General features: G+C 40.9%; 6 protein-coding genes across 10 annotated transcripts in view; 5 read left to right on the top strand and 1 right to left on the bottom strand.

Moving 5' to 3' along the window:
* Positions 1 to 18,086, top strand: part of plppr2b (phospholipid phosphatase related 2b) — a 52,024-nt gene extending 33,938 nt beyond the window's left edge. For 2 of the 4 annotated variants that reach the window (XM_069167405.1, XM_069167407.1), the window contains 5 exons: positions 12,936 to 13,056; positions 13,444 to 13,694; positions 14,076 to 14,252; positions 15,548 to 15,678; positions 16,007 to 18,086. In XM_069167405.1, coding sequence (XP_069023506.1) covers positions 12,936 to 13,056; positions 13,444 to 13,694; positions 14,076 to 14,252; positions 15,548 to 15,678; positions 16,007 to 16,115 — 789 coding nt within the window. In that variant the 3' untranslated portion in view covers positions 16,116 to 18,086. Of the gene's footprint in view, positions 1 to 12,935; positions 13,057 to 13,443; positions 13,695 to 14,075; positions 14,253 to 15,547; positions 15,695 to 16,006 lie in introns of all 4 variants that reach the window. The other 2 variants (XM_069167406.1, XM_069167408.1) reach the window with 1 other exon arrangement.
* Positions 18,087 to 27,502: 9,416 nt separating this feature from the next.
* Positions 27,503 to 40,023, top strand: pld6 (phospholipase D family, member 6). Of its 2 annotated transcripts, none has more exons than XM_069167547.1 (4): positions 27,503 to 27,515; positions 35,575 to 35,753; positions 36,038 to 36,267; positions 38,989 to 40,023. In XM_069167547.1, exons 2-4 carry the CDS (start codon positions 35,575 to 35,577, stop codon positions 39,231 to 39,233), a joined length of 654 nt encoding a protein of 217 aa, XP_069023648.1. In that variant the 5' UTR covers positions 27,503 to 27,515; the 3' UTR covers positions 39,234 to 40,023. The 2 variants fall into 2 exon arrangements, with proteins under 2 accessions (XP_069023648.1, XP_069023647.1); XM_069167546.1 differs by lacking the exon at positions 27,503 to 27,515 and adding an exon at positions 34,223 to 34,305.
* Positions 30,889 to 34,206, bottom strand: LOC138209158 (transcription elongation factor 1 homolog). The gene is made up of 3 exons (XM_069167548.1): positions 34,091 to 34,206; positions 33,929 to 33,999; positions 30,889 to 32,166 (listed from the first exon to the last, which is right to left on the bottom strand). Exons 1-3 carry the CDS (start codon positions 34,204 to 34,206, stop codon positions 32,102 to 32,104), a joined length of 252 nt encoding a protein of 83 aa, XP_069023649.1. The 3' UTR covers positions 30,889 to 32,101.
* A 1,173-nt stretch (positions 40,024 to 41,196) lies between the features above and the next one.
* Positions 41,197 to 49,515, top strand: LOC138208912 (ras-related protein Rab-3D-like). Its single transcript, XM_069167141.1, has 5 exons — positions 41,197 to 41,335; positions 44,050 to 44,283; positions 47,304 to 47,422; positions 48,154 to 48,278; positions 48,421 to 49,515. The coding sequence occupies exons 2-5, from the start codon at positions 44,050 to 44,052 to the stop codon at positions 48,606 to 48,608; spliced, it is 666 nt and encodes a 221-aa protein (XP_069023242.1). The 5' UTR covers positions 41,197 to 41,335; the 3' UTR covers positions 48,609 to 49,515.
* Positions 49,516 to 49,936: 421 nt separating this feature from the next.
* tspan34a (tetraspanin 34a) lies at positions 49,937 to 55,719 on the top strand. Its single transcript, XM_069167553.1, has 8 exons — positions 49,937 to 50,002; positions 51,530 to 51,607; positions 52,842 to 53,057; positions 53,679 to 53,753; positions 53,898 to 54,005; positions 54,235 to 54,378; positions 54,501 to 54,593; positions 55,367 to 55,719. Exons 2-8 carry the CDS (start codon positions 51,551 to 51,553, stop codon positions 55,421 to 55,423), a joined length of 750 nt encoding a protein of 249 aa, XP_069023654.1. The 5' UTR covers positions 49,937 to 50,002; positions 51,530 to 51,550; the 3' UTR covers positions 55,424 to 55,719.
* Positions 55,720 to 62,219: 6,500 nt separating this feature from the next.
* dand5 (DAN domain family, member 5) lies at positions 62,220 to 63,298 on the top strand. The gene is made up of 2 exons (XM_069166764.1): positions 62,220 to 62,681; positions 62,999 to 63,298. The coding sequence occupies exons 1-2, from the start codon at positions 62,220 to 62,222 to the stop codon at positions 63,296 to 63,298; spliced, it is 762 nt and encodes a 253-aa protein (XP_069022865.1).
* Positions 63,299 to 70,237: the final 6,939 nt, after the last annotated feature.

The following is a 70,237-nucleotide window of genomic DNA, read 5'->3' as shown; positions in this document are numbered from 1 at the left end:
AAAGGGATTTTGATCCTTGCTGTATCTGTTGACGTGGTTTGGTAAAGTGCAAATGTGATAAAATGCTTTTTCACCAATTGTAATTTATGGAGAATATGATGGCAAAGGCACAAAAGGTGTTCTCAGTCCCTCTGAAGGGCGGACCGGTCAGCCACTGGTGGGGATGGCTAAGTTCTAAATGTAGTTCTAACAATGGCGGTGGTGGTAAAGCTCGTAACGCCAGCAAAAATCAAGGAATTGAAGCAAAAGTCTGCAAAGTCTAAAATGGTAATTTACCAAATGGTTTTGCACTCATCCAACTGCACCCAATGCTCACATTGGGGAAAGGTCTCCGTTGTTTACAGCTTGGTGAGTAACTATGCACAACTTATGTCAATGGTGGGCAATGCTGATTGGTTAAAGACAATTCCAATAGTTTCAAAATGAACCCTAGGTTAGCACCCATTAGGATTATTGTTGTCATGTTATTTTTTTTTTATTATTATTTTTTTTTTTTACATTTTGGTAGTCAGTACCAATACCAACTAAAATCCAAGATTCTCAATAAAGGTGATGATAGCACAGCAAATACATTAACCAATGAATTGAGTGTAGGTGTGAAGCTGCATCAGCAGGAAAGTCACTGGCGCTTTAGCCAGGATGACCTTCATGTTTAGCAGCAGAGCTTCTCATTGCTTCCTCGCCACAGTTGGCAGATTCAGATATTTTGGCCTGGGTCGATGCTTGTCCATTAATACATTTTGTTTGTTTTTGTTGCACTTTTATTTCACATACAGGAAAGTAACAACTCATTGTTGAGTCGCCCACTCCACCTGTCTGTCCTTTGCACCATGTGTGTGCAGCAAAGGCTGAACCCTGCAGAGATAACAAGACCGAGCTGAAATTAAATGAGTGCACAGAAATTCGGTAAATAACTCATCTTTTCCCCCTTTTTTTTTTTTCTTCGGCTTGTTTCCTTCCATTCTGTCTGTACCTTCAGTGCCACAGGAAAAGAGTACCGTTGTATAATTTTGGTACTGACTTAATACCAAAGTATCGGTTTTCGTGACATCCCTAGTCAGGATGCAACAACTGGAAACACCTTGCCAGACAAATCGATGGATGCATTGAAGTTGGGTCTGGCAAGGCTAGAACAGAGGGACAGTGGCTTGGATAACTTTTTCTGCATTCAAATGGGGTCCTTTTTTACCATGAACACGAGAAGAGTCCATATAAATGGCCCTCTCGTGGTATTTACGATGTCGGGAATCTAAATTTTCTGTAAGCCTCATGTTCACGAGTTGTGACGTATTTGCTGACGTTTATGGAAATGGAAGAGGCCATGGAAGTTCAGCTTGTATTGTATTGTGATATTAGTCATGTAGAGTTTGTCTTCATAACTAGGATAATAGCCTACGTCTGATAAACATCTAGATCTTCCCAACGGCCACATCTTTTCCCTCTGTGCGCTTGCATTTCCCGCATTACGTTACATTGTTCCTGTTAGCTTGCTAAATTGTTCGCCTCTGTGGCTTGTTGACGGCGTCCATGTTGCCATTGCTTCGTAACGGTATTCTTACGACTTAACCACTTCAACGGCAAGCATACGGTGCACACAACTTCCCATGTTGTAATCACAAGCTCACAAATTCCTTTTGAATGCAGCATTTGAGAGCTGATTGCAGGAACGAGAGGCAGGTGTGTACTGTTCTCGGGTGATTAGAGATGGCGGGAGGAGTTCAGAACAACTGCTGGAGGGTTGGGAAATCGCGGCGTCTGGAACTGCAGGAGGGACAGTAAAAAAATTTATGAAGCAAATTTTTATTTTCTCCTGCTCTTATCCTCAAGCGGGTTGCACTCCTAAAAAAGTTTAGAGCCACCGGTCTAATCGCTTTAGCCAATGGCTGTCACATCATCGCTTGTCTGTCGTGTTTGTCCTTCCATGTCTCTGTGTCTTGTTTCTGTGAGTTTGTACATCAAAAAGAGAGACAGAGAGACAGACAGATCAGTGTGTCAGCAAACATGCTTATGAGACAGAGCATTGTAAAAAGGGCAGGGATAATAAGGGATAATCACAGCTTTATCCTGCCACTGCCAATCACACTGGGTAGAGAATTGAGAGATGAAGACAGCAGGCCTTGTAGTCCCATGTTGATACGCCTGACCAGCTATCTGCTCCCACTGTGATAGCCTGTAAAACATGCTCTATCCCACAAATGAGAATTCTAATCCTGCAATAGTCACACTCGCGTCGATTAGCTGTAAGGTCTCTTCCCACACTGATCCAAAGTCCCTGTGTTTCTTCTCATGAGGAAGCACATGGAAAGAAACAAAACTTATGAGGAGAAGAGAATATGAGTGGAAATGGAGACAAAAAGGGTCGAAGCAGGATAAGGGCAGAGAAGGGGAGACTTGAGGAGAGCAAGGAAAATGTAAAGAGACAAGAAAAGAAATGGGGAAAGAAGAATATCAAGGTCATACCTCAAACTTTGGCTATACTCAGTTTAACAGGATTTGAACTGTGAGAAAAGGATTCAAGATGGCTAGAAAGGAGGCAAGAATGGACAATTTATATTTATGTCACAGAAGAAAAACAGAAAATAATGGCAATGTTTCCAGTAGCCTAGTTTCTCCTCCACAAAGACCTGTGAAAGCTGTCCTACAAAACACAGAATAAAAGCAGGGTGAGACAGAGGGAAGGAGATGGATGGAGAGAGTGTGGGTGATGATGAAGCTGAAGCAGCTAAATTGTCATGGTTACCATCGCTAGTGTATGAAAAGGCTGCCTGTGTGTGTGTGTGTGTGTGTGTGTGTGTGTGTGTGTGTGTGTGTGTGTGTGTGTGTGTGTGTGTGTTTGATGTAGAGCAGTGGGCCTGCAATGTCAACAGATGTCATGTGATATTTGCAGGAGCTTTATGTAGACTCGGTGTAATCCTCATGAAGGATTTTTTTTGTTTCTTTCCACAATAATTATGGAGGAGCTGCTTCCAGCAATACATCATTTTTCGGAAGATAAGTGTGAAGGACTTCCAGCCAATAAACACATTACAGATACAGACCATAAATGCATAGATTAGGAAATTAACACCACACCAAATAATGAATCACTCTATGTACATTTCATGGTGTAAATGCATAGCTAAATTTACTGTTTTTTTCACAATATCCTCGAGGTGTTGACGATTCTTTACACATCTGGGAAAAAACGAACAGACACACGGGCGTACATTTCCACACTCCCCCTTACGCTTAGATTGCTTTATTTATGTTGGGACGTCAAACCGTCATTTTACATTGTATCACTTATTCCTAGTCGTCAATATTGCTCATAGAGCATGGTGCGTATAATATGCTGTTGTAAGACCGAGGAAAACGGTGGATCTCTGTTTTATATGAAGGCCTGTTTTCCACATAGACATCTCTGTATTTGAGATCATGTGTTTTCTTTTCTGAAACTACTTGTGTATGTGTTGGGTTTTTTTTGGAGGCACTGCAAATTGGAAGTGACAGATGACTGAACATCCAGGATGATCTGTTGTTGAAAAAAATCCACAGTTCCTCTGTGCAGTCAGAGCTCATCATTTGGTGCCTTTTGACTTTTAAAAATGACTTTTTTTTAGCTGTCTGTTTTTCTTTGACGTGCTGTAAGCGTAGATCACCTTTTCTTCCATTTGTGTTTTTACATTTTTCTCTCATATTTCTTTATTCTTGGATTTTGTAAAGCAAAGATGCGCACTGCCTCATAAACGCACAGTGTTCGAAGTCAGGCTCACAAAGGCAAACGCACATCCTACAAAAACTGTCACTGTGTCACAATAGGTAGACATGTAAAAAAAAAAAAGCCAATTAGAACCAACTCAAGCTCTGGAGTTTCCCATCACTCCTCCACAAACACATTGCATGAGTTGAGAGGTGGCATTTAAAAGATTCCAGAGCTGATCCAAGACTGACAAAAAGCCATACAAGCAGATTCTACAGTGCACACACACATACACACCCGTTCTGCTAAAAAACAAGCATCTACATGTCATGTGATCTCTGCTCCCTGTTGCAGGAGAGGCTAGTTTGTGCCAGTCAGCCTTCATCGAGCTTGTTCTTATACTCTTTTTGCTCATTTTCTTACTCTCTTTTCACTGTTTTCTGTTCTCCATTATTGCTCTGTCTTCTCAAATCCTGGCACTTTTGCTTATGGTCCTTTCGGCATTTACATACAAATGTCTGATTATGTCTTAATCACGCCGTCTCCTCTCACAACCTAAGATCTCACTTTATCCCTCCAAAAATCCGAGGACAAAATAAATGTGACCTAACAAGCACCAGCAACTGCCTCCAGAAAACAGTCAACATCTGCTCCAAACTAATTGGCTGCCAAGTCATATTTTTACGTTGTTCCAGTGGAGCATTACATTTTACCTTCCACTAAGAGTCTGTACAGCACCTTTTCTGGCATATTTTCACTCTCTTATCAAATCTTTAATGCAACAGATTGTTTATGGAATTAGTCTCAGTGCGAGTCATGTGTCCTTAAGTAAACCAGCATTTGTCAACATTGTTTTTCAAATGTTTTCGTTCCCAGTCTGGTGACTCATGTTTTATGTTTTTATCAGGAAATACCAACAGCCCTGCGGTCCTGACCCAAGTTCTGGTTTGGAAAAAGAGACATTATCTGTCACAGTAGTTTAAAATTAAAAGATTAATTATATAATTTTCCAGAAATATAACTAAATAAATATTCCATTCAAACGAGGTTAGATTAGGGAAGGAAAACAACCTTCCTGCTGTGGCAGCACTTGAGAATGGTCTGGCTTCACCCATACAGTATATCATTATGTTTGTATTTACTTGAAGCAGGCACAATTGTCTGGAGCAGCACTGAGCCCAGTTTTTGTGGAACACTTGAATTTAGTTAGGCAAGCCTTGGCATTAGAAAAGCTGAATCCCAGCAAAAGACCAAAAAGAACCAAGCACGCCTGCCTTATTGCATGATCCAAATATTTGACAAAACTTGACATTTTCAGTGTGTAGTTGCTCTGAGGTTGTTATTGTTGTTTACCGTTGCAGCGGGGAATTTGAAAACTGTACCACGCAGATAGCAGAACAAGAGGGGAATGTTGACTGAAAAAGTGGGCCAATGGCAAGTTATATTGACATTCTCCATCTCGTAAGTGAGACTACAACGGAGGGACAAAAATGCATCTCCCGTACTGCTAGACATTCTGTTTATGACTTTGAGCTAATAGCAAAAAAATATATATACTGTCTGGTATACAACTTGTTTACCAGAACAAATTGTTTACTCAATAACAGTTTTCTTACCAGAGGTTACAACCAAAGTTGAACCATGCGCTGTTTCTAGAGTTATATTCTGAGCTCAAAACCCATGAATTTAAATGTGGCTAGTGTGGCTCAAAAATGCCCTTTTAGATCAACGCCTCTGAGGGGAAACAGCTCTGAATGATCACGTGTAATGACTTACAGAGGAATGGCAGCAGAGAGCTGTATGCTTTGTTTAAACTCAACCCAACCAAACTCCAACGTTAACCACGTGTTTATTATTATTATTATTATTATTACCATGACAATGACGGTCTGCTAGACCTGTTGCTGGTCCTTTCCTACAGTCATATGAAGGTATGTTGTTTTTAACCATGATATTGTTTACGTGTCAGCATTAGTTTGTCATGTGGAGGATGCTGAAAATGCTCGTACCCGCATGTAGAATTTTGGGAATGATTTTAATTTTTTGGTGGTTTCAGCATGAGGACGTGTCACCATCAGAGGCCGACTGTTACTTTGGAAACAGTTGAAATCAGTTGCTTTGTGGTTCTGAATGCTGTTCCAGTTCATCCTCTTCTCTTCACTTCTGAGCTCATACAAAACGCTTATCTCTTTTTGGCTGCGTTCATTTCTAGTGGAATTGCTGATCTTCTGTTTGTCAGGCAGGTTTTTCTTTGCTTTATGTGTTTCTCCACCAAGTGACATATTGTTTTGGGGTTATGAATTTGGGTAATTTATCTTCCTTTTGTTTGCCTGCTTGTCTGTATGTGTGTTCTTTGCATGTTAAAGAAAAATGACGTATTCTAAATGTCATATGGCATCTGCTGTTGCGGCTTTGACATGTTGCTGCAGTCTGACAGAAAGTCTGCTGATGGGAAAATTGTGGTCTGAATGAGAAAGCAGAGGGACACAATGCTTACGGATGTTATGTTTGATTTTAAACTCTTCACAACGATAACTCGGTGACAAAATGTCATTCATGGTCATAAATTATATTAAACTGTGTGTTTCAGTATATTTACAATACATTAGCTCTGTCAGGCATATCTTTGCGTGATCGGCATTTTGTTATAATTTAGAATAATGATGCAGAGATGTGGATATAAACTCAATTCACATTACAAAAGTCAAAAGAGATATCGCAGAACAATACACTAAAGGAAACAGACCAATTTGTCGTCCTACCCTGGGTTAGTAAAGAAAGACAAAAAGAGATAAGTATAAATAAACAAACTACTAGCCACATTAAAAACCCTCCCTGACCCTGCTGAACCCCCACAGTGCCTCTGACACCTTTCCTCTTCCATTCTTGCATCTACCCACCAGCCCCCCCACAAACCCAACCCTACCCTTGGGAACCCATAAAGGAGCAGAATAAGTTTTTAACAAATTTATAGTACATGTCTCCCTGTAAAAGGTCACAAAAGTCCTCAACCTTCATTCAAACCTGCACTGATATTGGTAGTTACCTCGGGGCAGCACAACAAGCAGTAAACACAGTCCTGGTACATTATCACCTAAGCTGTTTCGGAAAACATGTTAACAAACAGTTTTCACATCTAGTAGATACTAGGTAAAAAGCCACATAAGCATTTGTTTGATGTAATCACTGTGGCAAAAGTATGTCCAATACTTGCTGTCTTTTTGGCTGAGTTGTAGTCTCCATCAACTCCCGAGGGAAATATTTGGCTCTGTAGCAGTTCAATGCTCCACTATGTTCACCTACTAGTTGCTCACTGTGTGTCTGCTGTGTAGTGCTGAGCAGGAAGCATACAGTGAATTTAGTAGAGGCTTTTTTTTTTTTTTGCTGAGAACAGCTACAAACAACAGAGTAATGAGACTGAAACAAAACAGTAAAGTTTAAGGCCATAAAACAAAAGCAATGAGCTGAAAGAGGCTGAAAAGGGCATTGGCAGCAAGGTCACAGCAAGAAGGTCCTGGGTTTGCACGAGACCTGCCATCCCAGATCCTTTCTTTGCATGTTCTCCCCGTGTTCCAGTGGGTTTCCGCTGCGTGCTCCGGTTTCCTTTCACCATCAAAGACATCTATGTTAGGGTCAATACACCTGTCAGCACCCATGACCAAGGCACTGCAATTTGGAGCCCACTGTTCTTAGTGTGTGTGTGTGTGTGTGTGTGTGTGTGTGTGTGTGTGTGTGTGTGTGTGTGTGTGTGTGTGTGTGTGTGTGTTCACAGGATGAGTCAAAATGTGATATATTTCTGTGAGTTCTTGTGTGTTTAAATCGTAAACAATTCTTTTGTCCATTGTTATTGGGGAAATATGTATCAGTGCAGCTTTAAATGCACCTTGTGATAAACGTTCAGGTATGTTGTTATCATGCTTCAAATCTATGTCTGTATCTGACTGCATTAAGCAGCTTCCTAGTCAGGAGAAACTATACAAAACCAAGTGCACTTTCCAGTGATACATCAGTGATACTTCTATTTGAAAGTGGAAGAATAGGAAGCATATCGCATGGAATGTTACTTGGTGTTTCTTAAATTGTATTAAAGTGGCACATACATGTAGGTTTGTGCATTAACTTCATGAAATCAGGCTATTAGTTTTGTAGAAGTTGTCAGTAGTCTGACTTTTTTTTTTAATCATATTTCGGACGACATATAGAATGACTTTTTTTTCATATTTCGGACTGAGAGAACATGGCTGAGAGAAAATAACTAGACCTTTCTGTGTCTGATGTTGTTATCTGTAGCTTTATATAATACAACGCACCTTCCAAATCAATGAACGGCACTGCTACAGCACCAGAAATGAACAATTCATTGAAATGTAAACCTGAAAATACACGTTTCAACAAGTCTTCAGCATGATTATTATTAACACGTGCAGACCTGCAAAACACAAATGTCTCTCTCTCTCTCTTCTGACATGCCCTTCAGTCTGTCTGAATTGTATTCCTTTGGTTTGATTTTCCCTCCAAGGAATCATCAGGAACTCGGGCTCCATGCTGTTGAATTTTAATACGATGTGAGAAGCGTGAAACTTGTCTGTTTCCTGAAAGATTTGGTCACTGTGCAATCTGACAGACATGTCAAAATTTATCAAAAGCAAAGTATAGAGGTGGAGCAATGTATTCAACAGACCTGAACTGACCTTTCTAAAGAGTTAATGCTGTGAAGACCTTGTCAGTACGCATTGAGTAATAGTGTTTCTATCCTTGTTAGTTGCCTGCAGAAGTTGTGCAGACTTTTTGGTAAATTTGAATATATATATATATAGATATCACATGATAACTTAACCTTAAATTTAAAGCTTATTTAACATTTAACAATTTGTATCTTATTTGTTGTGGAAAATAGAAATAAACAAGGTGTCACCAGTTTAGAGGAAGTTTTAAAGTCGTCCTCTCTGGGTTCTTCAGTCCCATAAAAGACGAGTTGATTTCACGTCGCAGTATTTTGGCCTTTTTCTACGTATGAGAGTACGCTGCAGCTACTGAATGCATGTTGATAAGGTCTGTGGCTGCAGGTTAAACATCCTGTTGCCCTTCAGAGGCCTCTTCCTTTTTCAGGTTATGCTAGCAGCAGCATTAAAACTCTTGCATTGTATGTATCTTTCTTTTTCTAAAGCACTCAAGTGGCACACAACCTCCTCGAGTTGCTGGAAATAAAAAAAATAAAAAAAAAACATTTTAGTTTTTGTCGACACTGCACCGACAGCTGCTGAAACCAATTTGGCAAGTTAAAAATGAGCCTTTGATGATTTTAATTATGTTGTGATAGACCTCTCTTCTTTAATCTGAAATCTCATTTTTACAATGATTAATTGCCAACAACACCATTTACAAGTCGGTAGGCCTCCTGCGTTTTTTGCTGCTGGTTGCTGTATCTATCATCAGTGGCTGCTGTCTCTTCCACTCATCTTCTCCTCATTCTCTCCGCACTCACTTCAGACACTTCCCAGGAATACATTAAAACTCTTCTAACACATGCCAGGACGAGAGCGCACATCAACCTTACGTTACATAACTTTCAGTTGTCGAAACACTGCTTTCTTGTGATAGTACTACACTTGTTCCTGCCACAACCCTTAGATGTTCTGAATCCGTTTTATGCCACACCCTAAACACAGTTCAAAGAATCAAAGGAGGACTGCTGTCGTTTCCTGCTGCCCGAAGCTCTGCAATGGCCTCTGCTGTGGATTTTTAAGCCAAGCTCAAGAAAGACCCTCCTTTGTAATGGCGCTTTCTCAATGGAGCTCATTGAGACCCGAGCTCTTTGAGCGCAAACTGAGTCTCGGAAGGGCTTTTTAAGTTGGAGCAGCACGCTGAAATTGACGTGTGCTTGCACTGCCATTTATACCCATTTGCACAGAAGACCTGTCTATATCAAGGCGGCATGTCTCTGTAGAATGACAGGGAGCTTGCACTATGAGACTGAGAGGTGTCACCTCACCCTTTGTAAGAGACATTGCAGGACAGGATGACTGAAACACGAGTGTCTCACTGACACCAACACGGCAGGATGAAATCTGCCATGTTTACGCTTTCATGTTGGAACATCTCAAGTCAATGGCTTGAGAGAAAAGGTGGATAATGCAAAATATGATCTCTCTTTCTAATTCCCATTAGTACTACGCATTTGAAATCAACTGGATGTTTTTTTTTAGAGAATTATTAAGAATCCGAAATTATAATATTCCAACCTAGGAGTCATGCAATGACAGCTCCAGCCTTATGGTTAAACCTTTATTTTAGTTTGAAAGGGGTCCATTAAATGTGCCACTCATTTTAGCATCAGTAGCGTCATACAGTTGCAGATTAAACAATCAAACATTAACATACATTCAAATCTGATACCCAGTCATTAAGTTATTTTTAAGGTTTTCGGTTGTACCTTTGGTGGGAATACGTAGTTGTTCTTATCGTAGGCATTGGGGAATGAAATTCTGAAGCAGTTTAGGGGTAAAAATGTGCTACATAATCCAGCTGTCTCATCTTGTGCGCCCACCAGCTCAGCCAAAGTGCCTGCAGCAAAGTACTAAATCTCTACCAGCTTCAAAGATAATGATTTATGGTTGACCCTCCACACAAACCTCCCTGCAGAAACAAATAAGGCGTAGTCAGAATTGTGGGAGGATAATATTGAAGTAGGTCCAAGAGAAGCGGAGCTTTGCTTTATCTTATGAGACATTTTCTTCAGAATTGATTAAATTTTTCCTCATCCTTTATCTCATTTTCTTTGGAAGGTGGGCTGAGCTTTGGCAGCGTTAACCTGTTCAATTTGATTTTGTCACACACACTTTTTCACCTGAAAGCTGTCCAGTCATAATAGGAAACATGCTGAAGGACATCTTGCCAGTTGTTTAGATGGGTTAAAAGGTTACTCAGCTTTCCTTCTTTACCTACGAAGCCCACGAGCAGTCTGGCCTGGTTTTTGCTACAGAAAAGACTTGACTTCCTTCTGTGTAATTTGTGCTGTCTGACTTGTTGAAAGCTTTGCACAGCTTTGTTCACTGACAAAAAACCTGCTATCCCCTTATAATTTCAATCAGTGTTGTGTGATTAGTGCCTTCTTTCATGCTTTGTCTTGGAAGGCAGTGTCTCTACTATGTCTCCTGCTACTTTCAGCTCTTCTGTTTGGAATGGATGTCAAGTATACACGTATACTTTGACAGCCTAGTTTACAGTATACTATCAAATTATGGCTGCCGTCAATAGCTCAGCAGGTGAGATTCAAAACATCAGGACTGCTCTGAAAGTGAATGAAAATGAAAATCAGAGACGATGACGTTTCCACTATGAATATATACAAAAGAAAGAAAAGGTGTTGGACTATTAATGATTTGCCAGGGAAAATGTATTTACATTTTTTTGGACATTTTCCTTGATGCCGGTCTGAGGGTTGAAATATTGTGAATGAAAAGAGCACAAAAGAAGAGTAAGGGCAAGCATTTAAAGGATTTTTGTGTGTGGTAAAGCTCAAACTGTAAGTGCATGTTGAGTGTCCAAATCCCCTTTTTTTACTTTTAACGGTGGATAATCTGATGATAAAGTAGGTACATGGTTCACAGAGGATGTACTTAGTCTCTTAATTAATCACGGCGGTGCTTTGGGCATAACACGAAATAAAACAATCAGATTGTCATCTCAAATTCCTTTTAAAAGTTTGTGCTGCTTATGCTCAGATTTGGAAGACTGATGTGGACAATAATTATCTTTTTACGCTGACATTTTTTTTTTTCATCTTTTCCACATTTGTTTGCTGCTGCATGTCCATATGTGTCTAACAAGCAGCGTGTTGGTGACCCGCTTATAAAGGTTGCATATTACTATAATAACGATGTGCCCTTAGCAATAAGAGTGAAATACTGCACCATCAGCTTAAGACCAGGTTTTTGTAGGTCACGGATGCAATTACTTTCAGCTGCCTCAAGTTAGCACTCCAGCAACGAAGCACCTGACCTCACTTCATTTTAAGATCAACATGCCCATGTACTCTTAGATGAGCGCCAGTACATACTTAAACAACCAGGGCGCCGGACAGGAAGAGGACATCTGCATTGGTCTGAAACTACTAACAAAGACACTTAAGTCGTGCCTGGGGCCACGTTGCAGGGTAAGATAGAGCGCTAACACGTTCCACAATTCATGAACTCTGTAGGATTTACTTATCCTGAACACATGCATACATTTAAATGCGAGCGGAAGGCTGTTAAAACAACATCATATCTGGCGACAACATATAACAACGGATTCTAAACCTCTTTACCAAACACACATGACGTGCATGTTGCCCAGCTTTGCAGCTCTCAGGTCATGTCATACTCCGAAGACGTGATTTACGGTGACACACATGTCCCGCAACTCTCACTGAACCTTCGCCTGGTGGTTCTCTGTCCATGACCTCAGTGCTAGCGTAAACCACAGCCTTCATATGTCACACTGAGTGCACTGAGCTTTGGTACATTAGCATGGTCCCACACTCTTAGCTCTGGCCCATGCATATTGTATGAGCATGTAACCTACATCTATCCATGCTTCTGTCAGCGGAGGTCTCCCAATCAGACAAGTTCAGTATGCACAGTGTGAAGCTGTTCGGGAATGTGTGGTGTGGTGTTTAGTCAATTTATTCCCCCGTCAAATGAGATCAAGGTCCTGCTGATTTGACTCAGACTTTTTCTCTGATGGCTGCCTGAAGCTTTGAGTGTGTGCTTTTTAAATGGGTCTTCAAAGTCAAAAAGGAAAACAAATACGTATATAATGGTTTCATGGGTTGTGATCAGGCTGAGCTCAACTATTAGCTAACACAATTTCATGACAATATTAAAAGATGTGTTTGATGTTATCTTGCAAACCTAACAGTCATTTTGGAGCTTATTTACTTGCACAGCATTATCAAAGTGTAGTCATTGTTTTATGGCGCTGCAGTAAAAAGGGGAATAGTGAGATAAAAGGTCTGTGAGGCACTGAGGTCAACAAAGTCCCACTGATGACTGTTAATGTTGGGATTTACTGAAACAGCATAAAATCACTGAAATGGCGAGGGAGATGTTAATCACCGCACAGCTGAGGGAGGAACACTCATGAATAATTTTGCTGTGCACCATATTTAACTGACAGAATATTCAGTGAAAGCCATTCAATCCTGAACCATGCAGTTTGAGCTATCTGTTTGACAACAGTGTTTGTTTCTTCTGTCTTTCTTTCTGTGTCCCAGATTCTGATCGGCGAGGTGACCAGTTTCTTTGTGAAGACAGAAGGAGCTCAGGAGAAGACGATCGTGACCGCCGACTGCTGTTATTTCAACCCTCTCCTCCGCAGGATCGTACGTTTTCTGGGTCAGTTGTTGTCCTAAAGATCGGGGGCTTCTTCAGCTCTCACTAATAGAGCCTGTTCTCTCTGGGACCGAGGCTCATTAGGACTTGCACCACTACTCCTCGGCGTCTGTAGACCAGACAAGACAAGACGAGCCTTTGTCCTTGCTGCAGGTCTCCTCTGGACCAATTTCCATCACCCTTCTTCTTGTGTCCTGCTGTGTTGATGCTCTGTGATCTTTTTCAAAATCCCAGTATGGTTATGAGTCATAAAAGCAAAAGATCTGTCTGTCTGGCCTTTGACTCCCACAAAAATAACAGTTGGTGATAATGATTTCAATCCCATTTCACTTCTTGTTTCAGTGTCACTAATTCTATTACTTTCAGTTTCTCTTTCTGTTTTTCTCCCAGGTGTCTACTCCTTTGGCCTCTTCACAACCACCATCTTTGCTAACGCCGGTCAAGTGGTGACAGGAAACCAGACGCCTCATTTCCTGTCTGCCTGCAGGCCAAACTACACAGCTCTTGGCTGCCAGTCTCCACTGCAGTACATAACAGAGCGCCGAGCCTGTACGGGACACCCGTACCTGGTGGCGTCCGCTCGAAAATCTTTCCCCTCCAAAGATGCAGCACTCAGCTTTTATTCAGCCGTCTACACAGTGGTAGGAACCTTTTTTTGGGGGGGGCCTGTAGAGTAATGAGGTTTTACATTTGTTACAAAAGCATTTAGTTAGTATTTAAACACCGCTGGGGAAAAAAACTTCCAAAGAGGCAAAGAGGGAATTTAAATTACAGTGCCGTCCTGTTATTATAGTGCTTTCTCTGTTGTTAAACCCCTCAGCTGCTCTAAAATCACTGCAGAGTGCGGCCTCTTGTGGCTCAATCAAGCTGTTCAAACTATTAAACCAGTCTGGCTGCGGCACAGTTTGTATTTTTCAGCTGGAACGATTAATTCAACCCTTGTTTTCACCTCACCCTGAACACATAACATTCCCTTTTACAATGTTTTTGATTTAGGTCTATTTTTTTTTTTTGTCTTCCAGATGTACGTGACCCTGGTGTTCCAGACCAAAGGGACCCGTCTGACGAAGCCCACTTTATGCCTGGTGCTGCTGTCTCTGGCTGTGCTGGTGGGAGTGGTGAGGGTGACTGAACACAGGAACCACTGGAACGACATCGTGGCTGGATTTGTTACAGGAGGAGCCATCGCTGCCTTCTTGGTGAGGAGAGGAGAGGGAGGGAGGCGCTCGGACGGGGAGGGAAAGGAGGGTCCAAGAGGCGATGGAGGAGATTTCATTTGAATCTGCAGCCTCCTCGACTTCCTCCTCTTCCTCCTCGTAGGGTTTATAGTCAGTTTCAGTTCAGGTGTCCAAATGGCGCTTTTCTCTTTGGGTCCACTCAGCACTCAGGCAGCGAACATAGTCACAACAATGACCACGGCATTTATAACCTGGTTGAACAGCAAGGTATTTCCTCAGGAGTTGATAGAAACCAAAATTGACAGTCCACACATCCCAGGGTTTAAGATTCTGTTTTGGAGGGTGTCTTTCTCCATTGTAAATATTAGCATTAAAGTCAATATTATGCATTTACTTACAATGATGCATTCAAATATGAAATTTAGAGGTAGATTAATAATGCCAAATTACATTAATTCACAATAGCCAGAAAACAGTTACTGTTGCTCTGAGTGAGTTACCTGAAGCACTATTTTGTGTTGTTGTTGTTGTTGTTGTGGTGGTGGTCTCCATCATTACTGAAATTAGCTGCTACCTCATTCAATTATGTGGAATAACTTTGTTGCTGGTAATTTTAGATTTTTTTTTTCAATTACAGACAATACCTGGGAAAAAATAAACAAGTAAATGGTCTAATTGTTGCTATCTCAGCAGCTTGCTTTGACTATGTCATGATGCATGATGTCATGTTGACTAGTTTTCTTTTTAATTGCCTGTTCTAGTCCACTTTTCATTTTACATGATGTTTTTGTTGAAGTTGAAATTTCTGAGGTTACAGTGGGTTGCCAATTGGTTGTACAATGATAGGTTGGTGCAATGAACAGGGAAATGAAGGGACAGACTTCATCAGGGAAGAATGAGAAGAGAGAGCAGTGGAAGTGTAATGTGGATGCAGGAGGCATGTGATAACAGACATTTCATACCTATGAATGTTTAAGTGTGGACTGAGCTGAATCTTTATTATGGTGTCCACTGGTTTCAGGCCTCTGGCCCAAATCAATTTTCCAGAAAAACTTCTAGGATCAGTGTTAACTTCAAAGATCAAAGCGCTCCCTGTGGTGCATCCCTCCGACTATAGATTTATTTCCATGCCTCCTCCCATAATTCATTCTTTATCCCTTTCTTTTATCCCTGTTTTCCTCTCTCCCTCTTCACTATGTGTTTCCAGGCACACTTGGAGCACACCATTCACTACAAAATCCTCCATCTCTGTAGTGAAACAGAGCAAATCCGTCTCCTTCTTTTTCTTCAACCCCTTTTTGTCTGCTCTCCATCAGGTGTCGTGTGTGATCAACAATTTCCGGCCAACCCAAATAGCAGTTCCGAACCCTCCTCCTCCCCAGCGTGCAGAGCCCACCATCGGGCTGCCTCTCATCAGCCTGCCCCGTGTGGAGAGTCCACTCGAAAAGTTAAGTGGCCTCCAGGTAAGGGTGGGGGATAAAAAAAATTGACAAATATGAATATTTAAAAGTGTTTGTTGCTGTCTTTTCTGTTCCTCTCTAATAACTTTAGGTGTCTCATTGCATCTTAAGTGACCTTGAGGCTTCTTTCTGTCTTAATATCTCAGTTGTGTGTGCCCTCACTCTTGTCAAGCCAACATCACTCTGCATTCTTGTCTCTTTATGGTCTCTGTCACATCAAGTATTTCTCTCTCTCAGGCTTCAACTCCCCAGATGTTTTTGAAATGTTTTATACTCTTTCTTCCCTCTCTGCTTTCTTTGTTTTCCTCCCGTTAGGCTTCAGGGCTACCGTATTCTGAGATCACATGACCATCAGCCAATCCCGTCCCCCACCCCTCCCGATGTGCTCCTCCCCTCACGGCGTTGCCTCACCAGCGCAGTCTAGACCTGCCCACTGAAGTCCCCCCACCCTGCCCCGCCCACCCCGAAGGACGACAGCCTCTCCGACGAGTCAAATCCACCCAGGTCTGAGGGTCCGCCAGTCCGGGAAGACAAACCAGCAGCACACGCACACGACAAGCTCGGCTGGAACTTGTCATCTGCTGAGGACTAGTAGGAGACAGAGACCTGTCCTGTTTGTCCTTTTGGGTGCAATTGACCCAATCAAAGACTCGCCAAAGCCTGAGCTGTTAAAGCAATACTGTGTCCTGTTTCCTTGTCCTGTTTCCATCAAAGACTCAGCAGTGACTCTGAAGACTGTTGGCTGGTGATGACTTGATATGTTAAATCCAATAACAAAAAAAAACTCAGCAGTGCTGAGTGTCAGGGGATCACAGATAATCCCAGTCACTAGTGGATTGTCCTCAACACCGTTTTGTAACACTCAGGACAATTAAATGGAAACAAAGGACAAGACTAACAATAAAGACCTTTATGTAATCAGAATGCAGGTAGAGTATTATGGTACAGATTTTTTTTCTGTCCTCAAAACTAACAAGCGACGCTGTCAAAGAGGAAAGCACTTTTGTAAATTATAGCACAGATGAACCAATTTAGTGTTCAGTAAACTGTGTTGTCTATTATTTTGTTTTGTTTTCTATTGCGTGAAGTGATAGAAGAGAAATTTATACACGCTACAGCTGTGCTTGTGATAACGCATTTGTTTTGGGCCACCGGTTAATTCATCCCTGAAATTTACTGAAATTGGATTTTCAACAACTTTCCAAACATCTTTGCTACTTACTATTCAGGTGTGTGTTATAAATGTGTGTAGGTTCGGTGTCCATGCTGTGAAATAGTCGGGAAGTTTTATGATTTGACTTGCTGCCTATTGACATGTGGAGGTCTTAGTCTGTGTTAGTCATTGTTTTCTGTTTCCCTCGCCTGCCTTTAACACTTTTTTTTTAACACTTTCATGGATCTTTTTTTTTCTTTCAAAGTACATTTATCTAAATACAGGACACTAACATGATGTTTGTTGCATTCATATCACCTGGTGTTTCAAGTATGGATGTGTTACAGGAGCGGTCATAACATCAGTTTGCTGCTGTTTACACGTCTGCCCTGTCCAGTTGTTCCCAGTTTGTCCCTGCACCTGTCCATCATCACTTCCCCACACCGATTCCATAAAAGTAAAGGCACAGACCGTGTGTGTATCCTAGAGTTTTGTATAGTTTTGTACAGTATATAGGTTTCTTTACGCAGTATATACCAACACTGTCATTTACGTTTAAATTGTGTGAATCTACCTGAAGCTGTCTTTGCAGGAAAGTGAGTAATGGCCTGGTCTAAAGCAGGAATGTAGCGCCGTGGAGAAGCGTGTGAAAGCTAACAGCGTACAGCCGGTGTGTTTGGCTCACGACTTTCTTGGTTCTGCTCAGTTTAAAAGGACACTACAGGCAGGTTATACTAGTGTACGCAGTGGGTTATATTAAAAAAAAAAAAAAAAAAAACATTGTTATGGTTTCATTAAGAGTGTGTGTGTGTGTGTGTGTGTGTGTGTGTGTGTGTGTGTGTGTGTGTGTGTGTGTAGGTGTGCGTGCGTGCGTGTATTGGGATTTGTGTGTATGTTTATAATGAGCACATTGTATGGCAGTATAACTGTTAATTTGAAAATGTGTTTTCTTAAGTTAAACTGTCAAAAGTAGCTGCTATAATTACACACTCGTGCGTGTGTAACTGCAGGCCTTCAAAGGACCCCCGCCAAGGCGTCCTAACAATGCCTGTTATAGCAGAAGGTGCTCATTATAGCTCTGAGATTAATAGAAACTTCTCAGTCTGAATTCTTTTGTAAACAACTGAAGAGATAGAGAACACCATAACTGTCCAAATAATGTTATTTTCATGTTGAAACGTCTCTGTTTTGTATTTATTTACCAAAATAAATTGCAATTATCACGTTGCTGCGTGAATGACATTTTTCACATGATTTGTTTTTAAGTCCTCGCACCCTTAAATACTGTTATACCAGTTGCATCCGTTTCATCCTCAACATAGAGGAGCCATGTGACAGCCTGGTAGGAAACAGCTGTCCATCCACCATTTTAACAGCAGACACAGCAGGGAAAGCACAGGTGTATAAAGGCTGAATCCCACTCAGAGGAGGTCCCGCTGTTGCACATGCTGGTTCACTGTCAGTGACTTAGTGGCACACTTAATGTAACCGAGCCACCATTAATACACCTGTACTTGGGATAAGTCCCAATGTGGGCTGATAAGCAGGTCAACTAGTCTTGACTTTAAATCAGACATTTTGACATTAGTTAGGCGTTACCTGTAACTCTGTTCTGCGTCTGTAATCCGTGACAATGAACCAACACCCTGAAACTGAAGGAGCTGAAAATGTCTGTCTGTACATGTACATGCTAAAATATGCAGTATATATTCCATCATAACTCTCACAGCACTCAGTTTTTGCCTTTTGTATATAAGAAAACTTTAATATATTGTTCTCACGGGACTCATCCAACGTCAATCAAACTTCCACCCTGGGATTTCATTGATCATTAAACTTCACAAAGACAGTTATTGTTTTTGTATTTCTGACTATTAGTTTTAAATTCTTGTAGCTGTGAGTACTTCATCAACATCCAGATTGACTAGGCATTCTGACCATTAGAATAACTGTGCAGTGATCACGCGTTGAACATGACCAAATTAAGAATGGTGTGTTGTATGGAGGAGGACACACCAATGGGAAAGTACTGCCCCTTAGTGGCCTTTATGCGGCTTCTTTTTTGAGCTAAAGCAGTGTGCGATGTCAGCATGCATACTTCTTCTGATTCTTCTCAGTACATAATCAGTGGATTGTATTTGCAGTAAATTCAGTGAGGAAAAGGTCTGTGCAACTGTACTATTACAACTTCCAATATGACGAAGCATCGTGGATTTATAGCTTGAGAACCTGCAGAGATGTGGGACCAGCTCAGTTGAACATGTTGTAGTAGGCAGCTGTGGACACCGGGTGGCACTGTTTACCATGCCCAGCAGAAGACAAGGAAAACGCGAGAGAGGGGCTTTCAGGATGCACCGGCTTTAATATTTATTAAATCAAACGGCACATTAGGATTGTAAAAATATGCTAAAGAAGAACATTTTTAAAATGTTTTTCGCTTGAGACCACTGCTGGCCCACAGCAGACATTATAGTCATCGAGCTAATAAATGTAATGTAATAGCACAATTACTTTGAATTATAGACACAGGCGACCTGTCTTTCCCTTTCTCTCCTTTTCTCTCTGAATTGCCCCCAATCTCTTCCCGCCCCCTCTTTGTGTTGCTTTGAGTTTGTGTTTGTCAGTCTTGTTAATGACAAGACACACACACACACACACACACACACACACACACACACACACACACACGAACACAGACTCTCTGCACTCTCTCGACAACATTATCTTTTCCGGAAATTGCTTCTCAAGCACAGCCAGAGCCCCATTAGAAAAGAAGAGCTCTACGCTGTAACCTTTTTAAAAAGCCATTAGTGATGCACCTGCTTCTCTCTCTCTCTCTCTATCTCTCTCTCTTTCTGTTCCTATTTGTCTCTCTTGTTAACACGAACACACACACACACACACACACACACACACACACACACACACACACACACAGAGTTTCTTCATCCAGATTGCCAGAATCCCCTCTCCCAATCCTATAAACTGACTACTGAGCATTAAAAGCACACTTCCAATCCAATTAGAGTATGAATCACTTATATCTTTTAGGTTCTGCCTCAGAGTGCAAAAAACACACAATTTAGTAATTTACGTGTGTTATTCTAATAGCTTGTGACTGTTAAATCAGTGTTTTGGACATGACTAATTCTCTCTAACAGCTACATACTGAGAAAACAAGATATTTCATAGGTCAAGTCACCATGGTGAACAGGCTGCTTTACTCAATGGCGATGAAGGAGGTACTTATTTGGGTGATTGAACTTGTGTTAACGTCAGTGTCTGGAAGTGCTGTCAAACCTAAATCAATGGGAGTGATGTGGCATAATGTGCATGGCATAACTACACAGAATATACTTCGATTTTCTGATACATGTAAAGGAGAATATTAAAGGGATATGACACTGATTTTACACGTCAAAGTCTGTTTGAATGTCATGAGGAGGACGACTTAAAAAAGATGTTTGTGGTTTCATAGGGAACTTAATGAAGTTTGATAAATTGCCTCAAGTCGTGTCTTGAGTCAGCATCAGTTGGTCGTTTGAACACCACGAGTCTGAAGATTAAACAAATCTGAAGGTGGAGGTAGATGAGACTGTCCTCACCTAAAACAAGCTTGTATGTCGTCTGTGCAAGCAGTGTAATGCGACCCATATTTGCATTTATTGTTCCCTCGTGTGGCTGTTGTCATTAGGATGGGAACAAAAGATCGACAAAGTCCTTGTAGGCAGGAGATTGGAGATGGTGGGATGGATCAAACACAGGACTTTCACCCAAGTGACTGCTGTTGGAGTGCTATGTGAAAACTAAAGTTAACATTGAGGTTTTTTTTTAACCTGCATATGTGAGTAAAGTAACACATCTATTCAACTTGCGTTTGTAACATAACTTACGTGCGCTAAACTATTGCCCTTATTTTAACCCCAACCATGAACTTTTACAAAAACCTAACAAACTGCAACCGTTTCACAGTCCCACCTTTCTTTACTATTGTAACTATGACAGTGAAGGTCACAGCATCACCTGTCGCCGATACTCTCAACCAGCCATGTAGGCAACTGGATGTCGTTGGCAGATGAGCGATGTGAGGAAGCGTTGGTCCAACAGAAAGCGCTAAAAACAGTTACATAATTGTTTTGGGAGTCTTTGGAGATAAGGATATTTAGTTTTTTTCAGTATGATAAGTGAGTTTACCGGACCTCTGTAGCACGCTTCTGATCTCTCCTGGAGGACAGCAAGTTGGAGCTACTTTAGCAAACACTGGGATAACACACCTGGAACGTCCGAGGGAGCTGATAGTGGTCAAATGGCATTATGGGTAATGTAGGATGAATGGGTGGAATAAAAAAGATGATATATGAGGATCGACTATGTCAATTTTGATACTTTTTTTTTTTTGTAATTGTCCATCGTGAGTGAGAATATAGAAATATATTTTCTGTGATCAAGCACTCTTTCAGGATGGCTAAAAACACCTGTGGTTCGGTTCTCACCCTGAACCAAACTGTTCACACACATTTCATTTATATGTTACAGGGTTAGATGTGAGTGATTGTGTGTGCCTGGGTGTCTACTCGAGTGCATACATGTGTGTATGTGTGTGTACCTGTGATTTCCTGTGATGAGCTGAACTTTGCTCCCTGACTCAGTGTCTGTCTGTTTGGCGTAATGCTCCTGACCCCCGGGTCACACACTGTCTCAGGCTGAACCACTTTGTGTGGTGTGTGTGTGTGTGTGTGTGTGTGTGTGTGTGTGTGTGTGTGTGTGTATGTGTGTGTGTGTGTGTGTGTGTGTGTGTGTGTGTGTGTGTGTGTGTGTGTGTGTGTGTGTGTGTGTGTGTGTGTGTGTGTGTGAAAGAGAGAGAGTGACAGAGAGAAAGCAGGACAAAAGAAGTGATTGTGAGTGAGGATGTGAAAAGAGGGAGATTAAAAAAAAAAAAAAAAATATGTGCATGAGTGTGGTTTATTGCATCCAAATACAAACCAGAGGCCCCTGGGTAATAAAAATGTACTATCTGTCATAGTGAATTATAAATACTGGTCTTTGCATTGCTGCAGTCTCCCGATTATGCTCAGTGGTCTGCCTCTGACAATTATGAAGCCATTAACACTGTGTTTGAGAGTGTGTACATATGTATGTGTGTGCTTCACAAAAAGAAAGGAAAAAAAAAAAGGGGATAACTGACCGAGAGAGAGACTCTATGGCTGCTGATTTGTGGAAATATGCCATCATTTGTTTTATGGCCCCAAAGGCTCCAGTGCCTAACAGCATCAGCCTTGTGGGCTCTCAAACATCAAATTTACATGTTTGCTGCCTGTCTGCTCTGCTTCTTCTGACGCTTCTGACCAAACTAATGATTGCAGACGTTTCGGGTTTTCGAGGAGCAGCTTCTTTACAGACCACTGATTGAGGAGGGAATTATAAAAGGTCTTACCACAATCCCAAGCAAGACCATCTAGTGAATACAGTGGTCCCATTAGGAGTAGAATTAGGAGTAGGAAACGCACACATATGCACACCACAGGGAATATAAAAACCCCTGTTGATACCCTGCAGGAAACACCCATTAAGACACGCAACTGAGTCCCATTTCATTCTATTATGGCTTCAGCACTAATGATCACTGTATTACTGCATCTAATATTATATATATATGTATATATATATATAATATACATATGATTTGCCAATATTACATATATCCCCCAAATCTCTCAACTCCAAGCAATAATGATAATGACAAATCTGTTGATATAACACATTCTATTATATAGAAAAAAGTGCAATACAAAGTGGTTGAGAAAATATGAATTAAAACACTATAGGACAGATTCTTAAAACAGGAAAAGTAAAAAGGATTAAAAAGAAAACAAATCAAATATGTAATGTCAAATTGAATGCGTTGCAGCAGTCCAGCAGTCCAACCATGTGCTTGTTAAGTAACCCCAGCCACGTGTTTTTGCTAAATGTTTCATTTTCCTGTAAATCGCATGGCTCTTAGCGTGCAGTGTAGGTTTCATTTTCATCCACTACAGGAAAGCGTGTAACTTTCACGCCTGGCCAGCACTGTCACAGTTCGTCCTTGTTGTTTAGTTTGGTCTTATTACTTTCTTCTTGTCCACTTTATTGTGTTCTCGTGGTTCAGTCTTGTCAATGTGTTTTCCTCGTCCTCTGGTCCTTTGTCTCTCTGCCCTTAGTTTTTCATGTTCATTTCCTGTTTTATTTTGATAACTCAACTTGTGCCTTGTTTCTGTTGTCTTAACTTCCTGTTCCCACCTGTTTCTGATTGTCTGCCTCGCCCTGATTGTTTCCACCTGTTCAATTGTCTCTCTCTTGTGTATATAACCGGTGTCTTCCCCTCACTTCTTTGCCGGTTTGTTGCCGTTCGCAGCTCTTCGTTCCAGCGGTCTTTTTTTTTGTCAGTGAGTGTATGATCTCTCGCTGTTTATTTCTGTATCTGTTTTTTTTTTTTATTCCTCTGTTGTCTCCTGATTTTCTCAGTAAAGATCATTTAACTAAACTGCTTGTCTGAGAGTCGTGCGTTTGAGTCCGTACTCTGTACACATTACAAGCGCAAAGCGTGGCTAACTCGCGTTTTGCTGTAGTGGACCATTTCACGCTTTGCCGTGATACTGCTTTGCAAGTAATGCCCAACCAGTGTTGGTGTGTCATTGCATAAACCATAGTGAGTCTATGATAGTATACATAATATTTTCTCCATCTCTCCTCAATATAATAAAAACACTGTTGCCACCATTTATATTGTGGGCCTATTACATTTTTTGTGTTTTTGCGCTTTTACCCAGAAACTTATTTTGTGACCAACAAACAGCCAGCAGCACCACAAACTGTGAATCCTATATAAAAGTTAAAGCAGGATCTTACAATATTAAAAAAAAAAAAAAGCCAACAAAAGTAGAAGGCTTAGGTTATTTATTGTATGACTGCTGCACAGGATTGCATTATATTTTACGAGTCTGTCCACCCCCATTATTACGAATATTATTGTCAGACTGTAGGAGTCACGAAGCACTGTGAAGGTATATTAAATGCTATATAAAATACTGTGACAAAGACCCACACATTATGAGTTAGAGATCATGTTAAACAAATCTTCAAGATTTCATGTGAAGGATCCCCATGTTAAATATTTTTCCAGGAAGCTTTAATACTCCACTGGAAGGAAAAAAGAAAAAAAAAAAAGGACACCACTTGGCAAATCAGTGAGGCAAATTAATCACCCTCTTCCACTTGTGCATCATCGAACTAACACCAAACTCTTTTCACTTTAAGGGGCCCTACCAGTGCTCCATCATGGACTTTAAGGTCCCCGGACCCCAGCTTGGGAAACGCTGCACTAAGGGGCATGCTCCTCAGCGCCAGGGCTGGATGGAGGCATGGACGAGACAGAAAGAGCGAGGAGAGGAGGGGAGGAGAGGAGAGAAGAGGAGAGGAGAGGTGAGAGGTTGCAGATGAGTTGCATGGCTTGGGATGCTGATGCTGCTGCATCAGGCTCCATCCCTCCCTCGGAGAGAATGGAAAAAACAAGGAGTGGTTATGTGATTCCCCACAAGCAGCAGGAGAAGCGCGCAGTGGAGAAAGGAATAGCAGTGAGGGGAGGGGGGGCGTTTCCCTGCACAGCCTATTCTCACACTTCAGCATGGATACAATGTATGGCATATGGAGCGGCTTCTTCGTGGCATTAAGGTGGACGCGGCGGTAAGTTTAAGGATTTTTTTTTTTTTTTTTTTTTTTTTTCTTCCTTCCTCGCTGTTATTTACCATGAAAACCGATTTGAGCACAGTTCATAGCGCGGTGCTGCTCCGGGTCCCATCACTTTAGACTCTCCTCATAATTAAAGCTATTTGTTGATAATCCCTGAAGTAAAGAAAACAAGACTTGTAGATTTGAGCTTTGGCAGCCGGTTTATAGCACAGCATGGCACGAGATTCACGCCGGATCATTTGTCTCGTTGGCACGCTTTGTGATTTGATAACTAAACAGGTTGGTCCCAGCAGCATCACTCCCAAGTGCCTGTCAAATTACTTGACGAGAATCGCACCTGCACGCAGCCTTAATATTCACCCGCAGCGGCGTGTCCAGCGTGTCTTCCCCCTTTGTTGCCTGTTTGATAGAAGAAAAGATGCTTCAAATCTCTTGCACACTCCCTGCAAAGGGTTAAAGATTCAATCCACGCTTGCCACTCTGAACTGGGTTCTCCTTGTCAGTGGAAGCGGATGTATTTACAAACAAAGAAAGCTTAATATCCAAGCCTGTCACGTAGAGGACAGGTGCTGGCTATCTGCAATTTTACAGTGGTGTGGGGTTGTCTGGTTATATAGGCTAGTAGGCCAACTGGAGCCTAGATGCACTAAGGGCCCTGCAAGATTAAGGAAACCAAAGTGTCTGTTAAGTTTGTCACAGAAAGTTTGGCCAAAGGCAGAGAGGGTAGTGTCTTATTCTGCCATCACTGGGTCATTTATTTTTGTTGTCTGTGTAGTGACTATTAGACTCCACGGTGTGGCCAAAATGACTGGAAAGATTTGCTGTTGCAGGCATAAGCATAAACATCCTCATAACAGCGCCTTTAGTTCCAAGCAATTAAGCAGTAATGTGCAAGCAGTAATGTGCAAGCAGCAGCCCAGCATCCGCCTATGTTTCTGCCTCCATCTCATGCCCGTCTTGTATTTGCCCCTTAGCCCAGCCACTTGTGATTCTACATCCAATCTGAAATACCAGGTACATTAAAGGATTGATAAGTCGGTATTGCGTCAGACATAAATATGAAACACAGACCGATTTCCTTTCATTAGGCCCTCCAGCTGGAGCCAGTTCACTTTCAATCAAGTCAATTCAGGAAATGGATTTTCTTATAAATGAAAACCAGATGTCTTTCGCCATGAAATATAGTTCTTACCCAGTCTATGCAGCAGTTATTGAGGGATGGAAGTATAAATATGTGGAAGCAGGATCAGTTCAATCAGTTCAGTAAAATCAAAGCAGGCACACCCATGTGTGAGTGTCTTGCTATCATAGCTTCACCACTCCACACACACACACACACACACACACACCCACACCCACACAGCTCATACAACCCCGAAGCACGTCTTCAAATTAGACGAAGACATTCCAGCGACACCGAGCAGACACCGACCGGTCCTGTGTGGAGAAGAGGGCAGCAGCAGCGTGTATTTTTACACCCGATTCCTGACACCTACGTACATCTCTTCACAGCTCTTGCTGAGAACAGGAGACATGTCCACTTGAGTTGTCATCATCATCATCAGCTCCGACATGGACAGTTGGGATGGAGGACGAGGGAGAGATGAGGGAAAAAGACTAGAGGAGCGTAGGTAATGAGGGACACGTCAAGATCTCCTCGACGTGACGGTCCCGGCTAGTTTTGGCACTTGCCTCGCAATTGCAGCAGGTTAGGAAGCAGACTAGCACCGGAGTGAGAGAGGTGAGAGGGTTGTCAGTGGCAAATGGGAACTTTCCAAAAGTGTCAGGTTTCATGTTGTGCAGCTTTGATAGGTGAAGGGATAAAGACAGTGACGTATGGCGCGTGTATGTGTCTGAGGGGATCAACAAGAGGATCTGAGAGAGGAGGGAAGGGAGGGATAAATGGATAAATGGGGGGGGGGGCAAGTGGGATCACAATGATTAGAGAGGAAAGGTTAAGAAGAAAAGTGAGAATGAGAGGAGAAATAAGGAGACAGTCAAGCACTGTTTGTAAACTGAGTTTTCTAGGGTGGGAGCTGCCTGTAGTGCTGTACAAACCTCTCCTCCCCCCCCCCCCCCCCCCCCCCCCGTCTCCCTCCCCCGCCCCTCCCCACCCCTTTCCCAACAACTCTCCTCTTTCCTCGTTCTCTCCTCCTCGGCTGCTGACTGACAGCTACTGTGTCGCTAATTGGCAAGTGTAGATCAGCAAGAGTCCGGCTTATTCTCCATGGGATAGGCCAAGGAAGAGAGAGAGAGTGTGTGTGTGTGTTGAGGTGGGGGGGGGGGGGGGCATATCCAGGGAGCCTTCCAACAATAGCAGACAAAGAGAGAAAGGAGGAGATAGATGGTTAGAAAGGAGAGGGAAATGGAATGAGGGAAGACAGTAGGTGAGGAGGACGGGGTGGAGGTGGGGGCTGAACATCTGTTTGGTAATCACTCTCTCCCCTCAGTGCAGTGTAACACATACTGACACCTATTTGATAATTGGTGAGGCTGCCCTCTCCCTCAGCGCTGGGCTAAATGGTTGCTTGATACCGGGGAGAGTAAAGGGACTAGCTGTTGGCAGTGTAATCTGCGGTGCAGCTCAGGTAAAGATGCAGACTGCCTGTGTGTTTGTGTCTATCTGTGGAAAAAAAAATATGTGTTTTGCATAAAGCTTACAATCGGGCTATTAGTCTGACAATGTGCTGAGAGATGTGACTCTGCGCGTGAAATGTGTATTATAACCTGAGAGCAACGCAGCTGCATTATCATTCAAGGCTAAATGGGATCTCTTTTTTTTTTTCTCTTTTATCCAAGGTGCTGTCCTTAAAGATCTGCCTCCACACAGAGACTTCGTCCTTCTACGCTGCAATCTCATTCAGTGCAGGAGCTGGAGGGATGCACGCAGAAAAGGAGAGCGAGCTCCACAGCCGAGAGGAGATCGAGAGGAATGGAGGGGAGGAGGTGGGCATCGTTGCTCCGGTCTCGACCACGGGTATTCTTGGGTTGATAATACAGATGTGGATGTTATTGCTTGAGAATACGCGTAGTCGAGGGGAAGCTTTGTCATCGACACTGGACCAAAAGCAGAGCGCTATCCAGTGCAACACAATGGCTGAAACTAGGTAGACACATGTAAATGTATAGCCCAATGGGGGAGGAGGTTTTTAATTAACCACCCAGAGGTGACTCTTTATGGGGAAGGCTTATTTTGCTCAATCAGGGAGGGTTTTAAATAGAATGCAATCAGGTCTAGCCAGGTGCCCAAATCAAATCCAGCCACCGAAAGAGGTTTTATCATCGTAGATTCATCAACCATGTCACTCTTCACACACCTGTGGAGGAAATGAGTTTGTTTCGTCAGCCAGATTCAGCCTCTCCTGCAGAGGCGCTGGCGGGGAAGTCTCGCACCACGCCAGTAAGCTAAACCCCCAGGCATTAGTTCAGGGAGCTTAACACAAAAGTCTTCAGACTTAGACGTTAATTCCAAACCTTGATTGCATGGCCTTGTCATTTAGTCGTGCCCACAAGTGATCCTATAATCCAATCAGTTGATGGGTGTCTTTCACAGCCTGTCAGACTCTGCGCTGAACATTTTCCTCATGCTTAACACAAATCTAAAGTTTGTAAAAAAAAAAAAAGAAGAAAAAAAAAAAAGAATTGGTGCCAGAGAGGCTTTTTGTGTGTTCTTTGACATAAATGGCTGCAATGCCATGGGATGGCACATTATAACTGTGCATAACCATCGTCCCACTGCACTACCAACTACTCTTACGGTCCTATTTTTGACTCATGCTAAAAATGTGTGAGAGTTTGATGCCTGTAGCAGCAACAGGAGACAGTAACACATGAGGACATGTCAAGGCTTGCACCCGTGGCTGACATTTCAGCATTCGACTCAGCTGACTGGCTGTCATGATGGGGATTCAGACTGCCCCCCTCCCTCCCCCAACACACACACACACACACACACACACACACACACACACACACACACACACACACACACACACACACACACACACACACACACACACACACACACACACACACTCCGCTGCACGAGATTTCACATAATCTACATGCCAGTAGGGAAACAGGGGATTGATGGATCTTCTGAAAGCAGGCATACAGATAGATCACGTACATATGAGTGCACACACATTGCAGCAAGTAGGTTCACTGGGTCCATGTGCTAGTGGGGAAATAAGCGATTGACTGATTTTATGGGTAACTATTTTTAGTCAGAATGATGGATGTTTATGTCTTTTATTGATCAAGTTGGGGTGTGGGTTTGACGAATTCTTGGACGTTGGGGCATGCTGATTAATCAGGTAGCAAAGGTGTTGGAATAAAACACCCTGAGTTACATTTTTGGTACATTAGCATTATTGCTAAATATTATAAATTATAAAATTAACATTTCATTGCGAATTCAGCAACACATCAGCATATGTTTGTGCACATGATAAATTATACTCTTCTTAACAATTTCAGGATTTGTTACTCCTGTGTAAGCAAATCTGATGCAGTATGTAACTGATTTATACAAATTTCACTGGCATTGTATGAACTTGTTGATTGGGCAAAGCCGTTTCTGTGGTTTTGTGTGTATTTGTGTGTGCATGTGTGTGTGCTTCTAAGCAACAAAATGACTATTGTGAGCACAGCTCCAGGTGCCTAGCAACCAAATCGCTCTGTTTCCCTGGCAACAGTTGCCTTGCACTCACTGTGTGGGTGATTGGCAGCCTTGACAACGGAGACGGAGTGACACTTGACCTCGCGTGCTGAATGGGAGAGGAGAAAGAAGGAACGAGAAACAGAAGAGAGGGGGAGGGAGTGGGAGGTGACGTGCAGAGACAGAGGAGAGACTAGGTGATAATCATTCCCCATTGTAATCATCCTCCAGCATGTTTCATAAGGCGTCGTCAATACCTCTCCAGCTGGGGTCCATCATCAAACACAATACACAGTGCAGCGCGCGCATGCACGGACACACTCCTCCTGGGTGGAGAGCCCAGGCAGGCACTCCACATCTCATCTATTATCACTCAGCTCTGCCTGGTGCACAACCTTGCTACACTGTGTCTTCTTTCATTTGTGATCGGCTACATCCTGTGCTCTGTGGGGATGAATGGGTACTAGACGGAAAATGTGTCACGGTCACAGATGCCACAGGACAGTAGATCAGAAGCTGCGCGCAGAGACATTTTAATTTGAAATAGGTGCTGCCAGAGTCTTTGGCCCATTTATAATATAACTGCTGTAATTTTTAAGAAGTGTTTTTTAGTGTTCTCCATCTACCCATTCAGGCTGAGGTGTTCTTTTGTACAGGGTTTTCTTAAAATTAAAAAGCACATTACGATAGCTGATAAATTAAAACTGGAACAGTAAAAACTCAACTAAAAACCCACATTCGGAATCTGTTCCTGTTCATCTCTTTCATCCTTTACCATTAAATTGATAATAGACAGCACGATACAATTTTAAAGTAAGAATTCAAAGGCACTTTAAAGCTTATAATCCTTGTACTTGCACTTTTAAAACTACTTGGAAATATGAATTTCCTACCTCTTCTTTATAAGAATTAAGTCTCAGTTTCTTTGGTCATTTAAATACCAACTGTGATGTATGAACCTCCATTTGTCACCAGCTGGTGGTGCTCCATACTACATGGGATGTTTATGTCATCAATTCATTACCTTTAATTGACCCTCCTGTAAAAATAAATTGCAGTATTTTAGTATTAAATCAAACTAAATAACTGCACAGTCATATATATATATGTGTAAAATTAGCACTATAATAAAGAATAAATCTAAACTCAAGATTTATTTTTTTGTTAAAAAAAACAACTATGAAAAGAAAAATATGAAATTCTCTTAATGAGTATTTCTTGTGTAACCAAATCCTATCATAGTTTATTCCTTTCTACGACAGACATCCATTGTTTAAGTATTAAAAAATATCACATCAGTAACCAACACTGTTGCACTGGTGAGATGTTCCTTCATTAACGGAACTGATAGAAATTCCACATGCACCACGCTGCTGCTGTAAATACTAATGAGCCCACCGAGTTATTTATGAATCTGTGGCTTAAAATTATCTGAACAAATCCAGTATTTGCCTTTTTTTTTTTTTTTTTAGAAATATCTACTAAAACTACAATGTCTCCAAAAACACCAGAATATGTTTTGGAATTTACTGAGCCTTTAAAAAAAAAAAAAAAAAAAAAATTTAACTATTCAATAATGCCATTTAATCTTTACTATGGTATCAAAACAAAAAAAAACATCTAGTTCCAGGTACAATAAACAAAACAAACAAGGCTCACTGACAATGTGAAACTGCTCTTTTATTTCCTTGATCACACTTGAAATAAAAAAAAAAAACAGCTTTACTTTACATTACCTGACAGTGATGGCTGCGTGAGAAAACAATCATTCAACAGTTCAGCAAGATTTCAGGACAACAAAATACAGCAGGCCTTATTTATTCACTCCTTAACAAAGATGTCACAAAAAAACTAAACCTAAAATACAACATTCAAAACTGGGAAACTGAATGAATCAAGAACAATTGAAAATCTATGAACTTAGCAGGAAGCAAAGCATAAATCGTAGACATTTTGTTCCTCCCTACAGTGGAATGACCTAATACTGTGACACACATGTCTTTAAGACAGTGAGGAGGGATGTTAGTAATTATTACTGATAACCGACGTCAAATTAACTTTAACTCAGAGAGATCCATACAGATTGTTTCACACCAACAGAAAAAACTTGAATCAGCATTCACACAAGGTGCAACAAACTAGTTTCTGACTGTGACATCATCCAATATTGCTCTTGGCTTGAACTGCATAAAAATACACTCCTACATCGACTTTGTGAGGTCTGATAGGGCCACGCCCAGAAAATGTTCCCTCTGCGAGATCCTGCTGCTCGTGTCGACAGTGTGATCGAGAAAGTGTGTCAAACCTTTGAATACACCTACTCACTGTTTTGTTTTCACACTGGTTGTTGCAAGATCCACATATTTATCTGCATGATTCTCATTGTGGTAACCAGGCAGCACTTCACTGATTTCACATTTCACCACAGGTCTCTTGTAGAAACTAACTATTTATAGCAAGTAAAAACAAACCAAATATCCGGAAACATATTTTGAAATCTTCAACACAAAATACTATTTTAAAAGTCTGCACTTAAAGGATATTTGAAAACAGACAGCCCTGCTGAATGTGTGAGGATAACTCAACGCTGCACAGGACGAATTACGCAATAAATCTCGAGTCAGAATTAGAGTTGTGGGCTGAAGCCTTGCACAGAAAGGGGAGAACTCAGACAATGACGGGGACATTTTCACAGCGTGTTTGAGCTGAAGACCTCATGAGCAAAACTGCGGATCACAGAGCAGTAAATCTCAAGTGATCGTAAAAACCTTTTAATAATCAAAGTTTTAAAAATGTCCTCCGAGTGGCTCAGACCCACTAGCCACATGGTCATCCTCGCCGCCTTCCCCGGAGGCATCCAGCTGCACCAGGGCTACTGATTGGCCGCTTCGCAGGCATCTATCCAGTCACTGTAAACGTCGACTGGTTCTGACAGATCTGAACAACAATGGATTAAGGACAAAAAGGATTGTGTTGCTTAAAAATAGGAGTGTATATTAGTACTGAATACGATATGAACTGTAATAAAAAAAGGAAAAGAAAGGTGACAGTGACTTCCCAGAAAAGTTTCCTATTTGTTGAACTGAGGATGAGAAGTAGTCCCCAAAAACAAATCACATTCTGAATTTGTTCAGAATCTATAACAAGTAAGATTAAGCTGATCTCTTTTTAAGCAAGCCCGTGTTCCACCAGCCTCCATAAAAAAAAAAAAAACATATTTGCCATTATTTATTTGGAATCAAACAGTAATCCTCTAATGAGTCTCAGACAATGAAGGGATGTCAAAGTGATGTGAGCTGCTGTTTTTCCAAATAGTTTGATAACGGTAAAGGTTCACTTACTACCTCATATCCTGACATTTCAACCAAGGGGAGTTTTCTCAGTTGTCATCATCAAATTGCCAGTGTGATCTATAGTGAATATGCAACTTTGCTCACATGATAACAGGTGGTCATATATGGAGGAGACATCGTTACACCCGTCTCTGTTGTTGGACGTGATTATGAGTGGCTTCCTCAATCTTTTTCCACTAATGGTCATCAAGGTCAAACCAAACCTTACCTCAGTAATACAACAAGGACCTGGCACAAAAAACAAATTCAACTGCCGACCGACCACCTGTTAACTTTCAATCCAAGGTCACATGGTATTATCTGAGCTGGCGCTACGACAACGGAGCGAACTCAAGGTGCCGAGGAAGAGTGGAAACAAATGTTAAATGAAATTCAGTAAACTGCCAGTTCCTCTTTCGGAGAGAATTTGCTTGGAAAATAAGACTGTGGTATTTCTTGATACCAGAATTTAATTTTAAATATAAAAGACAATTCAGCTCTCAGTGCTGAAGAAACTGTAAATTAAGCAATGCAAATTATTTACATGATTTTTACTCATACAAAAAAAACATCTGTATTTAGGAGCAGAGCATATTGTATTGGCCTGAGGCAAGATGAAAATGATGTATTCTGAATTTTCAGAGCACTGAAGCCAATATAATAGTGGCAACAACAAAAACCTCCCACATTTATTAAAACAGAAATGTATGATTCAAGAAGTGGAACTTATGGAGAAAGTAACTTACATACACACATGCCTGCTGTGTATGAATGTATGAATTTGTGTGTGTGTGTATGTGGATAAACGCATTTATATGTGATGCATTTGTGTATGAATGTGTGCAGTATCCAAACTGTTCATCTAAAATGTTGACTACCAATTTCTGCATCGGGATTTGTTAATTTTGAAGTAGCCAAGCCACAACAAGAAGTTTGGAAAAAATAACGTAGCCTATAAAAGTTGGTGACACTTTGTCTTCAGCATACATCTGCGCATGAATTTAGTTTACGCTTATAAAGCACCGCTTCACCAGTGTCAAGGCACTTTACAATTTGTCACCCATTCAAAAACACAGTCACTGAACAATGGTGACACAATTGCCATCCAAAGCGCTCGCCTGCCATGAGGAGCAAAGATCAGAATCAGATTCCATGTGATTAGTGCTGTTCACACTGTTCTGAAAAAAATCTGATCCAAGTCACATAAAATAAACAAAACAAAACAAAAGGTGCATTCAAGCTATGTTTGCCTGCAGTGTGAATGTAACCAAAGCTAATAAAATAATACTTTAAAAGTATGACTTCTACTGTTGTGCCTCATTATTATTTCAATGCTGTGAGAAAGAGAGATGCGTGAATAAGGATACAGGTAATGGGGGTCTGGAACTCCTCCAGGCAGACTGTACATGATATTATACCAGTGTTCCTGCTCCTCTCCCTGTTGAAAAGAATAAAAACACAAGTCAGCAACAAGTGAAGTCCACTCATGTAACCAGCTTTGTTTAGGTGGGTGTTATTTGATGAATTACATTTTGACATCGCAGGACTTCTCGTGGTTGCAGAAAGGACAAGTAAACTGAGAATCCAGATCTCCGGTCATCTTCTTCTTAGGAGGAGGCTTTCTTTTGGACTTGCGGCGACCCATCGCACATCAGCTGGATCAAGTCTGAGAGCAGGAGACAGAGAGCAGACCGTTTTTTTTTTTGTTTTTTTTTTAACAGACTGTTGGGTGAACACCACTTTAGTAAGCGATCAGACAATAACTCCGGTGGGCAGTCGCTGTCCCGTTTTGCTGTTGAGTTAGCAGGCTACCGTTAGCATGTTTGTTGTTGATCTTATTGTACAACGTGACTCGCCTCGTGTTTAAAAGACGCATCGATCGGATTTTATGAGAAAACATCTTTGATTATCTCTAGTTGTGCCTATCAAAGCTAACCTTGACTGTTAAACGCTATCGGGTAAAAGTTTAATCTTGTTTACCTTTGCTCGTTGAAAACACACGTTGCAGTAACGAGGAAACGGCTTCCGTAAGATCCGGCACCGGCAACTGTTCGCGTTAACTGATTGGAGATGGGCGTTTTACGTCACGGACAGCCATTGGCTGCCTGGCATGTCAGTCGAGTTGATTGGCAGTGACGACACAAAGTCTGACGACCCATTCCCGCGTGGTGGCGACAGAAGCTAAATCAGGCGTGGCGTTGTTTTCTAGGAATATTCACGTTTCATGTTTGACACGTTTAAAAATCTGCACGGGAGTTTTTAACATCAATACATCTCGGGCAGGTTAGCTCGCTTTGAATGGTCCTTGTGTTGTAGCTACTTTCCTCAATGTTTGGTGTCGAAATTGTATAAATAACGTGGAAATAAAGAAACGCTTTGAAACCACTGTTGCCGTAGAAAGTAGACATTTCAACAATGAACGTTTAACTAAGATTTCGTTGATTTTAACCGATTAGGTTCTGCTGAGAGCTAAACTAATTCAATTCAAGTGAATGCCTAATTTTCAACTCTTGCGTTCTGGATGTGTCTGAGTGTCTGCAGTCTCAGGTGATGTGAAAAGAAAATGATTGGTGTGTTTTTTAAATAACCAATTTAAAAAACAGTGATTTTGTCGGCAATAATTATAGCAACATTCAGTAAGGTCTTTGAAACTTCTATATTTGATAGTAGAGCTCTGAACAATGATGATTTTCAGCACTGAATGATGTTTTTTGTCTGGTTCCGTCTGCAAAATGTCAGAATATTGCGACAAAGCCCCATTATAATTACCCAAAGTGACATCTTCAACAGAATACAACGTAAAGTTATTCATTTCACAAGGATGTGAATCCTCAAAAATTAGAAAGGCGTTTCAGTACTAGAGACCATGAGATCTGTGTGAAAATGTTGATAATCATGCAAGACGAAACTTAAAAAAAAAAAAAAAAAAAAAACAACTCGTATGAACATATGTAAAGAAGAAAGAAAGTTTTTGTCATTTTAATTGTTTCTTAAATGTGATGTTGTGCGGTAGATGTCAGTGATGTTGACAGTGAAGATGGTTGGCCTCGGGCTGGTAGCCGTCTCTCTCAGTCTGGAGCTGCTCAGCTGGCTCTTTACTCGCCTCCGGTCTGGAAGAACCCTCAACGAGGTCCTCTTCTTTCCCTCAGAGGTGACCTGTTTGGAGCACATCTTCACTCCCGCTTCATCTAGGTAAGTGAAACATGTGTTTTATATTGAGTAAACGTAAGCTTTGTATGGATTTTGTCTTGTTTCTTTCAAAAGTGTTGTGAAAATGGCTACTGATGCAAAAATTCTCAGCCCCACATGCATTCAGTAAGTAGATCTAGTCAGTCCGTTACTCCATCCCCACTGAAGTACTTTCTTCGAGTGAAAGTAGCCCTATAAAAACAAACTTAACATTTAACTGGGACCATTCGTACAGCTCATTGAAGATACGACACGTTTGTTTTCTGTCTTGTTTTCTGTTCATCCAGGCCCTGTTACTGCTCATTGCCTCATGGTGTGGAGACCTCTTTTACCCGTCTTCTCCGCCGCATCCTGTCTACATCCTCCTCTCTGGACTTGTGTGTTTTTGCTTTTTCCAACATGAACCTTTGTAGGGCTGTCTTAATGCTGCACAGCAGGGGCATAATCATCAGAGTCCTCACTGACAGGGACTACACCGTCATCACTGGCTCCCAGATAGGGGTCCTTCGCAAGGCCGGTAAGTTAAACACATTTGTTTGTTTTTAAACCGTTGTGAAGTATATGTCTTCATGCTGTATGTGGCTCATCATAACTAAGCGTCCTTATGCCAAGAAATTGCATAAATGCAGACCAAGGAGAAATATGTGGTCCTTGTAAAGATATTACAGTTAAAGAAAAGTCACAGCAACCTCCATGAGATCATTATCATAGAAGCATTTCACTTGAGATGCGGGAAGGATGACTCAACAAAAGGTGCTCACTGTGTTCTTGGACTTCAAGTGCCGTTGTCAGTAAGTGTCACAGAGTTCCTTAGTCGTGAATAGAGAGATGACAGCGGGGTGGGGGGTGTGTGAATGGAGGTTGCTACTACAAGCCCTCCAGTGAGTCAGAGTAATCATGCTCTGAAAGATTTTGTGTCATGTGTCTGACTCATGCTGTCTCACTTTCTCTCTCAGCCCTTTCTGCATTTAGTAAATTGCTACCACTGTATATTGTTAAGTAAGTACCAAGTTGGCAACCGAACAGCAAATGTTATTTGGCAAAGTGTGTGTGTGTGTGTGTGTGTGTGTGTGTGTGTGTGTGTGTGTGTGTGTGTGTGTGTGTGTCAAACCACACAAAACAATCAGCTTCTCTATTCATGCTGTATCTGCTGTGTTATTTTATCTTTTAGAAATATCCATCCTTAAACTGCTGAATGTAAGATGGTACTAAAGCACAGGGCCTCGGTTTGTAATCACTGGTGGAGGTAGTCCGGAGTGTGATTGTGAAACATTTCCATTTATAGGGGAGACATTCACTGATGTGCACATGCTCTGACAATGATCTTAAAGATAGTATAAGTCAGATTGTGTTGCAGAAAAACCTACTGAGGTAACCAGCCAGCCGCAACCTATCCAGTCTCAGGATACCACCCTCAATAGTTGAGTCACATTAGTGTCCAGTCTGCCCTCACTTCAGCATGAGAGGAGGGAGAAGTAAAGTATTTTAACCTTTTGTTAGAATGATTGAAACTGTAAACACAACGGTGGCTGAAACCTTTGGCAAAATGGAACCAAAAGAGACATTGACATTGGTGTTACATTTGACAAATGATGACAGAGTAAAGGTCTGAAACTTGATGCTGAACTCAACATTTCTTCTAAACCTGTGAATAAACAGCATTTAATGCTAATCATATATAAAGTTAGCTGTTTCAGACCAGTTATCATAGCTGTCCGTGACTAGTTCAATTAGCTTGTCATCTAACTGTCTATCAAACTGAAGCAACTTTATGTAGCAAACAAACCGCACATTCTGACCTCGGTTGGACGATTCAAAACAGATCTTTGGTGAAGCTAATGATAACACAAACCGTACCAAAAACATTCCAAAAGGGTTTTAATACATGGTTTTGCAGTGCAAGCTGTATCGTAAACTATAGCCTTAATAATGATTTAGTAGTTCAACCACTGGACCCCCTGACTAACCCTAACCCAAGCCCCAACTCCATACAATCTAACTCTAATCTCACCAGACAGGATTTAGATCTTACATGTGCACCTTTTCAAAGGGATATTTGTTCTGACTGTGTTCTGGGGTCAAAATTGAAGAGACATTGATCTTTTATCGCCAGTTGCATTTACTGTCTCCCATAATTTGTGTCTCTTTTTACTCTGCTAAAAAAAAAAAAAAGGCACTTACGAGGAGCAATTAGGGAGGAGTGGGGGGACATGTTCCTCTAAAGAGAAATGCTTAGAAAGCTGACTCTTAAAAACACATTTCTCGTAATTATTTTTCACTTTATCTAAGGGGGCATGCAGTTGCCCTTTCCAAAGAAAATTTACATGTCTAATTTCTCTCTGAGATTAATTTGCATTCCAATCTGAAAATTGCTGGTTTATAGGGTGACACAAACTGAAATCAAATGGTCTTACAAAGTAAAGCTTCTTTGTAAGATACTGTCCGGTTGAAGATGTGTGTGAAGCATCCAAGTTTTAGAATTTGTAGCTTCTTTGCAGCAACATCCATATTTGAACCACATCCATGTCTACTGTCAATCAGCCTTAATTTCACATATTATATGATTCTCAGTCGAGATGCCTGTAAACTTAAATAGCTTTAAGTTCCACAAGTTACAATGGCATTAAACCATAAGAATCAATGCACCTGTGTTGGATTTTCAAAAGCTGATAGCAATCTCGTTAAAAAAATAATATACTTCGAGTTTGTCATATTATTTTGTTTTATAATCTTAAAGTAAGTAATACTGATAAACATGAGTCCTGAACGTCCTACATGTTTGATGCGATGGTGATGCAGTGAGGTTGAACAGTGTATGTAGTGAAAGTGCGGAGGTTTGAATGTGATTCTTTGAGACAGAGACTTCATTAATCCCACAGTGGGGAAATTTAGTACATACATTTACATACATTACCTTTATAATTTATAACTCCTCTGGGTCATCATTGTCAGCACTGTCCATTTAGAAACTGTTACACACTTTAGTCTGTTAAAAGAGCACCTTGGACTAATGGGTGGGAATAATTATTTATGATTGTTACATACATTTGGACTGTAGCATTATCCTTTTTGTATTCACACAAAGCTCCTTACATTACCCTCTCAAGAAGCTTGTTGCTCTCCTCAGGTTTTCACAGTAGGCAGTGGAAAAGATCGACACATGCACAGTATCCTGTAAGCCATTGAAAAACCTTCCCTCACTCTCCATCCTCCTCCCGTTCCTCCGTCTGCTCCTCAGGGATCCGTGTGCGCAGCCACATGGACTCTGTGCACATGCATCACAAGTTTGCGGTGTTGGACGGCCGGCTGCTCATCACCGGCTCCCTCAACTGGACGCTGACAGCAGTGCAATGCAACAAGGAGAACATCCTTATCACTGAGGAGCCAGACCTGGTGCGACCCTTCATCCAGGAGTTCCACAGTTTATGGGTGCACAATGATCCAGGCCGAAAACACGGCTCTGGTGACCAGATTGAATATTGAGTCAACGTCTGTGGAGCTTTTAGGCAGATGGCATTTGTGTAAAACATGATCAGTCAGCTTGGAAACGAACTGCGTCCAGGATTGATCTCTTCTTGATTTTGAGAGCCCATGTTAACGTTTAGTTTGGAAAGACTTGGTCATGTCAAAGCGACGGTGCTTCCTTTATGAGAGGAAGGGCGTTTTAACACCGTTTGTTGCGTTTCTGACAAGTTCTTGTTTTTTACCCGTTTCAGTTTTATTTTTCTTATGTATAAAAAAAGACGCCGTTGAAGTGCAGACTGTTAGATTAGTCTGCAGTAGGCGTACTGCATTTCACAGCACGCAGACATAAACATGTTGTTTCAGTCATACAACAGAGTTGCTCCCCTTCTACAGACAATTCGTCTGTTTCAGGATGTAAAATACTTGATGTTTACGTTTTGTTTGGTGTGAACATTTGTTAATGGTTAACTTTCAATGTGTTTTATGTTTTGTCACAGGTTGGCAAAAGTAATTATAGTTAAAAAAAAAATGGAAAGAACTCCTGGTAGGTGATCAAATTGATATTGATTCTATGCATAAACGATTATCTGTGACGTGTTCTCTCTCAGAACTACAAGGAATATATATTATATAGGCGAGTATTGAGTTTAAAGCCCTTATTGAAATCAATCCATAGTTCACTTTGTGAAAAGCTAAACTCGAAGTTCCACTGGCTTTTCAAAATCTAGTATTTTTATTGTGTGCAGCTGCAGTCTCGGTGACTATGTTTTGTTGAGCACCAATAAAAAGCCTTGTTTCACACTGGAGTTTTCGCAGGTCTGTTGCATCACTGCCCTGCAGGTGCAGTTTTTCTCTTGCTCCAACATGATTTACTTTCTTTCAAATTCACAGAGGCCTCAGCAGTACCAGCACCGGAGGTTTCCCAACAAGTGAAGTCGATCTGGTTGGGACATGATTAATGTGTCTGGGTCAATAAAATCAGGTTGATGCTTGTAAATAAAAGCAACTGGTTTCTCTCACTTGCAATAAGACTTTAATATTTCAGAAGTTAACATTTTAAAGTTCAGCGTAGGAAATAGTAACATTAGACTTTGCAAATCAGCTGCTTTTTTTTAAATTCACGTTATAAGTGACAAATTTAACTGGGAGGTCTTTTTAAATTTTTAACTGAGAGGTTATTAGTTTATGGTACGTCATTTTCCGTAACTCCTGCGCCATTCAACACTGAAGGGCCGACAGAAGTTTACTATTGACAATGCGTCAATTAACCAATAATACGACAGACAGCCGGATATTTGGTAATGTAGCCTTCAAAATAATTGTCAGTGTCGTCTACTTGTTCTGACATTGATTTGGTCAATTGACTGAAAATTCTTCCGTAACCACTTTAAGAATTAATCGTTTAAGTCCTTTATCCAACATAAATGCCAAAATGTGCTCGTTAAAGCTATCAAAAAGTGAAGACGTCCTATTTTCTCTCTTTTATGCCATTGTAAATTGAACATCTTGGTCTGTTGGTCTGACAAGAGCAATTTGACATCATCTATTGTCCTTGGAAAGCGTGCCAGATATTTTGGACTATTTTCCACCAAAAGGTGTAGTATAAATCATTTATCAAGTAAATATAAGAAAAAAAATGCATCAAATCGACTGATAGTGAAAATTATTGCTGTAACAGACTCGTATATCGCCATTAAAAAGGATTGCACTTTTGTGGAATCAGGCCTTGGTCAAAAGAATGAAAAGGATTAACCACCGCAGCCACCGTTAAAAACAATTACCAACAAACAAATAACTCCAAATGTCATAACCTATTTTTGCATTTACCTGTCTGCTAATGATCATTTATAGTTTTAAACATGTGGTCTTCTTTTTTTTTTTTGTGTTGATTTTATTTTGAAAGATTTTACCGGAAGTTGTATTGATAGTCTGCTTAACTCGACAGGCTGCTGGGTGGAGGATGTCCCAGTGACAGACGGGCTCAAGCACAGTCTGGAGATCCGGGAGCGGAGCACCTGAACAGGAGCGCCCGGCAGCAGCACACACACCCATCGGCTCCCAAGTGGAGGTGAAAGTCCGCAACGAAGGACGGAGGAGAAACTCATAAAACTACATCTAAGGTAGAGTAATGAGCATTTAACACAGTTTTTTTTTTAGTCACACCAGAGGAGTTGTTAGAAGTGTCATCAGGTAGTAGCTGAGTTACCGTATGGTGGACGGTGTTGGCGGATTGTTAGCACGAGAGCTTCCACTACACAATAGGAACTTTATCTTAGTTTTTTTTTTTTTTTTTTTTTTTTTTTTTTTTTTTAACAATAGGAGGCTGATTTGTTGACAGATAAGTGGATTAGGTCTCAACATTTGGAAGTGCTCATGCAAACAGCAGCCAGTCTTGTGCAGAACCATCCCCATTCACTATCTCAAGCCAAATGTCAACATCTGCTCTTAAGTGAAATACTGTTTTATGACGCGTTTGCCTCAGTGAAAGATGTTTTCTTTTACAAAAGTTAATGCATAAACCTCCACACACTAGTTTGAAATGCTGATGTGTAGGCGCATGCGTGGATATTAGTGTTTTGCTGAGTGTGTGTCGCAGCACGCCGCCCATGCAGGCCCTCTTTTTTTTTTTATGATGTTGGAAGTGGTAATGCTGAGCTGGTCTCCGGAGACATCTGAGCAGCCAGGGAGGAGTAGGAGTCAGCTCAGCTCGGGGCAGGGTGGATGAATGGAGGGTTCGGCCCCCTTATGATGCAGAGGGAAGGAGGAAGGAGAGGGGGGTGAGATATGGATGGATGATGAAAGGAGGGATGCATGGAGGGGTGAATATGGGAGAGTAAAGGAAGATAAATGGGATTGGGAGTGTGGTTGTGTGTGCGTTTAAGTGGGAGTGTCAGTGAGTGGATGAAGACAGGTGATGGATGAAATCTGCAGGGAGGGGAGGAGAGTGTATTGCCCTGAGCCCACCACTCAGTGTCCACTGATCCTATACAGTTTTAACGCAAGTTCATGTGACAAATGGACGGAGAGAGCGGTGGATGACTGATGGTGGGAGAAGCGCTGGACGGAGCACGCCCTGGCTGTGATTCATGGCACAGTGATGAGCGCGATGAAAAATGAGGGAGGAAGATGGACCATTTTTAAAATAACACTTTCATTTACCAACATCAACATCTGCTCAGCTATTAGTGTGGATGAATTGCAGACTTCTGAGTGTTAACCTGAATTTTCAAATAGCTCAGATTCCTCAGTCCGACATTTGACTACACATTTTTAGTCATAAAACTTGTGCCCCCACACCCACCCACCCACCCACCTTCCTTAGTAATCAAGTTAGCCAGTATCAGGCCAATATCAGACTGGGAGGCTGGTGGTGGAGCCAAATCACACTCATTACCCACGTCCAAAATTTATTTTCAGTTCTTGGGCTGCATTTTCTCAGTGTAAATGATTTATCAACCGGGCAAATGGCTGACATATTTGTTGCTTTCTGAAAATACTCAAGCTGATATGGTGGTATAGAGGCAATCCTGGATTTTGCAGATGTTTATTTTTTTTAAACTCTTTTGTTGTCACCATTTTTATTCAAATAACCAAAATGTCAATTTTACTGTTTATTTCATCTCGTTTTAATGATAAAGGACTGTATTCTGTTCTGCATAACTCTCCCTTTAAACTGTTGGACTCTATTAATTCAGATTTATTGGCAGCTATCAGTACAGTGTGCAAATCTTGTGCTGGACTTCTGCATCCGCTTACCCCAGCATAGTCACATTTTATTGTCTTCGCAAATAAGCTTCATTATACAGTATAATGTCATCTGTGGAAAGGCAGGCCTCTTACCGCTGTGTTTCATTAGTCTTTGCATGCATTATACCTTGTGCAATTTAGCATTTAGCAGAATAGCAGAAACAATAGTCATTCATCTTGCGTGCATTTACTTGTCTGTTTGCCCTGTGCAGCATGAACCTTCAGTTTTGTGCGTGTGCGTTGTTCCTTTAAATACTGTACAACCACTCCTACATTCTGCTGCTGTCAGGAGGAAATCTTGAAACATTTTGTTTTTTTTTGTCTGACCAACAGCCTAAAACCAAAAGCGATTCTGTCTGCAGTCTAAAACACAGAGAAGCAGCAGATTCTCTCACTGGAGAAGCAGACGCAAAGAATGTTTGGCATTTTTGCAGACAAATTATTCAATAACTCGAAGGGCACTTGGAGAGCACAGACTCCTCTCCTGTGAAACTACTGTGCCTCTGTGCTCCATAACGACTGCTTACTGTATTAAGTTTGAGAAATGACATGTGTATTACAGAGAGGTAATGGTACCCATGAATGTAGATTATTATGTGGAGTCGCAGTATTTTTAGTATTGCTTGTTTCGCCGCTATTGCAATTTACTGCCATCTACTGGATTTTAAGATGTATGGCATTTAGTAGGCCAAATGCCATATCTCGCAATGTTAATGAAAGGGAAAAATAATCTTTGGGTCTGCCTTGTGAATCAAATCCCCTCCAACATTTTATGAGTACTTCCTTTGCTTGTGCTACACCGTTTCACAAGGTGCCATGTAAATCAGGCTGGCAGTTTTTCCTGTTGACCAACAAACACAAAAACACAATTTCCTTGTCAAATATAATTAATAGATCGTTTCAGTACCACTGTAGTTTTTGACACAGTCTTTTTCTGGGCACTGGTTTCATTAGAAAACGTCTTAATCATCACTGATACTTTTGTATGAGTGAGTTTCAGGCTGTAAAGACCTCTCCTCTCCTTTCCCCACTGTGGGATTAATAAAGTCAAGTCGAGTCTAATCTTTTGTCACACTTCTTTTGAAAGATGGCATCAGCCAGAGATCCAGCGGCGGTGCAGGAGCAGAGAGATGCTGCAGACCAAAACTTCGACTACATGTTCAAGCTGCTCATCATCGGCAACAGCAGCGTGGGAAAGACCTCCTTCCTGTTCCGCTACGCAGACGACTCATTCACTCCAGCGTTCGTCAGCACGGTGGGAATAGACTTCAAAGTCAAGACCATCTACAGGAACGACAAGAGGGTGAAACTACAGATCTGGGTGAGATGGGAAACTATGCTGAAACATTCATCACAAAAACATGCTGAATCAACTGCAGAAAGACAGAGGATAGAAGTCTTAATGCAGAAGATTCTGCAGAAACATCATATAATTCTACTTTAACACACACACACACACACACACACACACACACACACACACACACACACACACACACACACACACACACACACACATACGTGCATCTTACCACTGCATTCACAGTTAGACTGCATGTGACTGACGTGTTGTTTATGTTGATAATTAGCTGTTTGTGTGTTAGATAGAGCTTCCCTCCCTAACACCCTCCTGACAGGAAATGCTAAGAACTGTGTTTTCCATGTAAGGGTTTTGAAGAAAACATCAAATAGAAAACAGCTTCAAACTTTCAAAATATATTTCTTGTCTTTCCTTCCGCTGCATTCATAGTTTCAGTCTTTTCTTGCTTCTTTTTCTGATTTTTGTCCTCTTTGAACGGGACGAGAGGAGAGATGGTTTTAGTCATTTGGGAGATCAATGGTAGTTTGCACACTGTTGTACATCTGCCTTCAGTCCTCATGATAGAAGTCACAGTTTCTGGCTCTTTGAGTAAAATTTTTGGAATCAGTTGATGTGTATTGTTAGAAACACATTTTGCTTCTTCTTTTTTTTTTTTTAAGCAAAATAAGTCTTATTTTCCTCCTTCTTTCAAACTGTGTTTCATCACGTGCACATAGTCTGGTTTCTTCTCTGCAACTGGAAGAGTGGCCAGAACACCCTGCGGCTTTCGTTGACTCATTGAGATATGTTTGTTCATTGCAGAAACTGTGAACCAAAAGCTAGCAGGCAGTGTTAAAGTTTGACCAGATTTAATTCTAATTAGTCTTGCTTACAAAAAGTTGTACATGCTGAATATAAAACATAATGTCTGTTTTTTGCTTTACCATTCAGACTATGAGATTTTTATGTAGTGGTTTATTTTTAACTGGAAAAATAACCTTGTCAAGCCCTCACTCTCCATATATTCTTAAGGCTAATTTACATCAGTGCGCTGTTAGCAGTTAGCCTGGGGGTAGCACCATTGGACCAAAGCCATAAGTCTGCAAACAGACATTTTAAAGAGTCTTTTGGGTCTTTGAAAGTAGATAAACACACCAACATATTTACATCAGAGGTGTAGATATTTGCACATTTTTACTGTATAGTTGACTCGGTCCATGTGACATTCACATCACTTAGGCCTGAAAAGCTCCTAATAATTTCTGGTAGAATGCTCAGGAAGCTTTTTCACTCACCAGATTAAAAAATGTATTGTACCGAGAGAGAGAAGAGGTTTGACAGACAATATATCAACAAAATTGAGTATAAAACGCTGCAGTCTCTTTAATGTCAGAGCTGTAATTTGCTTGAGGTAATTAACATCATTCATATGTGGTTGAGAGCTTTTAAAATACATCTTCAACCGAGAGCAGAGTAAATAGAGCTTTTCAAAGTGTTGTTACACAACATTGACTGTTTATTCTCACCCCATACTCTAGTATGGCGTGTTACATGCTGCTGCCTGTCATGGATGTAAACTAATTTCTCACACTCTGAAGTTAATGACAGTTGATGTTTAACATTGTCCCCAGACGGCAGGGTTCATGAAAGATGCATGGGTTTGAGCTGCCGGAGCTGAATGTGCTTACCATGCAGTCTGACACCCGGGACAGATCTATTACTGAACGTTAGTGAAAGGCGAGGACTCACCCGTAGTACTCCTATTAGATGAAAGTAATACATCTTTTTTAAGTTAATGTATTCAGCTCTGCTTCACAATGATACAGCTGCATACTTTTCCACAAAGAAAGCGCCAATTAAAATGATGTAACTCAAGTATAAAAGATACCCACATTAAACTCCTGCAAAATGATAATAAAATATTATTATAGATCCATTAACAGGTAAGCACCAATGTAATGTCCTTGCTCTTTGACGTGAAGTTAATTTTATATTCACTAGAGACATTCAGTAAAGATGTCGTGTTGCTGTTTCTCAAGCCATTGCATCAACTCGGCATCTGGGTTTTTGGCTACTTAGCAACTTAAATGGTTTTCACGAGACCATTAAAACAAACATAACAAATTTGTTTAAATCACCAAAGTTCAATATGAGACAGTAACATCTCGTACTATCAGTATCATAGTATGGTGCCTTTCCCACATAATGTAAGTCAGTGACAAGCCCTACATTTTCATCTTTAGAGTGCATGACATTAATATTGCACTCTTCAGCTGCTGGCTTTACATTTCAGGGAAGAACTTTAAACCTTTTACATTAACCAGTTAAGCCCAAGTGTCTTATTTCTTGCTGAAGTTTTAAAGTATTCACAACAGCATAACAGAAAAAACTTTTTTTGTCCCTTGGCGTATAGCCAAGAGCAGATCCTGGTGTGTTTATAGGGTGTGGCAATATTAACACTAGGTGGGAGGAACTTCTGTTCCTAGAAAGTTAATGATTCACCTTTCCTTTTCAGCCGAGTTAACCATTTGTTCTCTCTTAGTAAAAGTGTTTAACTTAATTGTTATCTTTGAGCATTATATTGTATGTCATGAAATTGCATTTCACTAGCCATTTTTGTTTCTTTGTCACACACACATCAACTGAGGTGACAAGCATTGAATCTTAAAGATCTCCTCCAGACAAGTTTTAAGATGTATGTATGAAATACTGTACTTTGAATAATAATTTGTCAAATGTGCAATGTTTTTTTTTTCAACAAAAATTTCAATTATCTAGTAAAAGTACTTTACATCTCCTCCGTCTCACTCATTAAAAAAAAAAAAAAAAAAATCTAGAATCAGTAGGCAAATATATTTCATTTCAAAGTTAAACTGCTAAACGCATATCCGTCAACTCAAAGAAGAAGAAAAATATTTATTAATGGAGGGGATTTTAATTTGACACTTATTTTGACATTGTTTGGGGTTTAAGAATAAAAAAAAAAAATCATTAAAGTAAAAACCCTGAATTTAATGAATGACCCTTGTGTGTGTTTACAGGACACAGCGGGGCAGGAACGCTACCGGACAATCACCACAGCTTACTACAGAGGAGCCATGGGATTCCTGCTCATGTACGATATTACAAGCCAGGATTCATTCTGCGCTGTTCAGGACTGGTAGGTAGACCTATATATGTAGCATCATACTATCAAACCAGCAGCAGCATGTGTGTGCTTTCAAATAGGTGACGGAATTTGTAAAGTTGAGTTGTCCAAGGAAATTCATTTCTTTTTTTTTGTTTGTGTCTTTTGCCTGGAAATACCAAAAACTTGTTGGTGTGTTTCACACAAAGGGGAAAATTTAAAGCTGTAAGCAATTTTGTAAAGTAAAATAGAATATTTTTAGTCACAGCAAACAGTTTCTTACTAAAAGAAACTCATCTGACAGTTCCACTCCAGTCACTGTAAAATATTTACTGTAATACAAGTGTAAAAGCTAAAGATAGCCACATTCAAAACATGCCAAATAACAGCAGTAGTGGCATTAGTACTAACTGAAATAAATAGCAGCACATGTACTGCAGTAAAAGAAGCAAAACTGGGTTGTTACAAGTAAGTCTTGCTGTCAAAACTTGTACTTGTGTAAATGTTAGAAAAATATTTTTAAAAGATCAAAATTATAAGAACTTGTCTTTCATACATCATATTATTGTAATATCTGGGGAGTTTTGGGATAGTTGAGGTATTTTTTAATCAGTAAAGTACAATATACCAAAATTAAAGCAATACAGCTACAACAATAAAAAAAAAAAAAGGACTAGCTTTTCTTAAGTGTCGTGAAGAGACAGAGGGTCTCTCCAGGTTGAAAGGTTGAGTGGTTGTGGAAATGTTGTGTTACTGTTCCCCAGGGCAACCCAAATCAAGACTTATTCGTGGGACAACGCTCAGGTAGTGCTAGTAGGCAATAAGCTGGACTTGGAAGAGGACAGACAGGTCCCAACTGCGGATGCCCAAAGAGTGGCCACAGAGCTTGGTCAGTACACACACACACACACACACACACACACACACACACACACACACACACGTGTGTTCATCTCTTGTTCAGTAAAAACATACAAACATCACTTACTAATCGCTCATCACCTTTGTCTCTCTCTCTGCTCTCTCCTCAGGCTTCCAGTTCTTCGAGGCAAGTGCCAAAGACAACGTCAACGTGAAGCAGGTCTTTGACAGGCTGGTGGACGTCATCTGTAAGAAGATGACCGAGAGTGTCAACGGTGATGCCAGTCCCTCAGCCAATGAAAAGGTGGATGGCCTGAAGGACACGCCCCACGTCAGTCAGGGTGGCTGCGCGTGCTAATAGCTGTTAGTAGAAAATCATAAAAGGGTTTCAAGGTTAAACACACATGCACACAGGTTTTCTGAATTGCCTAACAATCTATCGTTGTCATGATAGATAATAGTGTCATGGATGCTTGGCTCTCTTTTTTATTTTTATCTATTGGATCTTTTCTCAACTTTTGAGCACTTTCTCATCATTTCAATGAGACTGTTACACTGAGAAGCCAAAGACCTGCAGCTGTGCCTTTTGCATGACACCACTGCTCCATCATGTCCTGTTTAAACAATGTAGAGGGTGAAAAGTACCTGTTGCAGGTGAGGAAGTAAATGAAAGGCTTGTTTAGCAGGGCATGTGTCATGCTACCCCCTTGTGGGTGTTACATGAAAATACATCACTGTGATTCATCCTCTTGTGTGTATGTATATCCCTGTGAATTTAGGTTAGGTTAAGTTAGGTAGTTACTTTATTAATCCCCGAGGGGAAATTTTTTTCCCCATAAAGAAGAAGGCTCGCTAACTGTTCAGTACAAAGTCAAACATACCTGAAAGTTGAAATCACACACACCTGAAGGTGCTGTCATCCCAGGTGTATGTGAATAATCTACTAGTTGTCTCCAAGGGATATTTTCACTTGCTTTTAATTTATTTTTCCTTCTTTTTGTACATAACATGGCCAATGTTAGCTCAACATTTCATTTCACTACAGTTCATTGTGTCCCTGTTAAAGTTGAAATTAAAATATATGAATCTATACATAATGTTTGTCGGACTTCATTTGCATGAAGTCATTTCATGTTATTTTTTTATGCAAAACATTTGTTGATAACGGGCAAAGTTCATGTTTAAAGTTCCCCAAAAGTTTCCATACCGTGTTGACTTCAGTAATTAATCACTTTAACAATAAATCAGTCAAGTCATAAATTTTATCTGCAGAGTTTTTGCATTTATTGGGAAATAAACAATCATCAGGTTTGTGTTTTATGCTCAACGTTAAATTATTTATTACCTTGGACTTGTTCCTCCTTTTAAAATGCTCCTTTGTTTTCAGCTTTGTGTTAAATGTGAGAAATCATTCATGAACATTCTGATCAATATTTTAGTTTGATCTTGAATTGATTGGAAAGTTTTTGATCATAAAAGCTTTTATTTTTGAAGGGACTTTGGTCACAAGGAAATGTTTCTAACAGCAATAGCAAAGTCAGTGACGTGTAGGGCATGAACTCCTGTTTTGCCTATCTGTGTGTGTGTGTGTGTGTGTGTGTGGGCGTGCGTGCGTGCGCGCCTGTGACGGAGAGATAGGGCGAGAGAGAGAGAGAGAAACCTGTGGGAAGATAAAAGGGCATTTGAAAGCCTTGTTGAGCAGATACTCCTGAATCATCAGACCTCAGCGGACACACACATTTTGCAGCACAGGTATGAGCTTCATGCTTTTTCACACTCTTTAATTAAATTATCCCCATATAAAATCAACTAAATATCTTTTAGTATTTATCTAACTCACCTATAAACAAATACCAAATGCAGTGTAGTTTTGCCAGACAGATCTCTCCATGAATTCTTTATTGAATTACTGTGAAAAGTCCAAAACTTAAAGGATGATTAATAGCTTGTACTTTGATAAATGATGCTCTTATATTTCCCTTGTAATCAAAGGTTTATTCCAAAGTTATAGGTCATTAGTTGTGTTATGTATATTCCTCAGTAATGCCTGAGTATTAGCATTTATATTCAATGTATTTATCTGTGTATTTAGTATTAATTTAGTACTTTCTTTTGACTAAACTGGGTTCACTCATATCAGTTACACTGTTAGAACGACAAACAGACAGTAAGCCAAGTATTTTCCAATTCTCCTCATTAACAGTGTATATAAAAACTAAAAACTACAACTTAGCTCCTTGGGCTGTAACGTTTCTACTAAAAGAGCTAATAAAGAAACTGAAAAAGTGTTCTCTTCCCTTCAAGTTTCATTAAGAAATTATTTGTCTTGTTTTGCTGACTTCCACTGAATTGAACATGTGATTTTGCTGGTGTCATAGGATCACCTATGTTGCAAGGTAACGGTTACCAAGTAGGTCCCTTTGACTACAATCTTCAAAGGTGCAATCAGGAAGAGAATTGTGTCAGTAATGATAAAAGTGACCTCATTCCTCTGATACCAAGAACAGACAGAAACAAGGTTGTGCAAGGTGGACAAGGGTAAGTGGGTGGCTGTTTTATGGCTCTTCTTTGCTATTTATAGTGTGAAAACCGGTCAGCTGATAAGATACCTCAGCTTTAACATTGATCGCAAACTCATCAAAGAACAAGAGCCAAGTTATAAAAAACATGTTTTTAACTTGCATTTGATCAATTTAATAACATACTGCAAATTGTTACGATCGGACCTTAATAGTAGCTAGTATTTTTGTGGTAATATTGATATGAGATTTCTCCTGCACTACTAATAAATCAATTATATCATCAAGAGTACAAAAGTCCAAACTTAATATTTCCCTCCTGCAACAGATGGGGGATTACAAGTAAAGAGGAAACGTATCACATGACTTAAATGCATGTTTGAGGATCCTTTAAATAACCTGCAGGAAAAGCAGTTTAAAAGTGTAGATGAACAAGCAGCTTGTGTGACACTTTAATCGAAACCTTGTATCACGTGAGCAAGAAAAACTCGCCATATTTAAAGAAGATTGAGACCACTTCCCTCGTCCTGCCTGTAACTGTGGTTAATTATTAACCAAAGCAGATACCATTTCACCTATGCTGGTGCCTGCTTTTGTTGTCATTCAGCACCATGTCATTGATTTTTCTGTACGATGTAAATTGCAAAGCGCCCACCTAAAATAAACGATGACTAACAGGAAGCAAAACCAGTTATGTACTTAGTATACCTGTTAGTTTTCAGCTACACTAACAAACTTTTTGTTCTCTTTTCTTCAACAGTGTGAAAAACAATCAGCCAAGATGTGTTGCTCCGGCCTTCTCAAAATGATGATGTTTATCTTCAATGGCGGCATCTTTGTAAGTTGGCAAAACAAAAAAGCACTTATCTGCATCTGCTGTCCAGCCTGTTTATGTAGGGATGTTTCAATTAGCAGACTAGCGAACACACATTACCGACAGTTATGTATGAAAGAAGGCAAACTATTTTCTGCGGCTATGTAAATTATTCTGCTTTGTAGGTAAACCCCAAAAATCATGGCTGTGTTTGCTATATTTAGTGATAGCTTAAAGAAAGAGTTTTGGGTAATACACTTGTTTTCTTTCTTGCTCTGAGTTAGATGAGAAGAAAAATACCACTCTTATACATAAACTGGAGCTAAAAGACTGGAAAGTGGGGGAATCAGTTATCCTTGCTCTGCCCAAAGATAATAAGCAGCCTGCCAGCACCTGTTTTCCACTGTATGTCTCTACTTGACTAGACTTGATTCGACTCGACTCATCTGTTATGTTTTTCCATTGGACAAAAGTTATAGATACTGTGAAAGCAAGTAGAGGTTTCTGGCACAACTTTACCTACTTCCAAGTTGCACTGCAAAAACAAAAAGAATCTACTGAGTGAACAACTTCAGTGACACTTGCAGCATGTGGACCAACTTTATTGTTAGACCAACGCATTTCGGCTCATGGCCTTCATGGTTGCCATCTTGTTTTTTTGGAGTCAGAAATGACCGCATTTGGACGAGATGGGAAAGAGTGAGGGACTGATCTGATTAACAACCTGAGGACAGGACACCCACCCACCTACATACCTGAAACCCAAATGCACCTCAGGCATTTCAATCAAACCAGGCACACCCAAAAACCTATCTATTTTTGAAGCCCAAAGTCCCAAAAAACTTGGACCTATTTTCAGAAGGACCAACAGCACCAAAAATATGTTTTGACTTCATATGTCATGAGAGAAGTTGATCCCTTTTGAGTGGGAGTCTATTAGAGCCGGTTGTGTTTTGGAGCTAGCCCCTGGTTACCCGCAATGGTATTGCACTTTAAGGCCCCTCCGTATTGGCTTCACCTCACAGACCCAGAGACTATGTTCATTTTTATACAGGCTATGGTATCGCGTCTGTTCAAAGCCTGCAGAGATCACACTGATATTTTCAGCAGCTGCTCTTATTTCCTGTTCTTATAAACTAAATACAATTCATTTTGATAAATGTCCTCAATCTGTGGAGTCTGTTTGTTCAATAATGCCATGTCCTTGCATTATCTCTCTTATTTCTTTCTGTCCTGTCTTGACTCACCCATCATGCAGTTGGCAGGTGCAGCCATTCTGGGTGTGGGAGTGTGGGTTAAGGTGGACAGCAGTTCTCTGCTGGGTTTACTGGAGAACGTGGAAAATAGTCCAAGTGGGCTGTCCCAACTAGTCAATGTCAGCTACCTGCTCATCGCCGTGGGCGCCATACTTCTGATCATCGGCTTCCTGGGCTGCTGTGGAGCTATGAGGGAGAGCAGGTGTATGCTGCTGACGGTGAGCTACGTTTGGTGGGGTCAAAGTTAGAGAATGACTGAAATGACAGAGTTTAAAGAGACATTTTCATTTTGAGATAAGTTGGCCTGATTATAATTGTTATTTTTCATTAACGGGCTATTTTTGAGGTGATTGCATCCGTTTTGAGTAACAAATCTGGTCGTCTGTAGGTTTTTTGTAGAAGACTAACACCCTTCAGGCAGTATATACATGCAACATCATCACTCGAATCTATTAAAAAAAGAATCAGATTTATAATTTATTAAAGTGTTGTGGTTGTTTGAGACCTATTTAAAGTTTCACAAACCTTCTTCTACTTATAATTTGAGAGAGGAGAGAATTATACTTCTACCAATTTGGTCAGAAACAGTGAATTGTTAAAATATTTAGTGGATATTTCACCACTGAAGTCAAGATAAATGTCCTCTCATACAGTCCTGATATGGATCTGCTGGTTTTGAAGTTGCAGCTTTATATTTTAGAAGGAGGCTTTAGGTTTACAGTGTCCTTTTAAACTTCACATCTGGTGAGACTTAATTTTATGGTCAAGTTGTGGGTAAACTGCTACTAATAAAGTGTTTTACACAGATAGATTTACACTATCCTTTTCTCCCATTTCAGTTCTTCACTATTGTGCTGATTATCTTCCTCGTCGAGGTTGCAGGAGCCATCGTGCTGCTCGTCTTCCAGGGTTTGGTAAGTGGCTCTCAAAAAAAAGGGGGATTTTCTTGGCACCAACTGCCTGTGTTCAGATTAAGAAAATTTTAAGAAGCTGAAGGACTTTCTTTAAAAAGTCCAAAGTATGTTGATGGATGTGTTAATTTCTATCTGACCTTCCAGGCTGATGAGCTTCTCCAGAGTCTGCAGAAGGAAGTCAAGGAGAGCATTAAAAAGGATTATGGAGAAAGTGAAAGTCTAACCTCTCTCTGGAACGCCACCATGGAGGAGGTACTGTATTTTAGTTTTTTTTATTTATATACACAGACATATCGATATGGTCACTAAAAATCATTTGATAATTTTTTTTTAAGCCCAAAGTAGGGTCTCTCAGGTTTTATTGTTATGGATCAATAACAATGATCAATGGATCAATAACAATACAATCTCTTTTGCCTTATCACACAGTGGCACTGCTGATAAGAAGATGTGTAATTAACACTTTGTGGCTTTCTTCTAGTTTAAATGCTGCGGATACATGAACTACACTGATTTTGACGACTCCCCTTTTTACAATAACCACGGAGGAGATGTTTATCCATTCCCGTGCTGCGCTTCAAACGTCACCATGGGTGTATGCAATACAAACGAAGCACAGATTTCGGTAGGAGACCAACTTAATTTTGGTTAAACTTCATGCATGCTGGCAACAAAAATATTAATATGACATACAGAGCGCAACAGTCAGTCCTGTCCTAAGCTAAAACCCAGTTGTTCCACTTCCAGAGGATTGATGGCTGCTTTAGCAAGCTGCTGCAGCTGATAGAGGAAAACGCTATGATCGTCGCAGCTGTGGCTCTGGGAATTGCCGCTCTTGAGGTAAAATGACAAACTGTTTTTGTATGTTTTCTCATGCTCGAGTGTAAAAAGGTTATGTGTACTTCATCCACACAGTATCTGAAATTATATCATATCTTCTTCAAATCTTGGTCACTTTCTTTTTGATCATATATATACTACATACACTTATTATTGATACTAGAAGATACCCAAACTATGACTGCATTGATTGTGACAAGTATCTGAAAATATCATCATCATCACATTACATCATTTGTCATTATTACCTTCAGTCATAGCTTTCATACTTTCTCATGTTTTAAATTATTTCTGACCATTAAAACGCACAATTACATAGAAAGTCTTTGGGTTAAATAAAAAAAAAAACACACAATTCTACTACTACTACTATTACTACTTCTAGTACTATTACTATTACTACTACTGTAGGTCTCTGGTGTGCATGCTAGGCCCAGGTTGCATTCATCCTGACAGTCCAGGAATGTCTCAGTAAACACCAGATTTAAAAAAACAAAAAACAACAACAACTGTATACTGTGAAATACTGAGAGATTTATCCTGTGGTGATAAGACTCAGTCAGCAATATGTGAACATGTTTGGCAAGGACTAAATGTTATGGACGTACATTTTTATGTAAAAGTCATTCACCGAAGGTTTAAGGCTTGTGTGCTATATATATATATATTTTTTTTTTTTTTTTTTTTAACTCAAATGTCTTCTTGTTCAGTCTATAAGCTGTATCTTAGCTCTATTTGCCAGATGAAATGATGATGAATTGTTGTCTTTCCAGATTGCTGCCATGGTGGCTTCGATGGTTCTCTACTGTCAGATTGGCCACAAAGGGTGATGTTCCCCTTATCCCGAGATAACAATGTAGGGTGGAAAAATTTTGCTGTGTAGATTTTTCAAGTATAAGACAGATAAACAAATACCCTTACTTTGAAAACTGTATCTGTACAAATCATACCGTGATTTATTTATATTTGAAAATAGGGTCACCACTGCTCACTTATGTGCTGATACATTTCACTTGTAATATAGAATGATGAAAAGTGAAGAGAAATCTGATTACATTGAGTTTATGTTATTCACATTCACTGCAATAATACGATGAATTTATTTTTGTATGTTTGATCATATTGAAATAATAAATGTCACAATCGTGGCTGGTTCTTTATTGACTGTGGTGTTCTTTGGTTAATGTGTATATGTTTGTATATGTTAGTTTAGTAAACAGGTAATTCTATCAACATAAGTGTTAAAGTATGTCAGATGATAACAGACGCCTGGTGGTGTTTAATATCGTAGACAACGGGTGGAATAAACCCTGGCAGGATTGAGACGAATGGTGACCTGGTTGGTTTTTGACCCCGCCCACACCTGGATCTGCCATTGAGAAGACCACACTTGACACTCCTGTGAGCTAAGAGCAGGAAACTGAGGCCACATGTGGAAACAGGCTTGCCAAATTTGGACAATGGAGCATTGGAAAAACCTTTTATAGTCTAACAAGTCTCTATTCCTGCAGATATATTCAGATGGTAGGGTCAGAATCTGGTGAAAATAACATAAGCATGAATCTGGCACCAGCTATGGTGGCACTAAGGTGCAAAACACAACAAAAAGAAAACGCAACAAAAACGAGCAGTCCTGAAGTGCAAAACACAAAAACCAAAAGAAAACACAACCACAAAAATGAGAAGCCCTGAAGTGCAAATCACAAATATAAAAAGAAAAAACACAACAACATTAAGGAGCACTCCTGAAGTGCAAATCACAAATACAAGAATGAATTACAATAGGGATTTTGCACCATTCAGTACTCGGGCCCTAAAAACACAATAACAAAAACAACTGAAGTGCAAATCACAAACACAAAAAGAGAAAACACAACAACAAAAACGTACAGTCTCGAAGGGGAACGGGAAAGAAAAACGTATACAAATGATTACAGTTTTGCAGATGTAACCCAGTAGTAAAACTGCGCGGGTTATAAGACGTTTCCTGTTGTTGTCTATTTGCTAAACACAGTGTCAATCATAGCCACTTCGTTCAGACGTAGTTCTCATTGGCTACATCAGGCAACGCAGGTTTCTGATTGGAGGAGGAGGTTAAGTCCCACCCCTCCAGGTAGCAACGTTTGCGCAGAGAAGTGAAAACCACATGAACGAGCGGCTGGAGATGCGCAATTCTTCAGCTAAACACAGGATGGTAAAAACGGTTTTTAACAATAAGTCTACCTTTTGAGAGAGCTTCTGTCACAACGTTAAGATGTTGTTAATTGAGCACCATTCCGCATTGATGAGCCGAAAAGTGTGATTTATAGCTCAATTGTCGCTCTGATGTTAGATGTCAGAACTTGTGTGTTGAAGTTTGTGTTGCACCGCTGGTGCTAGTGATAAAATGTAATGCCTGTTTAAGACAACTGAACATGTGCATTTAAACTATGATCTTAAATGAAAGAAGGTGAGCGTGTTATATGCTTTATTTATGTTCAGCAGATGGTTTTAAAAAGTAAACACATTAATTTCATAGTAAATGTTTAAAAAAAATATGAGAATTTGGATGTGATTTTCAGTAAGGCCTTAGAGAACAGAATTTTGTGATGCTGTAGAGTAATAAGCCTTGTTTTTTACACAGGCTAGGTGTTTGAGTTACCTGGAAAACCCTGTCGATTTTGGATTTGGATTCTCCTTGACGAAGGAGATGCGAGCCACCTTTAACCCCAAGGAGTTGGACCTGTTGTTCCATGGAGGAGACCGTCTGTTCCTTCATCCCTTCATCCGAGTGCACCAGAGTGGTAGGACTGTTAAAACCCCACATCTCGGACTATTTCTTCTTGAACCAAAGAGCTCTTTTGAACTAATCGGATTTGACTGGACCGATCGGACTGAAAAAACTGTTACGACCTCAACACGGAATCATCTTTAACATTTAGATCCAAAGACCTCTAAACTGTTTGCACTAAAGAGACAATTTTCTTTCGTCACGAGTGATATTGATAACAACTTCATGAGTATTATGTTTTCAAGCTGCTAAGCAGTTATTGTTACTTTGAATGCATTAAATATTGCATATGTTGTAAATAGCTTAATGTTTTTATATTTTTGCCAAAGTTTTTTTTTTTACAACTACAGTTGAACGTATCCCTGCGGCTCCAGTTGTGTATTGTGTCTGTTATCTCCTCACAACCTCTTCCTTATGAATCTAGACACTGGTCCATGTCATATTGAGTATTCTGTTAACTCTTTGTGGGTTACACAGAGAACAACATATGACAAGTCAAGCATGTAACCCATAAAGAAACAGATGAATCCTTTCTTAAAGATTCCATAGACAATATTTTTTAGCTTAACAGATAAGGTTACTACTTCTATGTGAAAGTTGTGGCTGTCAGTGCTGAATAAGCAGATAAGACCTGAGGCCTGTACTGCGAAGCAGGATTTGCGGCTATCGAGATCAATTCAGGCTTAACTCTGGGTTCACTTATGCCGGGATACATCACCATGGCTCAGGAGCAGGTTATGTTTAAGATTTCAAATCAAAACAAAATATACACGTAATTACAGTCAGATCTTCCAGTTTACTTTATGGTAAGGTGATATTAAGTCTTTCAACTTCGGGCTGCACACTCATACAGGCGGCGATTTAGTTATTCAGCAGTTGCAGTTGTTCTGCTTTCACCTGGATTATGTGTTTCACTTCTTCATATTTTTCTAAAATTATGATTGAAATATGTTGCTCTGGTGTTTGCACACTTGTCTATGTTTGTGATTGGTCAGACGCTGAAAACACCTCCTATTCTATGTAAACGCATTCGTGGCTATATTGAGAAACCCTGGGTTGAAACAGCGAGTTGTGACCGCTTAGTGGAACCTCGTTTGTCAGGGTTTGTTAAGCAAGATAACGGAAAGATATCCTGGGTAGGTTGAACCTGCTTTGTCGTCGAGGCCTCTGCTGTTCCCCTGGCGAAGTTGTTTCTGCTTTGGGAGGCTGCCCTGCACTTTTACTGTTTTTACAAAGTTGTCAAGGAGGAACTGGTGAAACTAGTGAATAATTTAGCTGCTGAGTACATATTCTTTACAGGAAGTAGTCAGGTCCACAATTGGAGCGATAAGAGAGTGAATTTAGGACCTGTGTTTTTCAAGTGACCAGCGGCATGACTTCAAACGAATGTTACTGCTGTTCCATGTCTGCTGGATATGTAAACAGAAATTTACTGTTGTGTGTACATGATTCATCAGTGATATTTACAATATGTGCTTCCCTCTGGTATCAAAAATTTGTTCATGCAGTTTTTAAGGGTGAGAAAGACTTCAGGCACGCTGAAGTTTATTTTATGTTTACAGTCCACTCGTTATTGGGTCCACTTCCTGGAAGGGAAGGTGGGTCATTTTATGATTTTACAGATACAAATTTACAACATTTGAATGTCTCAGACTTCAGCAGTGTTTCACATTGACTGTTTCAGTGCTGTTTGCATTTAATCCCTCTGCAGCCTGTGTGCCGGCATTGCTGCTTGTGCGGCAGGTGATTAGTACAGTTAGCAGAGTTTATGAGGTTGGACCTCAATGTTAAATAACATCAGTGAACAGCTGTTAAATTGCACAGGGGAGTGAAAGGTATACTTGGTCTGAATGGGCTAACCATATGCTCAGATCTGCTTTAATTTGCTTTATGCTGTGAGCATGTGACAGTGATACATTTCAGTTTAAATCAGACAGCCTTGATTACATGTATCAGTGTGTGTGTATGTATGTCTCTTTAGTTCGTGAAGTTTAATGTGTGCTGGCGGCTGACGCAGCAGGTTCGACTGTCACATGCTGTGCAGACGTTACCTGACCTTCTCAGTGGTGTCATAATCTGAAAACGCCGTCTCTCTTAAAACGGCTGGAGCCGCAGTTAAGTGCAACATGTGACTATGTTTCATGTTGTTTTTCTCCAGGTTAGACGTTAATGTCGTGACGTTAATGTCTGTTTGTAATGTGAAGTTAAAGCAGAGTACATGAAGTGAAGACGGGAACCATCCTCGATCATTTACCACCCGTGCAGAATGATGTTGCCCCTCTCAGAGTGCATGTCAGAAATATATTTAAAGTAATAAAGTTAATAAGAGACACACGGAGACAGTCGTCCATTCTTTGTTCACCAGTTTGATAACATCAGTCAGTTAGGGAAGTCTGTTCTCTTGCGTGTACGTGATTCTCTTTAACTTATAAATGTGAGAAATACAATATTCTGAAGCTATGTTGTATTTATTAGGTGATCATGATGATATGTCCTGTTGAAGCACAATCTCAACATATACTTCAAGATGTGGTAGTGTCACTAGAAACGGTGCTGATTTACTGCACTCAATGTTTTTCTCTCTTTATCTTATTTATAACCAGAACAGACGGACAGAAACAACATATTCTGCCGTGGCCTGGCACAGGTTCGGTCTGGACGTCAGGTGCTCCTCAAAGTTACACTTTCATCGGTCGTTTCCAGCCCATGAATCAACTTAATGCTTCCTTTTGTACTCCTACTTTACACCAACACACCCTTTTACATCGGTTTTTATTGACGGTGCACTCCTTGGCTGCATCAGTGGCAGAAACAATGAGTTAAGCAAAACAAAGTCAATAAACTTGATATACTGTTTTACCTTTCACAAAACATGATTGAGAATAGTGCCACACTGATCTGTGGTCAACCCTATTAGTTCATTTACTTGCGTATTTGCAATGCAAAATGATAAAAAAAAAAAGAAAGGGAGTCAAACTTTTAATGTAGCCTTTTTTTAAATTCCCGTAAACCTGTTTCCTTTAATTGTGAGCGAAACAAGGTAGTGTCCTTCAAACAGTTTTGGAAATGCCATCTCTGCAGGCCATGCTTAAATATTTGGGGAACCGTGGGATGGGGAGATGAGACACTAGTTTGTAAACGGCACCCTCTTGTGGACAAAGCTTAATCTGCAGCCACAGAAGGTGATAAACCCCTGATACTCTTGAACACAGCTACATACAGCCTATATTACGCTTACATTTACTCATTAAAGTTGGTCCTACAGATCAGATCAGCGCTGTGTGAATGTGCCACATTAGTGAAGGTGAAAATATATATTTCCCGCTCTATCCATCTAGATCACAATGTTAAGAGCTGGTTCTGGGAAACGGACATGAGGAAGAGAGAAGGGAGGGAAAAGTGGCACCGTAACTCCCGGGTCAGTGTATGAGAAAGTCAAACACGCGTTTTTATCGTAACAGCATCGGCTAGTCCGCCTACACCGGCCGCTCTGTGATCAGGTCACGGGTGACAGAGCACAATGGAGTCTAATGGTGTAATGATGGGCCGTCAGGGGAGATGCTGAGAAGCTGCTTGTGGCAATAAATGGACAGGAGACTGCTTGTTTACACAGGGAGCATAAACTCATTATTACTTTACAGTCAATGATAACAGAAACACCTGCCGAACACAGTCGATGAGTATTTTGAACAGTGTTAGGCAGCAAGTCTGTTTTTTTTTTAAATAATTCTTTGACGAAAAAGTCATTGATCTGCAGGATAAAGGCCGAAGTAAATTATCTTCAGTAATGAATATTTGACTTTTTTTTTTTTTTTTAAATGAGCTGAAACTCCTAAGATGCAGGATGCAAAAGAAGTTTGCTTGTTCATTTTGCTTGTGATGAAATACAATTGTATAAACTTCAAGGCAGATCACCACCAACCCAGAGTCTGGTTCTGTTGGAGGTTTCTTCCTGTTAAAAGGGAGATTTTCTTTCCTGCTGCCTTTCATTCGAATTGTTGAATCGTCGGGTTTCTTACTATAATGTTGTAGGTCTTGCACAGCCTTCAGATGACTCGTATGAGTAAAACTATATCGAATTCAATAAAATTCTTTGAATACTCTTTTAAATGGACATGACTGTCCTTTGGTTTTTGCAGTCAGCAGATCTCACCCATTTGAACACATCTGGGAGATTGTGGACTGACATTTTAGGCAGCTCAATAACAAATATACCTTTGAAATATCTTTTGTCAAAAAGATGTTTAAACCTCCTCTTTGTAGACGTTTTACCAAAGTGCACTGAAGCTGTTCTGGAGACCCACAGTTATTTTTTCCAATAATAGTTCAAAGGACTATTGACAACCTTTTTATCCATTTCATTAAAAACCTTCAAAATAAGTAAAACTCAAAGCTACAACATAACTCGCGTCCATGCAATCAACTCAGATTTCCTTATTTTAAACCTCAGAGGATCAAACTCACCTTTCAGATGTTATGTTTTTATGACTGTGTTTTTAACACTTACCTTGAAACTGAAATCCTGTGTCTTGGCAACCATCCACGACCTGGATTTTTAAGCTTGGTGTGATGTCTGGGCCGGTGTGGGAATTGCGACACCTTCTTTGCGTTAAAACGCAGGTGAGAACTGGCAGCTACCTTCATAAAAAGGTTCCCTCCGCCTCGCTGACCAAGCACTGACAGCAAGGTTGCCATCTGGAACCTTGGACCACAAACCACCAGACGAAGATTTTTTTTTAATTGATTAATGTAATTTTTTTTTTATTTGCTTAATTTAGATTTTTGCACAAACTCTGAAAATATTTGCATAATTTCAGTCTCTTCAATTTCTGAGAATTATTGACTTTTTCGTCAGTATGGGTTTTCTCTTCAGCTTCATCTTTTTGTCGAGTTGTACGGCTGTAGCTGTTACGCTTCCTTACAATACTTTTATGAATGGCTCGAGAGTTGAATTTGAGTCATCTGGCAGCGGACCAGATAACACCGTCCACGGAGTAGTCAAGGTTGTGCAGCTGGACCCGCGTGCTCTCGCCCAGTCAGCGTTCTTCAGACGAGGACTGACCCCCAGAAGAGCTCACAGCTCCAGATTGCCCTTCCCTGCCTTCCTGTCTCACGGCCGCTCAGGTCAGGGCCTGTCCTCGAAGACCCCTGTGAGTCCACTTCACAACCTGCGTCCTAAAACCCCCACCGACACGGAACTGAAGAAGAAGCAAGGACTGCACATGTGGCAGAGAGCCCTGGACAAAGGAGGCAAGATGTCCCTGCCTGTCAACCTGAAGGACACTAAACAGACATGCACAGCAGTACCGTTCACTCAGGTAAGAGGCAAAGAGTCTTCTATGTCTTCTGACTGAATATTATTTCCTTTCTTTTCTGTGCACACCGAAACATTTTTATTCAGATGAGCGATTATCTACAGAGCTTTGGCAAATTCCCCACTGTTAGGAAGTGTTGATATTTCTGTGACAATTAGAGAGATGTCTGTTTACTCGTGAAGCTGATTACGGCTCTGGTGCTGCATTAGCTGTGTTTTTTTTTGGTTGTTTTTTTTTGACCCTGTCAGATGTAAAGCGACATCAATTGCTACTGTGGCTGTGTTTACCCGGAGCTTGACCCTCTCTTGTCATCCTCCCAGCACGTGACAGCTGAAGGATGCGGAACACTGACGGTGCACAACAAGCTGTGTTTCGGCCAGTGCAGCTCCCTCTTCGTCCCGTCTGGGGGGGAGTTTGCCGGGCTGAGTCCTGGATCGGGGGCCTTCCACCGCCGGGCCCCCTGCTCCCGCTGCTCCCCGTTCAAAGCTCACACCGTCACTGTGACTCTGCGCTGCAGAGGCCACGTTCGGGAGAAGCGGGTGATGTTGGTGGAGAGCTGCAAGTGTGAGACGGGCCGCGAGGAGAGGAGCGCCGAAGCTGCAGCTTCCACACATGTGTAGCTGTGTTACAGCTGATATAACAAGACTGTGTGACTCTTTATTTCCTGAAAACAGTCGTTTGTGAACGTTTGAAAAAGAAAATGGAGGAGCCGGTAAAAACAAATTTTAAATTTGGATTGACACCCTAATTGTAATAATCAAATGACTGCCAAAACATTGTTTGATCATTATTCTGACAATAGTAATTATTATTTGCATAATGTACCTGTATGTTTATGTCTGAGTCTGAATGTGTTATTCGGAGTAAAATACTCTGGTGGCTTATCCCACCATCGATTTTTGACAAATTGACCTGTATTTTGGTCATGCTAATTTTTCTGTTGCGACAGATGAAGCTGTCCACACTGGACTTATGTTGAAAAATTTGTTTAGATTAATCTAAACTGAAATATTGTGATCTGTAATATTGTCATTAAAACGTCCTCTTTGTCCACATTTCTTTTTTTATGGGCATTGCTAATTCAATTTCTACCAACACTGTTAGATTCACAAGTGCAATTTAGTTTGCATGCAGAGCTTAAGTAAAAACATGACGAGCATTTGTTGTTTTTTCCACCCACTCTTGTATTCATGCATTCAAGTGTCAGCTCCTATATTTTATTAAAAAGCTGTGTTCCACAGACTTCCAGCACGTAGCACTTACATCTGAAAAGCACCGAACTAGAGAGCAAACGAGCTATTGAGCACGGGTACTTAGCAGTAAGCAAACATAATTGTTTCAGCATGGACCCTTGAATTATGTATAGGAACCATCTATTCTCATGCCCAATCTCTTTTCAGGGCAGTTGTGGGAATTTGAACATCATTCACCACAGATGCACTTGAGCAAGTGGGCATGTGTGATTGTGTGTATGTGCTTTTTTTTTTTTTTTTTTTTTTCAGTTAGGGCCCATAAAACCTATTATTCATTTATGTCCTGGCACCTGGACCTGGTAAAGTGAACTCATCCCACACATCCCTACATACATTCCCAGAGGAGCATAAAGAAGGGGGCTCTTTACGTTGCCTTGGCATGTTGTCAAAATCGCTGCTTAGATGGCCATTTGCATTCACGTGGGCTTTCTGAAAAAGTGAAAGCGTTCATTGCACTACGGGGGTGCATTGAGTCCCTCGGATTCTATTAGCATGTGATTAACATCTTGGGTTGATGGCTATATTTTCCAAGATTGATGGGACAAATATTTGCCCAGGTCTTAACTGCGAAGAATTAGGGGCCACTTTTAATCAGGCACTTGTTTTTTTTCTCGATATGCAGAACGTGGAGAGGGTGAGAGGCTCCTTCTGATCAAATTCAGCTTTTTTAGCTCCTCATAGTGAAGAGGGTTTTTGTAAAATGTCAGAATCTGAGTAATGTATAACCAACCCTGTGCTGTATTTAGTCATCCCTCTCTGGCATTATGTAATGGTGCCCTTGCTAATAATCTACCCACTGCGTTCCTGTATGTGTGATGACATTGGTGACGAGAGAGTCATGATCTCACTATCTTCTCTCTAAAACACTGTACCGCTCTTCTTCCAATCTTTTGTATTTTTTTTGTATTTTTTTGGGGGGGAAAAAGAGCTAAAAAAGAAAGTGGGCATAGTGGAGGGAGGGGAGGGGAGGAGGAGGGTGGTTGTTGATTGAACAAACAAGGTGCACAAGAGAGTGCACCACTTAGCAAGACAGATGTCAGCCCCTTTTGCATTGTGGGATCCGGCAGAGCACTCCTGTGTCATTAAGGATGGCCTGGTTCCCATGGCGAGGGGAAAGGAAGGAGCGAAAGGAGGAGGGCCCGCTGCCAAGTTCAGCGCCTCGGGGATCAGATCAGCGTCACGGGGTGCTAAGTGGCCTAGTTAGCGCTTTAAAACGCACAATGAGCTGCCTGCTCTTTCTCTGTGTGTGTAGGCCTTTTAACTGTCAGACATGCAATCGGTTGGGAGGTATGCATGATGGAGGTGTGTGTGTGGGGGGGGACTCGAACAATATCAATTCAATCAAGGTGTATTAAGGGGAAACTTAATTACAGATGGAAAAGTTTTACATCGATTTTTTTTTTTTTTTTCCCGACAGCTATAGGTAGTGATGATATGAGGTGCTTATTGCGGTTCTTATGGTCAGAAAACAAATATTAGAACAGTGAACAATTTGGATTGAGGATCAATTTGATGTCCTCCACGCCACACAACTCTACAGGTGATTTGTTCCTACACTCAAGTGGGGGAGTGTTTCCTGAATTTGCGCTACGTTCAGGCACAAAAAGGACTTGGTTATTGGGAAAGATAATAGTTTGGGCTAAAATGATGACTTAAATTGTGTTGTGCACTAAACTTACTACTTCCTTAAAGTTATGCAACCTTTGTTGCTAGGAAACAATAAATGCAATTTAAAAAAAAAAAACTGGGCCCAACTCGTGGTTAGAAACAGGAAGCAAATAGTCTCCTGCACCCAAGTTTGCTGTTATATCAAACTGCCCACCCAATCTATCATCTGAACCACGTCACTTCAAGTTCAAGTTGTGGTTTGTCATTCGGCCATGTATGAGTACACAGCTGAACGAAATATCCTTCATCACAATCCCAAGGTGCTACTACGAGATAAGAATAAAATAGAAGTCAGAAAAATACATTTTAAAAGATGAGAGAAACACATTAAAATAAAAAAAAATGACAGCAGATTGTGTGAACGGCTAAAGGTCGCTTTACTTTGAATTGTAACCATGGGTCAAAATGAGAGGACCATCATTTGATGCTTAAGCCCTCCCTGCTGATTTCCTGTGTGTTTGTCCGTGTTCATAGCTATGGCTAAGTAGTCCAAACAGTGCCAAGATAGTTTACCAGCTGAATAGTGTTGGACAGGGAAGCTCCACCAGACTTTCGTCAGCCACTTGGGGCTCTGCTGGAGCTAAACCATCACGGTAGTTTTGGACCAGACTGGACTGCAGATCAGGCTCCTAGATCTGGCATCAGCAAGTGAGGGTGAACAGGGGCCCATCAGGCACTCCCTGGAAATAAATCTGGATGGCGACGGGGTGCGCCAGGAGGAATATTTGCAACTAAAGTGACGACCTGTTAAGTTATAGGTGAGACGACGTGTTCTCACCTAAGTCCCAGCAGTACAGGTCTACCGCTGTAGGTGTCAGGCTCTAGGTGAGAGGGTGTCTGTTCGGCGGCTAACATCTACCTCCCCTCTGATACGGTGGTACATGCTCACTCTGCGGTGTTAGTCTGGACCAGCTGGTCAGAGTTGGCTCTGTTGGAGATGGTGCCCCGGGCTAAGCCTGACAGCCTACTGCCATTCTGTCTGGCTGCCAGCCCGCCTGCCAGGCTGTCTGTTGGGTGCTGAGGAGGACAAAGATAGGTGCAGCCCTATCCACATCAAAGTTAGTTGCTAGATAAAAATCCTATCAGGTTTTAGTATCTGGTACTACTACCACAGCTGAAAGCACAACAACTGCTTCTCGTATAAAGTTTGTCTACGAGTACCCTTTTTCATGTTTGTGTGGTGTTTGCTGCCCAGACACTGTTATTCAAACCTCAACCAGAACTAAGACAAGGGATGGAAGTGCCGTAGATCAGTATGTGTACAGCAGTCATCCAGAGGAGGCACATCAGGGGAGAAGGATTTATTATTTTGTTGTCATGTGGTTTTACAGGAAGTTGGGGCACAGCTTGATTTAATGGGCAGACGAGAGAAAGAGAGAGAGGAGCACACGAGGATTGACGAGGCTGGAAAGTTGTGGTGATATCACTTGAATTTACCAATTGCAGTGTTTGTGGTCAGAGATATTTTGCTTTAAAAAAATATTTCGAAACACGTTTTTGCGGGAAAGTAGTTTCTGAATGTAGAATTAGACATTGATGCGGTGTTTGGGCTATTTTTATCATTATTGTTTTGAGTGCTTGAAATATTTTACGACTGCATGCATGTAAAAATTGTATGTTATTGCTCATGAGGGTCTGAAATGGACTCAAACATGATTTTCAGCCGGGCTACATCATCTGAAAGATGAAGTCTATAATTCTGGAGAAAGATTGTTGGTGAATTACTTTTTACAAATATGACCAAATAGGACAAAACAAATTGCCCACCTATCGAGCAGAAAACAGAATCTGCAACCGCCTTCTTTTTTAAGGTCTTTCCAGCTTTGTAAAGTCTGACTGATGTCAATGTGGCTGTTGGCACTTGCGAATATTGGTTCTCCTGAACATCTCGTCTTTGGCTGTTTTCTAGGCTGTTTTCAATATCTCTACTTTTTGACGAAGTCATTATATGAGGGTGGATCAGAACGTTTAGAGATAGAGTCGGGGCAAACTATAACCTTCGAGAGTAAGTAGTCCAAGCTTCATTGCTTGATCAACATCAACAGCTGGGTTACACATCTTTCTGTGACCACTTGTACCTTAAACCTGCGCAGAGAACACACATCAAAGTTTGTGTTACATTTTTGGGGAACAGAGAGAAAGTGACAGGGAGTCTAATCCAGTGAGTAGACGGAGCCGGGCAATGATTGTGTTCAAGTCTGTGTGATAGCACAAATCAAAGTGGGTTTCTTTTAAGTAACGGAGGGTGGTTACTTACATTATGCAATATATTTCACTTATATAACTAGCTTATACGATGTAGGTAATGTTGCTCAGGTCATATTTTTACCTATATCATGATGTCTATCTAAACCTAACGATGCAGTGTTTGGTGTCTCAACCTAAGACAACCTTACTTATCTTGACTAGGTGATACAGATCACGACACTGGCACCGTACCCTCTAGTGGACTAACGGGTGTATTACGTACTTTGGTGTAAAACTGTGTTAAATATTTCTTTATTTTGAATTTTCATACACATATCACCAAATGCGTCCAAAGACACAACCCCTTCAATTTGTAGTTTTTCTCTCTTTTCGCTAAAGTCGGGTAGTTTAGGAAGACCGGTTTTGCACCCATTGACTGCTTTCCGGCAGATACATCTTTGTGTTTGTTTGCGTTGTGCATATGACTGCACTTGTGATTTTAGCCTCGGTGTGGCAACATCAGTGGTTGAGTATCGAGCTGTCAGTAAACCTTCTGCTGGAGTGTGATGATGATAGCAATGTCGCTGTGGCAGGTGCGGTCCTGCATGCCATGCAGGTGATGTCTCTCATGCTCACTTAGTTAATGACTCCAATTAAAGTAATTAAGAGCTGGCATGGTGAAACCTGCTCAGCCTCGCTGCCAACCCATCCTCTTCACCAGCGCACATCGGCGCCCACCTCGTCCCACTACATGCCATTATCCATTGCACTACTTCTGCTCTCCTGCCCTCCATTCATTTTTCCTCTCATGGGCACCTCACCCTCTCCGTTATGCCACAACTGTCCTGTGCCTCTGTTCCTGCGGAGGCCTTTAAAAGAAACATGAAGCCTAAAATCGGCTAAACGCTCCACTCGAGAAGCACTTAAGAGACCCTCAGCTCAACTTATTGTCACACAGACAGCTATGGAAGGAGAAGAGCGGAGGCCGGGTCCGGCAGGAGGAAGAGGGGAGTTAGAGAGGGAGAGGGGATGCAAGCCAGGTCCTAACGAGGGGACAGATAATAGTTTTGTTTTGTTAGGGGCCTTTCTTCAGTGGGGAGGGAGTTGAAATGACACGCCACACATGGTTTTTGGATGAAGTGGGCAGACGGAGGGAGGGGAGGGAAGGGCTGCAGGCTTGATGCAAGAAGGGGGAAACTGTAGAGGAGGGGGGTTGCAGCACAGAAAAAGCAGTCATATGTAGTACCGAGAAAGGCTCCAAAAAGCCGCAGTCACAAAGCAAACCTGGAGTCTGCTAACTGGTTTGTACGCTGATAAATTCAAAGCTCCCATGAAACTTTGATTATGATCATGCATTCGCTGCCCTCCACTTCCAGGACTTCTATAAAAACTCAATGTCAAAATACACATTAATCACAGAGTCCACAAATTCCAACAGTGGGAAAGACCGCTCCGGGCCAAGTTGGAGACACAACTTTGGCTACTGGGCCTGGTCAGATTTATCAAAATTTATGAAACAGCAAACATACGAATCTCTCGTGTCTTGGTGTTCTTTCAACACTTGGAATCCCAGACTGACAGACGATGTGCCTGGATTTGTAGCTGGCGTGGCCGCACAAGCACTTTTCCAGAATCTCATTACAATTTCTGAGAGAGAAAGACTTTGATGTGAACCCGAGGTTCACCTCCCCCCCTGTATTCCTAATGTGTTCACCCACTCCAGGCGCATTTCCCTTTTATTTGTCTTGAACATTTTACCAGAAGCTTGTGTGAGAGATGTGATTGAAGCCCTTTATAAAACAGCAGATATGTGTAAAAGTAACCATAAAAGCCATCGCTGGGATGAGCTGCAATCATTTTCTGGTCACAGTGAGAAACATCACTGGCGACATCGAAGACAGTCTTTCACGGTGAGCCGGAAGCAGGAGCCTCATGAAAAAAACCACCATCATCAAATTTACAGCTGAGCACACTTTGGTAGTCTGGCTACTAGCAGCATCAAGCAAATTTTCCTGGTGGACTGTCTGTTTGAGCCAGACCGGCGAATCACCTCCAGGAGCCTGTCACCACTTCCATGAAGATAAATGGTATCATTACACATCATGCATTAGCTGATCTGGAATCCACTTTCGGCTCTAAAGTGGAAATGGCTTTGGACTGCTCTGAGCCATCGGATGGCACTAACAGAATGGGTGAAAAAACATTGGTAAGTCGTTTCGTTACAGCGCTCATAAGGATACAGCAGCGGACTACTCATCGAAAAACAAGTTTCTTTATTTTGAATTCCATTCATGAAACTCACATTTCTGTTCTTACTGCTAGGATCAATACCAATAATGATACAATTTATCCAACACATTTTGCCAGTCATACAGTAGATATCTGTCAGCAAACAGTCATCCTCACACTGGGCAGAGGAGGAAGAGTTTCATGCCAGTGTGTGAGAGAGGG

Source organism: Embiotoca jacksoni, unplaced genomic scaffold (assembly GCF_022577435.1).
Source record: "Embiotoca jacksoni isolate LCO1_2020_lvr unplaced genomic scaffold, fEmbJac1.0.p SCAF_4, whole genome shotgun sequence".
Classification (NCBI taxonomy): Eukaryota; Metazoa; Chordata; class Actinopteri; family Embiotocidae; genus Embiotoca; species Embiotoca jacksoni.
Note: the sequence above shows the minus strand (reverse complement) of the source record. Positions and strands in the feature narration are given on the sequence as shown.

Excerpts from the sequence above, each read along its gene's own strand:
- LOC138209158 (XM_069167548.1), bottom strand. The coding sequence starts at position 34,206 with ATGGGTCGCCGCAAGTCCAAAAGAAAGCCTCCTCCTAAGAAGAAGATG. Across the intron at positions 34,000-34,090 it reads AAGTCCTGCGATGTCAAAAT|GGAGAGGAGCAGGAACACTG; the intron begins GTAATTCATCAA and ends TCTTTTCAACAG. Across the intron at positions 32,167-33,928 it reads GTTCCAGACCCCCATTACCT|ATCTGTCAGAACCAGTCGAC; the intron begins GTATCCTTATTC and ends ATTGTTGTTCAG.
- LOC138208912 (XM_069167141.1), top strand. The coding sequence starts at position 44,050 with ATGGCATCAGCCAGAGATCCAGCGGCGGTGCAGGAGCAGAGAGATGCT. Across the intron at positions 47,423-48,153 it reads TTCTGCGCTGTTCAGGACTG|GGCAACCCAAATCAAGACTT; the intron begins GTAGGTAGACCT and ends ACTGTTCCCCAG. Across the intron at positions 48,279-48,420 it reads AAGAGTGGCCACAGAGCTTG|GCTTCCAGTTCTTCGAGGCA; the intron begins GTCAGTACACAC and ends CTCTCTCCTCAG.
- tspan34a (XM_069167553.1), top strand. The coding sequence starts at position 51,551 with ATGTGTTGCTCCGGCCTTCTCAAAATGATGATGTTTATCTTCAATGGC. Across the intron at positions 51,608-52,841 it reads TCTTCAATGGCGGCATCTTT|TTGGCAGGTGCAGCCATTCT; the intron begins GTAAGTTGGCAA and ends CCCATCATGCAG. Across the intron at positions 54,379-54,500 it reads CAAACGAAGCACAGATTTCG|AGGATTGATGGCTGCTTTAG; the intron begins GTAGGAGACCAA and ends TTCCACTTCCAG.
- pld6 (XM_069167547.1), top strand. The coding sequence starts at position 35,575 with ATGTCAGTGATGTTGACAGTGAAGATGGTTGGCCTCGGGCTGGTAGCC. Across the intron at positions 35,754-36,037 it reads TTCACTCCCGCTTCATCTAG|GCCCTGTTACTGCTCATTGC; the intron begins GTAAGTGAAACA and ends CTGTTCATCCAG. Across the intron at positions 36,268-38,988 it reads AGGGGTCCTTCGCAAGGCCG|GGATCCGTGTGCGCAGCCAC; the intron begins GTAAGTTAAACA and ends TCTGCTCCTCAG.
- dand5 (XM_069166764.1), top strand. The coding sequence starts at position 62,220 with ATGGGTTTTCTCTTCAGCTTCATCTTTTTGTCGAGTTGTACGGCTGTA. Across the intron at positions 62,682-62,998 it reads CAGCAGTACCGTTCACTCAG|CACGTGACAGCTGAAGGATG; the intron begins GTAAGAGGCAAA and ends TCATCCTCCCAG.